The following is a 50631-nucleotide window of genomic DNA, read 5'->3' as shown; positions in this document are numbered from 1 at the left end:
TTCTACTTGATCACTAAGTGGAGATTCAAATCTAGTTCTTTCTAGGCCTGATCCAACACTAATCCAAGGATGGGAATCATGCAGTCCTTCCAAAGTTCTGAACTGTAGCTCCCAATATTCCTCACCACTGTCTGTGCTGGCTAAGCCTGGTGGGAGCTGCAGCCCAACCACATCTGGAGGACACTTGATTCCCACTCCAGTCCTGCTTCAATCACTGCACCTTCCATAGTTCTCTATAGTCCTTTAGGTCTTGTTAGATATCATTAAGTGATCAGCTGTGACTCCATTGTCAAGGAGGTGTTTTTTTGGTCTGGCTCATCAAATTTCTTGCTAATTGAATTTGTTCACAAAGTTGTTGGAAGTCTGAAATATTTTAAATCCAATTTGAAGGGAACAAGGCGGATGAAGCAGACAAGCGGCAAGTTCTGTTTGAAGATGCTTGCACACTGGCAGAGAAGCATGGCCTTCTGGCTGTACTGGAGACATCAGCCAAGGAGGCCCAAAATGTAGATGAGGTCTTCATCCTAATGGCCAAAGAGCTGATAGCTCGGAATACCTTACAGCTTCATGGGGAGAGTGGCCCTCCAGAAAACATCCATCTGGACACCAGGCCAGTGATTGCCAGTCAAGCTGAGAACTCCAATTGCTCATGTTGATGAAATGCTCCAAGGGAGGAAAGCCACTAACATGATTCCTGAAGCCTACACTATTACAAGAAGAATTTTCCTTCTAGCCTTGTGTTTGCCGTATATTTGAGACAAGCAGTTTTAGCTTATTGTCATTCTCCTGAAGCCAATGCTGCTTCTCTTTCTTCTGATGGTCCTGGCAGGCTGCCATGGCTCACAGTGGCCATGCAATCTTTCAACTGAAGAGAAGAATATCTGTTGGAAACTATGAGAAACTATCATTGGAAAAGAATGGTGAATACCTCTAAGAAACAGGTGGACATCTTTCAGGTTCTGTGAAGAGCTGTCCTGTCAGGCTTCTACTGGCTTCCAACAGTGACAGTGGAAAAAAGTGTGTTTACCTCTTAAGCACTGTGACATCTATCTTTTATATTTTAGCTCAAAAGAGTATGGATAGTGATTAACAAAATTAGTATGGTTAAATGTTAAATAAGTGGTTTTGATTGGTTGCAGTTGTTTCTTGCCTAGCAAGCCAGTACTTTCTAGTAGTCTAGATGTAGCTGGTCTTCAGTTTACATAGGATTTGCTCTGCCTCTTATTGCCACCAACCACTGATCTTTATAAGCAACTTTATGTGTCGTTCCCACTTCTTTTTCCTGTTCTGACTTTGTACAGTCCCTGCACTAGTTGTGAATGGCTGTGACAGTAAAGAATTATAACTAACAAGAGTGTGTGGAAAGTTTTCTATTCTTTGAAATAGAACGCTTGACTGAAGTTAGTAAATCCAAGTTTTCCAACTATCTGTGATGGTGGCTGGACCTCTCACAAACACTTCAACAGCATGGATCAAAACTTAGATATACTGAAACAGCAGTTGCCAAGGTGACTGTTCTTTGTTGTGGATGCATGGGAACTTGGGGGCAGGGAAATAACACATTTTAACAGTGTTACCTTCAATGTGTTATTTTTGCAGAAATGTAATTACTGGCAAGCTTATTTTTTCTGGTGTAATGAGCAATGTTTAGTTATTACGCTAGAATATTGCTCCTGGGGAATTTTTGGTTATTTTTGTGTCTTAAAGTGTTTTTTAAAAATCTAAATAGTTCGTTTTCATAAACCACAAGTAACATATTACTGCTTAAAAAACATTCCAAATACTGTGGAAACAGATTTCCCCCCTGTGCTTTAGAGTTGACATTGACCTTTAATATTATCAAAAAGTGAGTATAGGAAATTTTCTGCAACCATTCATCTGAAAAATGTTGGGAACTGTGTGTACTTATTGTGATGCTAGGTATTAGTGGGAAGGCAATGAATGGTTAATCTTTTCTTGTAATGGAAGTGATGAACCCTTTGAATCTATGAGAATTATATTAGCCAATAAATTTAATCCTATCTACTTCAGCTAGTCTTCTCTTTCTTGGTTCTTTGCCAGTTCCTCTATCTTGCACACTCTGGCAAAGTATTTCATTGGAAATAATTCTGTAACATCTTTATTTTACAGGAAGGGAAGTCTCTATATATGGGTCTTATTGTTAGGCAGTCAATTTTGGAATAAAAGGGGTCTAAAGACACGAAGCAAGTGCTTAAATCTGTAACTACACTTAAACGTGCTTTGCTCAATCCAGAAGCATCTTTAGCGTGGGCTTTTTATTGTGTGGTGTGCCTGGCTCTAGACGTTTGCAATTTAAGAAAATGTATATTTGTTTGTTCCTCTATTACTCATTCCTTTAAAGGAAATATAAAAGGAAAATTGTTACTCTAATGTTCAGGAGCTCCAAAAAAGCAGTGGCGAATGTTTCTAATTTGTACTGAGCCCCTGTGAAAGAGGCAGAAAGATTCCCATTTTACTTGATGCATCTTGTAAAGAGAAATTGCAGTCTCAATAAAAAAGTGAAAAGAAACTGAGCTGTTTCCACTGTGGCTAAAACTGGTGTCATTGAAGCAGCAGAGCTAGAAAGAAATACACAGTTGACAGGGCATATCGAATTGATACCTGGAAATTGTCATGGTTAGGCGCGTGTCCCCTAAAGCTTGTAAAGCTTGTAAAGAGGGATGGCTGCACTTGCATACCAAAGCCTCTCTCAAACCCCTTTCTCCCCGACACTATGATGATATCCAGCAGATTTTTGAGTGGATTTTATTCTTTTGTTCTAAGTTTTTAAATGAAACCAATGTGCAGGTAGTGACCTAGGAGAGAAATAAACATGCAACAAGAATAGGGACTGTGGCACCTTGTGACAGAAAGCTTACCTTTCTTTCCTATGAACATTATCACATTGGATGCTACACTGGGCCCTTTTTTAGTATGTAATGGTAGCACTACAAACCCATTTTATCTGCCATGGCAACATCCTATGAAATTCTGGGGTTTGTAGTGTGGTGAGGTGCTAGAGTTCTCTGGCTGAGAGCTCCAATGCCCTTCCCTAAATTCCAAATCCCAGGATTCCATAGGATGTTGCCGTGGCAGTTAATGTGGAATCATACCATTATAATTGTGTACTATGAAAGGGCTAGCATGGTGTAGTGGTTTGAGAGCCAGAGTTAGGGTTTTATTCCTCCTGGAGCATAAAAACCTACTGGTGACCTTGGTCAAGTCACACAGTCTCAGTCACAAATGATGGCAATGACAAACCTCCTTTGAAAAAACTTACCAATAAGACCCTATGATAGGTTTGCCTTAAGGTCATCATAGGTCAAAAGTGACTTGGAGGCACCCAACAAAAGAGGGCTCATAGTGGGCGGATGTGTCATAGTCATTATATGCTAACAGCAAACTCAATGCTTGGAGTTGGTTTTGATATATGTCTGTGAGAATGCAACCCAAGCACGAGTAGCAGCAGTCACTATTGAATCTTACAGTTTGCAGAAATGCAAAATACCATATTTATAACTCATTCTTCCCAAACTGACAGCAAGGTGAATTATTAGTTTTTTAAAAATGAATTTAAAAGCACAGTGCTATAATGACACACAATTAAACGGATTATTAAGTTTACATCAGAGGATCATAGCACTACTTTAAAAACCTCAGCAGTTAGTTGCCAAAAGCATGCTTGAATCAAATAGTATTCAGTTACTAGAAGAAGCACAAGAGGGAGGAGGATGTCCTAGCCTTCCTTGGAAGGGAATAACATAAGCTGGAAGCAGCCATTAACATGGCTGTCTTTTGTGTCCACATGGAACATGCCCTATTATTATTATTATTATTATTATTATTATTATTATTATTATTAAGCTTTATTTATAGAGCACTGTAAATTTACACAGGAGGGTGAAAAAACAGGCCACACAAACCAAGGTGGGCTCTTAGAAGGAGCCACAAGTTTTCAGAAAGACCAGATCCAGAAGAAAAACTTCAACAATTTATAACTGGCTTTTCAAATGGTTTGAAATGATGGAGATGGACAAACTGACAACATTATTAAAGGAAAATTTACTGAGAAAGTACAAAGAAGATTGGAGTAACATGATAGATTTCTGAGAAGAGAAATGGGGCCGTATAATAAATTCTGTACACAGGAATTAACTACTCATGAGATTTAAAGAAGAGGAAAAGCCAGAAATGTAAGATACTGTATATAAATCATAGAATGACTGGGATAACAGCATTGTCAATCAATAGTATTACCAGAAAATGGATAAAATGAAACAGTTCTAAGGAGGTATAGAATGATGAATTATAATTTATGTAAGAGACACAGTCAGTTACAGATAAGAGGTGGAATGTGAAATAAAAAGTCTTGAAAATAGAAGAAACAGATACAAAGTAGTTCAATTTTGAAGTATATACCAACAAATGTATTATATTGATAATATTGGAGGGAGGGGGTAGGAATGATAAATGCTGTAAAATGTTAAATGACTATTTGATGTGCAGAGATGTTATTTGTTGAATTTGTATTTTGTAAAAAATATATTTTAAATGAAAGAAAGATCGGATCCAAATTGTACAAGAGTTTACAAGTCACAAGCAGCATTTGTTTGTGTGCCTGGCTCTGGAAATGGACTCTTCAGCTGTTATAACAAGGATCTTGAATGCTACCTGTATCTTTAGGGAGGAAATGGTAAGTGGATCCGTTCCTCTCCCCAAAAGAGCAACAGTGGCAATTGGTTAATGAGGTCTAAGAATGGATTGAATGGAAAAGGAGATAGTATGGAGTGGCTAGAATCCAGAACAGAATTCATTCAATGGATCCTTTCACGTTACACAGTTCTAACACTATGATCCCACTTTAATTACCATGGCAACATCAAGTGGAGTCCTGGTATTTGTAGTCCACTGAGGAGAGTGGCGGAGAGTTCAACATACCTCATCCTAAACTACACATCTCAGGATTTCATGGGATGGACCCACGGCAGTTAAAGTGGAGTCACAGTGCTGTAACTGTGTAGCATAAAAGGGCCTCAAGTGACAACACTTAAGTACAGGTCACTTTTTAAGTCAGATGTGTGTAGGAATTGTAAAAAGGTAAGGCACACATGCCCTTCATCATGGAGCACTGTATTACCATTATATAGTCCTCTAAGAGAACAATTATAGGCCCCATACAGACAGGCCAAAAGAAAGCTGTTTCAAATCACTTTGGAAATATGCTATTTCAATGATGCATGCGTCCTAAGAGTCTGGAAGCCGCCCCAAAGCCACCATCCAGTCCTAAGGACTGGAGTGCAGCTTTGGCGTAGCTTCCGGACTCTTAGGACGCATGCATCATTGAAACAGCATGCCTCCAATGTGACTCGAAGCAGCTTTATTTTGGCCTGTCTGTATAGGGCCATAGTTAGCCTAAGAAAAACCCTGGTTCAGTGGCATCACTAGGGTTGGTGTCACTCACGGTCTCACCCTTCCTATCCCTTACCACACAATACAGAATCTTTAGTAATGGCTTTTATACTACTGTTACTAATTAATTATTTTTCTTTTATTTTCTTATATCCTACCTTTTTCCCAATATAGGGACTCAAGGCAGCATCTTGATCATAATTCCTGCATATCATTGAATGTCATGGTGATAGTTGTGACATAAAACTAGAAAAATTAAAATTATACGTTCCAATTACAGTATCATTACATATGGAGCAGTGGTGTCACTCTCGCCTTAGGTGTCACCTGGCGCACTTCGCACCCCCCGCACCCTCTAGTGATGCTGCTGCCCTGGTTTACTTTTTATTTGTTATGATTCTATTTTGCCTTTTCTCCACTGAACTCCAGGTGGCATATAGAGCTCTCCTCCTCCCCCTTTTATTCTCACAACTTGTGAGGTAGGTCACTCTTTTGAGTACCTGAACACCTATCACTAGAGGCTTTGGCCATGCTTGCAGGGGCTTCTGAAATTGGAAGTCCAGCAACACCTATGGACGAGCTATCAAAAGGAACTTTTAAGAATGTATTTTAAGAGGGTATAGTCCCCTCTGATGGATCTTTATGTTTGTAGTTGGATTCCTCCTGAACTTTGGCTCCAACGAAAGCTGCTGGCTTCACCATTCATTACAGAACTCTCCAAGCTTAGTGCATGTGACATGAGTTTTGTATTTTCCCTTGGCTTTGCAGTGATATACTGTATAGGGAAGTGTCTGGAATTCTTGAGTGTTGTACTAGATTATGTTCTTCCATGCACACAACTGTCTGTACATCATTTGGGTTGGCTTCAATCAGTCTGGCAAGTGGGAGCAGTATATGTCCATGCTTCACTTTAGATGCATAAGACATTTAATGAACTACATTAATAATGTTCTCATACGAGGGAGCCATCAGGAAAGGAAGAGTACACATTTCTTAAATAAATGTGCACCAAGGATTCCTGGCACAAGTCAATAGAATTTGATGTCTTACCTCACTTTTGCTTAGGACTCAGGTTGGATACAAGCTCAAATCCACACGGACTACAAATGGTTGCATTCTTCCTCCCTCACCTCTAGATGTTGCCCTCTAACTCTTGTTTAAACATAATCTATTCCTGGCTGTGAGACATTAGCAATAAACATTTAAAACAAATTAGACCCTTCAAAGATGTTCCAAGTATTTCAATGTGTGTTTCAGAACTTAATGATGTCTCTGTTTGCCATGATGGTATACATGAATGGCTTCCATAGTTTTGTACTCATTTCTCTTTATCAATCCTCCAACATGTATATTTTTTGTTATTCTGCATAATCCCATCACCACATCCACAGGCATATGGATCCTATAATTTTGTATCAATTGATCCAGAACCACATACCACCTTGGTATTTTGTTAACTCCCTTCGAGTCGATCTTATCTCATGGAGACCCTCTCCAAGACTCCCTATTCTGCACTGCTCTGCTTAGTTCCGGCAAACTCATGGCCATGACCTGCTTAGTAGAGCCTGTCCATCTAGCATGCAGCCTTCCTCTCTATCTACTTCCCTCCACCTTTCCCAGCATTATTGTTTTTTCTAATGAGTCTTTCCTTCTCATGATATCTCCAAAGTACAATAGCCTATGTTTTGTCATTTTGGCTTCCAGGGAGATTTCTGGCTTGATCTGCTCTAGGAGCCATTTGTTTGTCTTTTTGGCTGTATATGGAATCCTCAGTACTCTTCTCTAGCACCACTTCTCAAATGAATTGATTTGCTTCCTATCTTCTTTCTTAACTGTCCAGCTCTCACACCCATACGTGGTAATAAGGAATACAGTGTCTTGTATGATCCTAACTTTTGTGTTTAATTATATATCTTTGCATTTTAGAATCTTTTCTATGTCTTTCATAGCCACCCTCTGCATTCTTAATCTTCTGATTTCCTGGCAGCAGTCCCTATTCCTGTCAAAGTTTGATCCCAGCTATGAGAATTCTTTTACTATTTCTATTTCTTCATTGTCTAGATTGAATTTGTGTAGATTCTCCATGATCATTATTTTTGTTTTCTTTATGTTCAACAGTAAGCCTGCCTTTGCACTTTCTTCCTTGATTTTTCTCAGTAGTCGTTCCAGGTCTGTGAAGTTTTCTGCTAGTATTATGGTGCCATTTGCGTATCTTAGATTATTAATATTCCTTCTTCCTTGGTAAGTAAGTATAAGTAAGTGTTTAGCAAGTATAACATATACCACCTTGAGATATGTTAGACTTACTAAACGTGGACTAAAATTCTCACTGGATTTTTTTTGTCCTGCAGTAAAAAGGGAGGGGCATTTTGAAGCCATCCTTAAGACTTACCCTTGCACCCTTGCTTAGTACAGCCCTGCAATAAAAGTAATCTGTGCTAGGATTTATACATAATACAAAACCAGTTTGTCATCTGTTGAATTCTGACCAGTCCATCCCTGCAAACAAGCCATGATTTGCTGTTGCATGACTTCACATCATTTCCAATTTATGGCTACCCTAAGGCAAATCTGTCATGGGGTTTTCTAGGCAAGATCTGTTCAGATGGGGTTAGCCAGTGCTTTCCTGAGAGGCTGTATGTGACTTGCCAAGGTTTTCATGGCTGAGTGGGCATTTGAGACCTGGTCTCCAAGGTCATAGTTAAACACTCAAACCACTACAACAGGCTGGCTCTTCATGATTTGTTAGCCACTTGCAAACCACTGGAAGCCAGGCTTTTTGTGCAGTCTTGTAAAAACCAGCATATTTAAAAATGTCTTTTGTCATATGAAGGTATACTGTAATTAATGGATATCGGGAATATTTCATGATAGATAATTCCACTTCTTTTGGAGAACTAACTTTTAATTACTTTTTTTATAGTTACAGTGATCCGTTCTCACTAAATGGTGGCAGTGGAATCTCACATGGTTCAAGAGTTGTTTTGTACTGTTGCATAGTTATTTTAGCTGCTATAGCAAAATAGAAATTACTTCTAATATAATGGTGACTATTTCGGAGGGATATCAATGATGAATTACTTTTTTAATATTAAACTTGCAGGTTCCAAACTTGTCTCTGCTTTATGTCCCCTGCTGCATAACTTGAAACAGCAGCTAATAAAGGGGGCAAGAAAATAGTAAAAACAAGAGGCGGGGGGGGGGGGGGGGAGAGCAAACTATGGTTTGTTTGCCTGTGGCTTAGTGTGATGTGTGAACACAACCTACATACTGATGTTAGAAAATATAACAAACAAAGACCACATCCCTAAAAGATTGCAAGCCCCAAATTTGAAAACAACGGTGCTTTTTCCTTTTTTTATTTGGGAAAAGTGCTTCTTACAAAAGGCAGCTGCAGAGTAACAGACTTCAGCAACAATTTCTGATTCCATTTAAAAGTGAAAGACACAATCTAAAGGACAGAAGCAGAACAGTTCAAAGACAATCCAGCAGCATTAAATGTAATGGAAAGTTAAAATTCCATTAAGGGGGAAGGAAAGGGGAGAAAGAGAGAGGGAAGCTTTGGCAGCACCTTAATATCTTCCTAGCAGAACTAGACCTTGGTTAATTATTTGGCTGTTTGTTCTAGGGATAAAGTAGTAACATGCACATTGTACAGCCAATAAGAGTACAATTGTCTGAAATGAGGTATTCTGCAAGACAACAAAGGGCCTCTTAATTCAGAAACAGAAGGGATCTCTGATAAAACTCTACTTGTTTAACACAGATGATCTTCAACTTTGCAAAGGCAAAAATGAACACAGATCTCAGTATAGTGGTGTTCTAACTGGGTAATCTTGTAGTCTGAACCCGCTTTGGCTAATTGTATGCTTACACCTGTGCAACTCAAATACACACAAGAGAAGGAGAAAAGTGATTGGGAAAAGGGGGAAGAGAGAACTGGTGCCATGAAAGAAGTGCTCTATTCAAGTTCAGGTTCTATTAGCTAGTTTCAAAGAATTAGCTGAGAACCACATTTGCTTCAAAATCCAGATGGGTGTCAGATATCATGCACCAAAGAAAAGACTGTGTGTAGAAGGTGGGCAGGGTGAGAGAAGAATAAGGGAGTGAAAAGTTTTAATACACATATATACCAAGTTGCACAGCCCTTGGGATACAACTCTGCATTTTATTTGTATATACATACATAGAAAGTTCTCCTTTCACACACAAACACGTTTGCCTTTCATGCCAAACAGTAAAAACCCGGAACATTCGCGCCTGGTTCTGGTTACACAGTAGTAAATAGTAATGTGCAAGTAAACAAGAGGCCAAAACCACAAATGAACACATGAACATGAAGGTGGTGGTAAGGAGGTTTGGAATGGAGCTGAAGCCAGTCAAGAAAATACACCTCTGGCCTTGTATTTGAAGTAGAAAAAAATTGTTTCCAAAGTCCGTAGTGGAAAGAGGCCATCGGCTCATTTCTGCCCATCCCTCTGCCCCCCTCCCCCAGCACTGTACGACCAATGCTCTCCTGTTTGTATCTGGGCTCTTCAAGATGAATGTGGAAGTCCTGTAAACACTTGAACCCTGGAACTGGGTAAATCCCATCAGGAACACAGATATGAAGCAACAAGTCTAATCTAACTGTCTGACAGTTAAATTCATTTGTACAAAAACTAACATTTTAAAGGTTTATTTCATGTCATTTGTTTAACAGAGAAGAAAAAACACACTCCTGGGGCTGGTGGGGGTAGGAGGGGTTTGGAGGTTGAGGGCCTGGGAGAGGAGACAGACCCTGGGTAAAAAGTTATTACAACAGCAGCACCTGGAATGGATAGGCCTGCCTAAGAGAAAAAACAAAACAAAACACAGGCACTGCCACAACACCACAGGAAAAGAGCTACTGTCTGAAAATCGAGCAGACAGTCCAAACTCCACAAAGAGGTGCTATAGATCCAAGTCATAATAGTCTTCCAGCTCATCATGAAACAAGTCCCATTCATCCTCGGAGTCTGTCAGGTCATCATCGCCTCCTGCCGCCAACAACATGAGGAGCATCTCGCCCAGCTCAAAGGTCACCACCTCATCATCATCATTCTCAAAAGGATCGTTGCCCTCCCTCTCTTCAATGAACTCCCAGAACCGGTTTCTCCGCTGGGCCTGCAAGTGGAGCACAGGTTAGTGGCCTCAGGTCAGTGGCAGACTGACACTCTCCTCTAAAGACTCCACTGCCTATTTCTTGTTCTCATAGTCTAAATTCATCCACCCAAAAGGGAGAACACATAGGGTTTTGGGGAGTGTCAGGCCTGACAATTTAGCACCACAGATACCAGCAGTACACAAAGAAGCTCTACAGTTACTAAGGCTGATTCTACACGTGACAGTTGTATGAAAGGCAGAAAAGATTCAGGGATCACACACTTTTGCACCACTGTTTCCTCTTGGGTACAGTTTCTGCTAAACCATTGATTCAGTCACACACATATGCAGCAAGAGCCTAAAAGCAGCCACAGAAATACCACAGAAATCTGTGACCCATTTGGAGAACACGCTGTCTAACCACTGATTAGTGGTCTACCAAATGCTAAAACACCACCTATTTTTCCATTCCAAAGAAGCAGAAGAATGGTGGTAACTGTGCTGATGGGAGTCCTTGGCAGGTAGCTGTGCATAACTGGCACATTTCAATCTGTTTGGCAGACAACAAGTTCTTCAGATCTCCATTATATATTTTTCACTGAGGAATTTCCAAATCAGTGCTAGTCAGATGCAGCAAAGACAACAAAGGATTTTGTGGCAATTCAGGAAATAATACATTTATGACTACACAAGGCACAAAATCTCCTGTAATAATAATCAATTTGTTAAGTTTTTAAAATGCCACAGGACTCTACTCTTTCTGACTCAGGCACTAAGTCTGCTTTGACAGTTCAGTAAGAGAGGTTGTGTTGTTTATTTACAGTTACATACAGTTACAGTATGAAGGAGCAAGGATCATGGTATTCCATTTGTTTCCAAAATGAGAGATTATACATATTATTTTCTTTCCATCATGTTATAAGCAAAAGTTGCCCACTGGGCAAAGGAAATCTGAATGACTATTTTGCTTACGGTTGATCTGATATTGGAGCAGGGAGTGGTGACATGTTTCACAAAACACATGTTTCTGCACAAAATTAACCAACCTATTTCCCCATGACATTTTGTGGATTTCATGAGATTTCACAGGAATTGTTAACTTATTCAGTATTAAAGGTAAACATTTGTCTCCCTATGACTGGGTTTTGGGGTGTCAAATAGTGGTCTGATTGGCTACACGACAACATAGTGCCATCATGTTCTGTAAAAGATCCCTGGCTGGGATCACATCAAGAAGCAGCCCATTTTCAAAAGCAACCTTCATTATGATGATTAGAAAGAGGAGCATCTAATATCATAGAAAAAAAGGTAAACAGGGAGGAGGCTATGTGAATTTACAAATCTGAGTCCTATTTATTAGTCCCAACTGAAGTAGGCCCACTGAATTATTTGCTGATTCAATTCAATGGATCTACTTTAGTTCATACTAACAACAGGACTGAGGCCACTGCACCTGAAGTTTACTCCTTTGCTTAAACAAAATGAGGTACAGCCCTAATTGTATTCCATCACCACCAAAATTCTTTACGTACATCCTACTCCCTCCCCCTAAATTAAATGAACCAACAAAAGCTGTGGGACTTACTCTGTATCTATTTGAAGTTCCCACTTTCTGCCTCTGGGGCTCCTCTCGGCGGCCATCGGGATATGCGTGTTTGTAAAAACAGTTCCCTCCAAATGGGCAGCTCCCACGGCCTTCATCAAAATACCTGCATGGCTTGTTGCTGGAAAGGAAAATATCGCAACCCTTACTCACAGCATAGCCAATCAGAATTCAGTACTGCATTTGCTTTGTAATCGAGGTGATACTTTGAGGGTTTTTTTAAAGGGGGGGAGGGTATCACCATGGAAGCCATTTTAAAATCCGTCAAACATACGTACACAAAGGATAATGTGGATATGAAGACTCGAAATGTGTGCGCATGGGCAGGTGCATGCAAAGGAGAAATTCTGTACTAGCATGTACCATATTTAAGGAGAGGTTTTGATTGGGTAAATAAGGGAATAGCATGTGAGGTGTCTGGCACAAAGGAGTGACAAAGTAACTTGTGTGGCCTACATGCATCTGTTGATAAAGATGCATCTTATGGAAGGGAGAGGATAGGAAGGAGGTATGAGAGGGCTTTAGGTAACACCTTGCTCTTCTCCGTATACGCCCTTAATGTCTGCAGTCAAGCTTGGTCCGAGGCTGCAGGACTCATACCTCATTGCCTCCTTGTATTTCTGAATGAGTTTCTGCTTCTCTTCCTTCTCCTCCACCCAGTACTCACTTGGAATGACAAAGTTAGATGTGATCCGACATTCTGGGCAGGACCTGGGGAACGAACAGACTGCACTGCAAAATTCCACATATCAGGGGCACTATCTCCAGCTACAGACATACCATGGTATATGCTCTCCTTTAAAAGCAGTCTATTGTACCTCAGATCTTTGCACCATGTTTCTCTCGCAGCCTAACTCTCCCGGCCCCCAACCCCACCATTTTCTGAGATTCTCAATTCTGCCATTTCTCAATTACTTATGAGCATGGGGGGGAAAAACATTGCACACACAGACTCATTTTTCTTTAGATATAAATAAATTTATTTCTTTTTGTAACTTTGCTTTCTTTGATGTCCATATTGGTCTAAGTTTCTTTTTTCCAAGCCGACTTAATGGGTCACTGACTCAGTAATGAACTAGAAAGGCAAAAGCTTAGGAAAAACACATTTGAAACTCATCTGTCTCTTTCAACGTATGAACCCAAGTAAGTTTGTTTTGTAACCAATAGGACAGCATGTCACTACCATTTAACAAAAACAAAAGAAAAAAAAACCCTTAACATTCAAACTAAATGGATCTTGCTGACCAATCAAGAGTACCAAGGCCAAAAGGTATATCCAAAAAACTCCCCCTCAATTCTGAATGGTAACATTACTTATTAAACACAGTCTTGGGATGAAAGAGGGGCGATGTTGCAAGTTCACATAACATACTAATTTCTCCCCAAGAAACAAAGCACAACGGACATGGGGAAGTGCCTCACTTTATGATCTTGCTTTCAAATTGCTTAGCGCTCCTCCACTTGCGGATGCACTTGAGACAGTAAGTGTGATTGCAGTTGGAGAGGATCCCAAAACGACGTTCGCTGGGGTTGGCTTTCTCATACACCACCTCCATGCAGATCCCGCACACCATATCTTTGCTACGCTGGACGGCAAATGAGAGCTCCATGTCCTTCTCATGAGCCTCAATGCAAGACTGCAATGAAAAAAGAAATAAAATGACAGACAACCAATTTCAAAATGACAAACCTGAAATGTGGAAGGTAGTCCCCAAATCGCTATAAAATTCTCTATCTGTGAGGGTCCACAATTTTTCTAGTGCGATTTCCTGTCATCAAGAACTGAGTTCATCCCTTGTGCCTCTCTACTTGGAAGATCAACTCAAGGCAGATTCTTTCTACTTGGAAGATTGATTCAAGACAGTTATAACAGAAGAGTTAATTTGCATGAGAGCATAACTTACTTGCAGTGATGTGATGGCAAAAGATTAAGGAGATACTGAAAAGACGATTAGTACATGAATCCTGTCCCTCAAATAATTCTGTACTTACAGGAATTCTGTACAATACAGGAACAGAGTACTACCACTGTTGACTTCTCACATTTCAGTCATTCTTCATCTGCCTTATTCAATTTTCCATGTGTTGTGTTGTAGAATTCAAAGACATAGCTGTGTTAGTTTGGATCAGTATGCAAAGAGATCTAGTAGCACCTCTGAGACTAATTGAGAGAAAGAAGTCATAGACCAACTTCTTTCCCTCAGTCTCAAAGGTACTGCAAGATACCTTTGCGTATTTTGTGTGTCAAGTTAATTCCTCGTCTCTCTTTTCTGTTTCTGATGAAGTCTCTCATGGAAACGTATATGTACAGAAAATACATGGTCTTCACAAAATTGCAAAAGGTTTCTAAATGTATAGCAAGGTGTACTACCTTTTACAATACACTTAAGCAGCAACTGTGAATTTGCTATATATTAAAGCAGTGCTCCTTTATCTATGTGGTAGACTGACAAGTCCCCCATATGCTATTATGCCATATTATCATAATGACCAGCAGCTGATGGTTTGCTAACTGACCTGTGTACCATCACTTTGAGTAGTACTGTTTTAAAACGGAGTACAACTGCATGCATTCTCACAGCTCACAGAATATGGAAGCATTTTACATTCCAACAGGCCTGAGACAGGCAACCTGCTATCCTCACAATGTTCTGGACTAAAATTCCCTTACGCCCCACCTAGCATGGACAATGATCAGGAAGGTACCAGGTGGCCTACCCTTGTGACCAGCTAAATTACAGTCTAACCCTACCCCTAACTGCATTTTTTCGCTCAAATCAAGGTATAGTGGGACTATCTTAAAAAAGGAAAATTGTGTTCCCAGAAGCCTTCAAGATGTGCTTCATCTATGAAACAAAGTGTGGACTCCATATATGCCATACATATATGCCTTAATAAGCAAAACATGTGGCTTAAAAGCACTTCTGCCATTGTATTTAACTGTTGTTCAACTCTACCTTAAAGCAGTTCATGACACCTTACATCTCCTTTCACTCCCATCCCCTAATGTGCTCTTTTGTTGGCAAATTTTACAGAAAACCTTCTTGCCCTGAGGAGGCTCTCAAGGAACTTGCAATCCTCAAAATACAAGGAAGAATATCTTTAATATTAGACTTCATTCTGCATTTTCATAAGTCTATACAGTCGCCCTTCCTTTTTCACGGGGGATCTGTTTTGGATCCCCTTGTGAAAATGGAGTTTTGCATATATTCTAGCCCCATTGACTTGAATATAAGCACAGGCAAAAATATAAGCAAGGGATGCGAGTCCAAAGACTGTGAGAACGGAGGGAGGACTGTACATTGTTTCACAAAGATAAATGAAGACTGTTCTCTCTACCCACTTCCTATGAAGAGGCTCAATTATCACCTGACTGCTCTGAATATGGGTTGTTGACGAGCATGCCAGGCCCATCAGCCATTTGCCTGTGACCATAACAAGACCTATTTCAAAGACTTGTAAGGTTTGTAAGCTTGAAAATGGAAAAAAAAAGCCCTGAACTTTTTTGAATGGTAAACTGTTTAATCTATGGTTCTATAACAGGGTAGTGTGATATTGTCCTGTGTCTCACCTTTATGTGCAGAGATCGCTGTGCAGCATCAGCTGGATGGAGGACCTGTAAGCCACACATGTCACACACATCTCCATGGATATATACACAGTTTTCTCCATAACGGCATTCTCCTACTGCAGCATAGGGACATAGTTGTTTCTTCATCTCCAGGTTTGCTTGTTGTTTCTCATATTCCTCTTCAATGACCATTCCCTGCAAGGGTGCTTCAGTGCAGGAAGGAGCAGCTGTGGGGGGAGGAATCAGAATGATTCAGAACTTGTTCTTCTTCAAGCTGAGGATTTGAATGGCATTCTTTTAAATGCAGCGATTCCCAGATGTTTCGGATTTTAGCTCCCAAAATCCTAGACCACTGGCCAAGATAGCTGAGGCTTTTGGGAGCAGAAGTCCAAAACAACTGGAAGACTAGAGTTTGGGAATAATTGTTTTAAAGAATTATGATCTGAGTCACTTCATTAAAGAAAAATAATCAAAGAGGGATTACTCTAGTCATGATCCTTCCGTCTCCAGTAAAAAACTGCTCCAGTCTTGTGCTAATTTCTAAAGTAATTGCTGCTGTTATGTTTGTGGAACTTGAAATATTTTTTATAAAAGGCTTTTTCTAGGTATTTCAGCCACTTTATTTTAATGTCAAGTGCTGACCTGTTGCCCTTGATCATGACATAATCAGATCTCTCAAGGAATAAGGAACAATCTGCTTCCATGAAACAAATGTAGCATAAACCCAACTACGCTAGACTCAATGAATCAAGGACAACTTTGTAAATCAAAACTTAAGTAAATTCCATGATTCAATGTCTCCACTAACAACTGGGTTTTGGCCCACATTTGCAGATCTATTAACATGAGAGAAATGAGCAACATGAATTTGACTGCATGACAGTTCTTTCACAAACATCTACAAGTACAGAAATAACTGTATCATACTACCCTGAACACATCTGATCCCATCTGATTTTGAAAGCTAAGCAGGATTAGCACCTGGTACATATTTAGATGGGAGACTATCAAAGAATATCAGGGATTTCTAGGAAGAGCTTGAAAAGAATCTTGCCTCAAAACCTGGAGAGGTACTGTCAGTCAGAAATGGATTTACTCAGTATAAGACAGCTTCCTATGTTCTACTGGTATGTAGTGTAGTTCACTTTTATCCCATCATTCTGCCACTTATGTTTATGTACATAATCAGATACCAGAAATTAGCAATATAAAGATTAATTTCAATTACAGTAGGAGTGAGGAACCTTTGGGCCTAAAGGTGGTTTGGACTACTGCTCTCAGGATACCTTATTGCTTGCAAGACGTTTGGAAGTTGGTATCTAAAGTAACTTCAGGGCCAAAGATTTTCCACCCCTAAATTAGAGATTTACATGCACACATGGATACGTACTGTCCCTAACCATGTTACTAGCAAACGTGCCCCAGTGACTATTTTAACTTAATTTCAAAGTTATATATTTGTGAACAGCATGTCAGGGACAAGGTGGAAGCACGAATGGACAGCCTTTGAAACCAAATATCCACTATCTTAATATGACTTTGAGCTAAGCATGTAGAACAGGGATAGGTCAAGTTGTTTTAATTTGCTCCAACTGGTTTCAAATTTTATTCTGATATGATTGCTTTTTAATGTTTGTATGCTGTTATTTTTAACTATATTTGTTTTAACTACTGTAAGATTCCTTGACTCCCAAACTGGGAAAGGGGCACAGAATGGTGATGATAGTGTCCCCAGAAACTGTTTTTGTGTCTTTTTTTTATTTTTATTTTTATTTTTTTTTTTTTATTTTTTTTGCTCCTAAATGCCTCCTAGGGGGTATAGAAGGCATTTCCACATTTGGAAGCCCCCTGCCCGCCCTAGCCAGAGGTCAAACAGAAGTCTTCCCCTAAAAAATTTTTGACCATAAATGCCCTGTAGAGGCTGTGGGGTGCACTTCTCTCCCATCAATTTAGGCCCAGGAGGGACTTTTTTTTTTGAAGCAGGAAGTGAAAAGGTAGATATTTCTGCTACATTTGTTACCAAAATTGCTCAGGGCCTAAAACAGCCCAGGAAGGTCCAAAATCAAGGTGAAAATGCTCCCATGCCTCCTAGAGAGTGTTTGGGGAAATTTTGGAACAATTGAAACTTTTTTTTTGCAGGAGCAGGCATGGGGTGGGTGGATAGTGCAGCCCTTCATGGTCTCCTAGGGCTAAATCAGTCCCCCACAGTTGCCCCAATGGACAGGCCTGTAACTTAGCCCTTAGCCCTAACCGACATCTCTGGCTCTCTTTTCTTCCTCTTTATAGGCTTATGTTTGCATATCTGCTTGTGATAAGGCTTTGCTACTACAAGTAGTGTGTGTGTGTGTTGTGTGCCTTCAAGTTGCTTCAGACTTATGGCAAGTCTAAGGCGACCCTTAGGTCAAGGGGTTTTCTTGGAATATTTGTTCAGAGGAGGTTTACCATTGCCATCCTCTGAGGTTGAATGTGACTTGCCCAAAGTCCTCCAGTGGATTTCATGGATTAACTGGGAATCAAATCCTAGTCTTGAGAGTTGCATTCAAACATTCAAACCCCTATGCTGAGACTTCTGAATTAAACAAGGATGCATTGTATGTATGCAATTTTTATCTTTTATTTTATTGTTCACATGTAGTGCACACACAAACACATCTTCAGCATCTCTATGTAGGGATGAGAAACACTCCTGCTTGAAACTCTGAAGAGCTGCTGCCAATTAGCACAGGCAGTATAGAGCTAAATGGACCAATGGTGTGATTTCATAGAAAGCAGCTTCCTCTGTGTTCTCTCTCTCTTCAAAGCAATGTAACCTTCCATTGAACTGTTACGATATTTTAAGAGTTTAAAATCCCATGAAGTGCCAATATTGACAACTGCAGTTTATTATTACTACCATAAATAAACTTACCACGACCACAGTATGGCTGCCCAGGAACAAACTCCACTGCATTGACCCAATCTTCAGCTACAGCTCCTGCAGCTGCCAAGTTTCTGTCTTCAACCTCAGTCTCACCAGTGTTCACTTCAAGTGTTCCAGGTGATGGCGTCACATCTGTGGAAACTGAAGGATAGGTTTTTGCAGCTGGACTCACAGTAGTCACTTCTTCCCTTTTCAATGGCTTGGTATGTTCATATCTGATAAGGACAAAATGAGAACTGGATTTTCCCCTCCCCAGCAAAAACAGCAAAATATGTAGAACATTACACAAAATATCATTTATAAGAAACTGCTTTCAATATATGCACTATATGGCACATTAGAAGGGAAGGTTCTGTTGGTGTTCCTCTAGTACAAACCAGGCACCAGGTATACTGTCTGTGACTCCCCCCAACTTCATTTTAAGCACACACAATGTGTGACAAGCAATACCTCTCATGTGTTTGAACATTTGTGAATTTATCCCATCATTCTGCCACAGAGCATAGGGTGATATATACGGGATTATCACATTTCATTCTCACAAGCCTCCTGAGAAGTAGGTTAGACATGTCCACAGCCAGTCTGTCAGTCTTAGGGCCAATCTCCCTGATATACGAGCAATACTCTTGTCTACTACACCACACTGACTTTCAGCTTTTTCAGTAAAATAATATTTACCAAATCTAAGACGTTCAAATGGGACTTAAAAAATGCACACACACAGTGCATAAGATGTTTCATACTGGTTCAAGTGCAAGAGCATACACTTTCAAATGATATTCAGTTGAAACAGCATAGTAGAAAGTTGTCAGACAGTAAGGTGGTTCCTCCTACAGACACTATGTTCACAAAACATGTACTACGTGTGTATTTCTTTACTATTCTCACAGCTTGCCTTTCTTCTAAACAACCCATAAAGTTGTATATATTCCCTTTTTTCATTAGGCCAGGGGTAGGCAACCTTTTTGAGCCGGGGGCTGCGTTGCTGTCCCTCAGACAACTGGGGGGTCCGAAGCCAAAAAATAAATAATTAAATATATTTTTAAAAAATTTTAATAAATAAATAAACCGGGACAAATGTAGGACAAAATTTTCAAATGGTGTACACTTTTTTAAAAAAAAGTGGAGGGCACGTGAGAAAATTTGCTGATTTTTTTTTTTAATGCATGTTTCTGAGGCTTCTATAGACAATTGCCCCTGCGTGTGAGAGGCCAAAGGCCCTGGTGGCAATCGGCGGCAGGACCGGGCTGGGGCCAGTCCCAAGGCCTCGACGGGCCGCATCCGGCCTGCGGGCCGCAGGTTGCCTACCCCTGCATTAGGCTATGAGGCTAGGCTGAAAAACAGTAAGCTCAAAGTCACTAAGTGAATTTCACAACTAAGTAAGCATTCTAACCAAGGTCTCCCTTGATCTAGCCTGGCATTCAAACCAATACAGTGGTCTGACATCAGTTATAGTTTGCATATGTTACTCTGGTTTATTATAATATTAGGGCTTTATTCAATCCCATATCCCTTGCATTAAAACATTTAAATTTTTACAAGGCATTGTTTGCACTTTTTTGAGAATAAAAATTCAATCCCATCTTCAAACAAGCCAGTGCTCCTGGTTGTCAATAATCATATTGAACATACATTCCTATATGAGCTTCAAGAGCAGTTGACTGCTTCATGCATGGCCATGGTGATTTTGCAGAAGCTAGTTTAGCTTAAAAATAATTAATAATGTCTTATTGAAGAAAAAGTAATGGTTCTAACTTGGTACTAGAGACAACTCATTTCTAAAGGCCATGTATGGAATATACAAGAACGATTTTTTACTTCCAAGTCATCTTATTAAGCAATTCAAAATCCTGCTAAAATTTACTTTTAATAGTTCAGGATGACTACTATCACAGTAGTGGACATCAGATGTGTTGGGCTAATTGTAAGCTGCCCGAATTCCCAGTGATTGGGAAGCATATAAATAAATCCTATTATTATTATTATTATTATTATTATTATTATTATTATTATTATTATTATTACTACTACTACTACTCTTTCGGAGGTATGTGGTCTCTTCCAACTCTATGAGAGTTGTAGTCCAACCCATCTGGATGACACCAGATTGTAGACAGTAGCTTTGAGACGTAAAACCCAGAAGAGGAAATTTCATGCATGCCAAAAAGGTTACCAATAAGCACAAGTCCCATCTGCAGTAAAGGCATTCATATTATAGAACATGTGTATTATAACCTCCTTTTTGTATGGAGTTCAGCAACTGGGAGATTTCAAGATCAACTTCATTGATGGTCTAACTAAGGATATCTTAATACTATTGATATACAGTCGTCCCTCCGTTCTTGCAGTTTTGGAAACCGTGTCCCTTGCTTAGGCACGAGGGATGAATAGAGGAGGAAATAATGGGGCATGTGCCCAAGGTGCACATGCACTCCCACAGGGACGCACCTATATTCAGGGCTTTAATATATGGAAAACTCCATTTTTGCGGGGGGGGGGTGTGTGTGCTCTGGAACGGGTCCCCTGTGAAAACAGAGGGTCAACTGTCATTGGCAAGCAAAATTGTGCTAAAATGGAACACTGCTATCGCAGCTAGGAAAACTGGCATTTAAGTGAGGAAAAAAGACAGAAGTTTTTATTTAAAGACTTGATTACCAAGGACCAGGGAAAGTGACATTCATAAATCAGATTGTTCAGAAACGGCTTTCTTTGACTAGAGTTTCAATCTGGCCCATCTTCTTATTTAATTTATTGAATAATTATTGCTTTTGGAACATTGTAAAAACAAATAACTTTGAATAAGTACATGTGTGATCAATATTAACTTTAGACAACAATCTTCAAATGTAAAATGCTTTATGTGCTTTTTTTAAAAAGCCATTTGAAATAAGATAGTAGGCACCATGCAAAGAGACTAGCACCCCTTTTAAAGCACTGTAGTAGTTTTTAGTAGGAAGTGACACTACTGTAGTACAGAGAACTGCAGTTGAAAGATTTGATTATGAAAACAGTAGCCATTAAGTCCAACATATGAACAGGCTAGATGGAGTAGTTCCTTCCCTGACATATGCACAAATATCTGCAGGGAGAGGCAAGGCTCATCCTACAATTAAGCAGAGTGAGACTGCTTCAGGCAGCAGATATTTGAAGTTGGCAGAAAGATGTTGAAGAAAGTCATGTGCCATATGGCTTGCTCTGTAATTCCTAGCCTGTTGAGTACTCTAGATGGAGGATATTCTCCAACTGCCCATACTGAAGCAAGATTCAACTGCCATTTGAACATGGAATAGGAGGGGGCATCATTTTGTTTTCACTTCAGTCAGTAAAATGTTTTGGGCTGGCCCTGAGGAGCTCTCTAAATTTACAGCTGTAGGGGGTGAAAGCTTTCACATGATCTGTAGAGGAGGGGTGAACTACAGACCCATTCAAATGATGGACTTCCTTTGATGAACAATATCTGAACAGGGCTACTATAATGTCAGCACTGGTAAACTCGAGGAATTTGCATTAAGAGGTCACCAATGGATCTCGCTATTAAATGCACTTAGAATTCCTCAATTTATTCCTCTCGAATTAGATAAGGAAGCAAGCAAACAACTGAGGGTGACTGGTCATGAATATGGGAAATTAATTCCTCGTTCAGAGCGAGAATATTCAACCATATTTCTGTACCTGCAACGATCTCCGTAAGCACAGCATCCTCGCTGAAAATACCTGCATACCATGGCAGACTGACTAGTGTAGAGATCATGGGAGTAACGGCAGTTGTCTCCCTCCTTGCAAACGCCATGCATGAAATACCTGAAAGACAGAGCATTGCAAAGATGGCTCAAGCAGAAAGGTGAACATTCTCTAGAGTCTAGAAGTTTTAAAGGAATACCATTTTGCTTGGTACAAAGAAGTGACAAGTAATGCTGAATAATCTAGCATGACAAAACTTCAGATTTTGTGACTATTGGCCTAGCTATCCCTTATGGATGTCTAATCCACTACATCTAATAGGAGCAAATTTCCTAAATATGTATTTTGTGAAAGAGTACCTGATTAGGCCTGTTTTGAATCCAGGCCCATCTGTGTCACTGGATAATGCACTACTCTCCCTCCCCACAATTAACTTATTGATGCAAAATTATGAGGGCGTATCTTTCCTTCAAAGAATTTTCCAGGACACTGTTTCTGAGCAACTGCCCTTGAAGGGAAGGGGGCAAGGACTTTGTTCTGGCCAGACTCCAACAGGAAAAGATGAATAAAAATCCAACTCTTGTGCCTCTTAGCTTTTAATCTCATTACATAATCAACCCAACCTTTCAGAGATATATGTATTATTTCCCTTTTCTTAATTATCACTGTTAGCCAAGTTGTACAATTTTATTTCCTCTGACCCTTTGAAGTACAATCTTGCACCTCAAAAGAGTTCATCTAGAGAAGATGGGGAAAATGTTCACACTAGCCATATTCAGCCCCAAGCACCATTTTTGCAGTTTGCAAAAACACCTCTCCAACCAAATTTTAAATTAGTGTAACATCTGATTTTTAACTGGAAAATCAAATTGCACTGGAGAACCAAACTGCATTTTACTGACCATCCTTTACTGCTTTTGTTCCCAAATCCACAAATAGTTTTGTGGATTTTGGATGTTGTCCTTTGCTACATGGCCAACATGGCTATGCCTAGATATGCCTTTGTTCCTAGATAACTCTAGTCATTTGGATGCGGGCTGCTTTTGATAATGTATAGATCCTCTTCCTTACCACATCAAAACCTTTTCTCTCCTGCTTCATACTTTTAAAACCACCTTTGCCTGAAGAGGAAATGCTTCCAAACCTTGCACAAGAAATTTTATGTCTGTGAAGTCAAAGGCTTTCATGACCAGCAACCATAGTTTTTTGTTAGTTTTTCAGGCTATGTGAAGAGTTTATTCCTGAAGTTTCACCAGCATCTGTGGCTGGCATCTTTACAGAATTCTCTAAAGATGCCAGCCACAGATGCTGGCAAAATGTCAGGAATAAACTCTTCTAGAACATGGCCACATAGCCCAAAAAAACCCCACAAAATCTAATTTTATGTCTTTTAGTTTAGTCTAACAGAAATATTTTAAATACTCTTAATGCAGTAGATCCTGTTTGATTTTTTAAAAATGAATATTGAACCAGCACTCCAATCTGTCAAGATCATTGGAATTCTGATCCTTTCCAGTGGGGTATTCATTACCAACTCACCCCCATTTGGTGTCATCTGTAAATCTGATGAACATACACTCTATGTCATTACTCAGCTTATTTATAAAGATGTTGAGCAATGACAGCACAGATGCCTGTGACACTCCATTAGTTACTTCTCTCCAAGATGAAGATTATGGAAAGCTACCACTGAGGAAGAAAGCCCTAGGAAATTCATAGTTGCCATAAGTCAACAGGTGACATGAACACACATTTTTTAAAAAGACTATTACAACAATAATCAATAGGATTGCATTGTCCTCTATGTCAGTTTGACTATTTTCGCCATCTCCATTGCCTTCCATAATATTGTCTCCCTCCCCCATGATCCATTTAGGAACAATACGCCTATTAGCAACTATTGTCCATGATAAATGTCTATGTTCACCAATTGCTTATGGACAATAAACCATATTTTAGCCTTATATGAATGAGGTGCAGTGAGCCTTAGGCTCACACCCCCTGCTCCACCTTCTGGTGAAGCTATTAGAAAGAGCTCAGGCACTTTTGCTTTGGGTTTTAACTAACTACTGTTCAGTGTTACAGTGGTATTTGGGTCAGTCTGAAGTATAGTTTATCAAAACACATCCAATCTTGGTTGAAGAATCTCACTTACTTCAATAAACCAACTATTTCATGTGTATATTTTTAAACAACATAGTTGAGACTAACCACAATTAAGGGTTCAGAAATAACACTAAATTGCAAGCAACTAAAAATGGAAGCAGAAGTTTCTGTTCTTCTCCTCATAGCAAAGTTGAAGGAGGAGATAGGAGAAGAAAAGAAGCCTGAAGCTTGTACATGCAAAAGCAAACCATAGTTTGCTGAACTGCAACTAGTCACTGAGTGTTTACATGAGCCCCACATCATAGCATTAACTGAAATATTTTCTCTCTAAGAGATGACACAGGCTGTTTTAACTTCGGTAGATACTTCTGCTGAATCATTCTTTTCATGTTGCACCCTTTATTTTTAATTATATTATTATTTTTTGTTCATGCCAAATGTAACCTATAATATAAACAAGGCTAAGGAACCTCCACCTGCAAATCAGTTTGTGATTGCATCCTGTCTGGGGAATGATGGCCTAAATATCCTAAAGGCACCAGATTCTCTTTGATCTTGGAAGCTAAGCAGGGTGAGCCTTTGTTAGTACTTGGATGGGAGACCACCAACAAATACCAGCTGCTGCATTTCAGAGGAATGAACTGGCAAAACTATCTCTGAGAATTTGTTGCCTAAGAAAACATGAGGTCGCCATAAGATGACAGGTGTCATGAAGCCACGCACACATAGGGAATCATTAATGGAAATAATTAAAAATGTGGGAGGCAAATCAGCCCAAGATTCATTTTTGAAGAAACTTTCAATTGATCTCTAAAAGGTTCAAAAGGCTTTTGTTTACTTACACAAGATTTACTGACCTGTGGTCATGGTTTTGGAGAAAAGGTTTGCTGAAGCATTTTGAATGGTATTTCTTTTTCTGAGTAGAAAAACCTACCCCTATTTTCTCCATGATATTTCTGCCTCTTCAGAAATTTAGTAGCAATTTTAAAATGAACCATCCTCATAATAGTTACAGGAAAAAAATATAACCAACCCTCAATTTCTGTAATTTTTCTTTGCTGTACCATCTGGTTTTATTAGGATATGAATCTGCCTCTCAAATATAGCTTTGAGAATGGAATGATGCTACAGTAAATTGAAAATATGAACTTGACATCTCATTTTCATTAGACTGGGTTTCACAGTCACACAGTTAAAATGGAAAAATATGATGCTGGGTTGGCATCACCTGCCTTGATTCAATCCTGTTGTGCATGGATGAGATTAAAACAATGGCAATACCACCTAAATGTCCATGGTTGCAACAGTAGTGGACAATCAATAGATTTGTTTAGTACTCCTTTTTCATACTGAAAAGAACTCTTCATATAGAATAATTCTAACACTCACAAATACTCTTTGGGCTATACTAAGTATCTGAGTCTTCCAAACAAGTTTTGAAGTTTATCAAAGAAGGTCTTGTCAAGAGAACCCGTGGGTGGGTGGGTGTCCCACAAAATACAACTAGCAGTAACATCAGTTTATTATTAAGAACTTGTAAAAACAGAAGGAAACTGAAAACACTGCTAGTGGTGTGTGTGCATATATGTGCCTTGAAGTCGCCTGCCCACTTATAAACAACCACATGAATGTCATAAGTTTTTCTTAGGCAAACAATACTTAGGAGTGGCTCTGCCAGTTCCTCCCTTTGAAATATAGCCTACAACACCTGGTGTTTGCTGGTAGTCTCCCATGCAAGTACTGACCAGGGCTGACCTTGCTTAGCTCCCAAGATCAGAGAGGATCTGGTGCCTTCAGGGTATTTTGGACCTGACCATAAGAGAGGACCTTGTAAAGTCCAGCTGAGAAGAAGTATTGCTCAATCATCAGACTTTGAAAGAAGAAATGTTACAAGTAATACCTGTGACATTACTTTTGAATAACAATGTTACTAATGCAGGCACTTTTTAAAAAGTATTGTAGAAACTATTAACAGGTTACTTTTTTCTCATGCAAGGATTTGAAGCCATTTATAACATTTTAAGTATAGTAGTTACTTAAATAACTAAAAATTCATGAGTAACAAGTAATAAAATAAGTTCCTCTTAATGTGTAATGGCAACATGAAGCCTTCTATAGTGGGTCCTTGGTATCCGGTGGGGTTTGGTTCCAGGACCTCCCATGGATAACAAAATCCATGGATGCTCAAGTCCCATTAAATACAATGGCCTAGCAAAATGGTGTCCCTTAAACAGTGGACCCTTGTTATCCGCTGGGGTTTGGTTCCAAGATCTCCAGTGGATAACAAAATCTGTGTACACTCGTCCCCCGGGTTACGAAATTAATTCGTTCCGCCGCCATTTTCGTAACCCGGAAGTCTTTCGTTAGCCGAATTGCCATAGGCGCTAATGGGGGAAAAGCCGCGGCTCCGCCGCGGCTCCATTTAAAATAGCGCCGGCGTTTTTTCGCAACCCGGATAAACCTTCGTAACCCGGAAATAATTAATTAAAGTTTTTTTCTTCGTAACCCGGAAATTTCGTAACGCGGCGCGTTCGTATCCCGGGGTACCAGTGTATGCTCAAGTCCCATTAAATATAATGACATAGAAAAATGGTGTCCCTTATAAAAATTGGAAAATCAAGGTTTGAAATTTGAAATTTATACTTTTTTTGAACATTTTCAAACCATGGATGCTTGAATCCGTGTATAAAAAGTCCGTGTATAAGAAGGGCCGACTGTATAAAATTGCAAAATCAAGGTTTGCTATTTGGAATTCATATATTTTAAAAAATATTTTCAAGCCATAAATGCTTGAATCCGTGGATAAAAAATCCATGGATACAGAGGGCTGACTGTACAAAGAACACAAAATATGACCCAGGCTCTATCACTTTAGGACTGTTCAACAGTAAGACAGTAACAAACATTTAAAAATGGCGTGCATCTCCCTGGTAATCCTTATTGTATATGATGTCTTCATCTCTTTCACATTAAACAGTAGAATGAGATATGAAACCTTTAAAAGTACTTAAAAAGAAAGATATGCCAGATTATGCGACTCAGACACCCAGATTGCACATATGTCAAGAGCAACACACTTTTGGTATTAGTCATAAACATATTTACATTTCAAGTGTCAGAAAAACAATAGGTGTCTCAACATTAAATTTTCCTTGCACTTTCTAAAAATAGTTATTCCACCCATCTCTGGCATCCTTCAGAATCTGATTTCAGAAGACTTTACCTGTTTGCTTAAAGTTTTACAACAATAGTTTCAAGATGTGCTCATGAAAACTCTGGGGTCCTTAAAAGCTCATCAAGGATTAAGAGAGAAGACTAATTTTGCCTCAATGATAGTATTCCAACCCACAACCAAAAATGTTGGGTGTTTTAACACTGACATGGTTGTCTGTTGGCTCTCTGAACCTAGAATGTTCGAAAGCCAACACATCACTAGTCCTCTAATATGGGAGAGGACAGATTTCTCTCTCAGATGAATGTTGATCATCACTTAATCTGCAACTCAAACAATACATCTCTAGGTCACTTTCATACATTACAATTCCCTGCTAGTCTTTATACAGCAAGACACAACATTTGTCTTAACATGTGAAATTCAAGGGAGATATTTTGGGCATTTTAGGTATACCAGTTTGACACCACTGGACAGAACAGCTGCTTAAGCTACAAGCTTGATGTGCAAAACCTCTAGGAAATCTCACTCACTGTGTTTAACTCATTGTGGCCTAAATCCAATTGCTAGTCCCAAATAGAGCAAACATCATGTATGAATGAGCTTTATGTAAGTGTTGATTTACCATTCAGGAATTGATCCAATTCATCTATTCTAGCTGGAACTAGCAATTGGATTTAGGCCTATGGTGACCTTGCAGTTCTGAAATCAAATTATATCCATGCACAAAAGTATGCAGCTTCAGACCTGGAACAAGTGGATTAAGTAGCTCCAACAAGAACAGATAAAAAAGGATAAAAGGATACCAAAAACATGCTCAAGAGCAGAAGGCAGTCTGCAATTGTTCATAGGAAGCTTGACTGCTTTGCAGCCAGCTGAAACACTAACTTGAAGGATGTTCTCTTTATAGAGATTTCAGTACCTTAACTGATCCATCTGCTTTGAAATGTGCTGCTGGATTTTAAATCAACTTCAGATTTAAAAAGACAAGACCTTGACTATCCTGTTAACAAAGAGATATGGGGAGAGAAAGTGGGGGCAGTTTTGAAGCAGGTTTAAGATAGAGGAGATGGGGTTGATAGATGGTGGGAAATACACATAACTTTTTTGCTATGACTAAAGTGGAGAGTTTTTTTAAAAATCCTTGACTGTTTCAATTTTATCAATGCTTCCTACCCTTATGTAAAAGTTTGAAAGCTTTCATTCAGTGTTCTAGGCAGAATGGAAAATACAAACAACTTTAATCACCTATGTGATTGTCAAATACGGTAGCAATATTCAATCTTTTGAACTCTTGCCTTCTCTGCAGTAGTATTTCCTCTATGCAGATTTCACTCCAAAGTGGCCTACCTCAAACTCAATCACAGTACAGATGCTTCAGACCAGTTACTTGAATCCACTTCAATTTAACAATGACCTGATATAAGCCCAAAATATAGCCATGGCTTAAGTCTTTGGAAACTGCATAGTTAGGAACACCCTCAGCCAAAGGCTGCATGTTCTAATTAACCTGTCTCAGGTCCTTTGTGAGTTTGCCTTATCCATTCTGTTCATTAGATGTCACTTTTTAAATAGATCAATAGTGTCCATGTTGCTTGAAATTAAGTGCTTAACATCAGCAGCTTTAGAGTTTACAAATAATATGAACTGCATTTTACTACATCAACACCCCTTAATTAGCTATTTCTATTTTAACCATCACAACAGCCCCTTAGCAGTTCAATCTTGAATAAAAGAAGACAAATTATACAGTGCATCCTTTTCTACATAGAAAAGGTCACATTGTTATCTCTTCTACAAACTTGGGCCTCATTTATTTTGTCACAAACATCAGTATGGACATTTGTGAAATCATATATCACTTTATTACCTGATGGTTCTATCTTGCCCTTTACGCAGATTTACATTTTTTTTAACTACTTCAGAACCCATCATTCTTATTCTACAAACCACTAACTGCCTGTTGGGACTCAACAGGGAGATGAAGCTGCCACCATCTCAAATGTTAGGCAGACACACTGTGGCTTAGTTCTTCCATGAGTCAGCAGGATGGAAGGGAAATGCCAATGGTTTTAATAATCCCAATCTGGAATTTGTCACAGTTATTAAGCAAGAGGGGAAATATATTCTTCCTTAAAAATGAAATAGGCAGGCACAAACCTAGAAGTGCCCTCTTTTGGGAAGCAATTGCAACAAACCAGGGAGAGAGACTGAAGCCCAAGTGTTCTGCATCTCTGTCTGAAGGTAACTCTCAGGGACATGAGAGACATTCAAACATGGAACTTGAAAATTCACTGTCAGCCAGTCAAAACAGGGTCGTCAGCAAAGGCCAAGAACAAGGTAGCATCTCCATCCTGGAATTTTTAAAAGCTTGTAAAAGACATGCAATTCAGTTTCGTGTATTGGTTATGCATAAGTGCAACCAAAAGATGTCTCATTGTCCAGGCTCCTACAAGGTGTTCTAGGCTTCTAAGAATTAGCAAAGAATTAGATACAGATCTCTGTACTTTTTCAAACAAGGAGGAATACACTTGAAAGGTTATACTTTGAAATTTCTTATGTTCCCAAAAAACAAGACAAGAGTTCAGTTTAAGTCCTGGTTTGTTCTGTGATCTAGTACTGTGTCATGCAAAATAACTTATCCAGGGGTAGATGTGTTGGCCATACAGCAAAGCACAGTATCATCCAAATTCCACAAGTTTTTGGGCCTATCACAAGGTATCACTGTCTTGTGGAGCAGGCAAAGTAACTGTTAATGATGAATTCATGAATTCATACTTCTGCCAGGCATATCGTTAGGGTGACATAAAGAGCAATAATATTATGCACATTTGCATTTATTGTTGTGTGCCTTCAAGTCATTTCTGACCTATGGTGACCCTTGGAAGAATCTATTCAGATGGGCTTTGACTTTGCCTTCCTCTGAGGTTGAGTGTTACTTGGCAAGGTCACCCAGTGAGTTTCAATGGCTGAGCAGGGATTTGATCTCTGGTTTCCCAGGGTCCTAGACCAACACTGAAATCACTATACACCACCAGCTCCTTATTTAGCTACATAGATAAAACTGAGAGCTATAATGCAGGCATACATTGGAACTTCCTAATATGCACATTTTAGCAACAGATATTTTATTTATTAGTTATAGTACAGCAGAAATGAAGGACATTTGAAGCGGGCAGAAGTTACATCAAATGCCACTTCATACATAACATATGTTACAGTTGTGAGTTTTCTAATGTACAACCAGAAAACTAAAAGGGCACTGTGTGCATTCTACATCACAGTCTTAGATGGATACTAATTTTCAGCTGTCACTTTTTAATGTTGCTCAGTAGTTGTGGACATAATCCACCGGATAGGTAGAATGGAAACATAATTACATAACTATCTGGAGCAGTAACCTCTAATTTTAATAATTACACAAGAGCATAAACAAATATTTCCTGCCCTCTCCCCAAAGTTCAGCCCCACCCTGGCAATCTCTCTCCTTTGTTCCTTTTGTTCTCATAAATACAAGTTACCTCTCATTTTGCTCTACATTTCCTGTGACAATAAATGTCTCCAATTTGTCAAAATGAGAGGGAGGGCAAGAGATAAATTTGTAATTGTCTACTTTAAAAGGGGGGGGGGATAGGCAGAAAAAAACTGGTTCTATGGGGCCAAGAATGATCTAAGGAGGCAGAGAAATTTAAAAATGCTTTCAAATAATAAAGACTTATATCCAAAACACACTGCAGAAACAATCCAATTTAAGACCACTTTAACTGCCATGGCTGAATGCTAGGGATTTCTGGGAACTGTAGGGTTTTTTTGAGACATTTAGCCTTCTCTGTCAGAGAGCTCTAATGCCACAATAAACTAAAATTCCCAGGATTCCCTAGCACTGAGCCAGGGCAGTTAAAGCGGTCCTAAACTGAATTATTTCTGCAGTGTGTTTTGGACCTTACTCTCATTGTGTGAAGAGGAACCAAAGCATCAGCATCTAGCACCGTACAGACTAAAAGACTATGTTGTGGATCGTAAAGATAAATCCACTGTACATTGTAGAATTTGACTCTTTATGCTTTCTGACAGATTTTGAGTTTCACAGAGAGTAATGCCAGCAATGGCTATTAACCATGATGGCCATATATAACCTATAGTATTGGAGGCAGTATGCTAATTGCTACGCGCATACAAGTGTGAGTGTGTGTGCGCACGCACACCTTCAAGTCACCTGTTGGCTTATGAAATCCCCATGAATTTCACAGAGCTTTTTTTTAAAGACTAGGAATATTCAGAGGTGATTTTGCCAGTTTCTTCCTCTGAAAAATAGCCTATAGCTTCCCAGGTACTAATCAGGAAGACAATACAGTAATTTCCCTGTATCCTGCCCATGGATTTCCCACAAGTATCTCAATGACCACCATGGAAAGCACAATGCTCTCAAAGAGATAGGTCTCAGGCCTGATCCATCTCAGCAGTTCTTAAATTCAACACTACTATGGCTTTATAAATTCACAATGCACCAAAGGTGCTTAAGGGATATGTATTGCACTATCACATCACTCCAGCCACAAAGGTTTGGCTCTTAACATTTAAACAAACATGGTCCCTGAAATCAGTCACTCAAAGTATTCAGTGAGGATGAAGAGCTCCCTGGCTGAGTGTTCCTACCTAAACTACAAATCTTGGGGTCCCACAGGATGTCGCCATGGTCATTAAAGTGGAATACAGTGCTGCAACAGTGTAATGTGCTAAAGCTCTATGTCTAGCTTTTGAAAACTCAGAAGTCATGAACATGGTTTTGTAACTCAGTAGCTATAAGAAACACAGCTGTCCCATACTTCACCAGCATTATCCCTAACTATTATGTTAAAAAAACTGTCTCTTTAATAGTTCTCATTTCAGAAAGTCCTATCTCACACACAGTGCTTATTCTCCACCCCATTAAACTATATTAGTAATAAGATTCCCCCCCCCTTTTTTTTTGACAGATGGGTTAATGGCATTTTATCACATTCTTCCCTTCCTATCCTATTTTGTTTCTTTGCTACTCCCAGTTTCTGTTTCAAACCAAGATATTTGAGAGCAAAGACCTGTCCAAGGTCTTTATTTATCATGTCCTATATTAAATAATGAGATACACTTCAGTATACAGATACCTCTTCTGAACAGGAGAAAACCTCAAATATTATTCTGAATTCGATCTATTATGCTCTGCATTTTGAAAATGCCTATAACATGACCTAAGGTTAAATAACTGTGACCACAGCTGTAGATGATTTATAGAATACTAAGAGCAGGACTGAGCACTTCCCAAATTAGAGGAAGAACTGGAACTGAGGAAGTATTTATCATAGTCTAAGAACAGAAATGAGAAAAATGTTACAAATACTTTACGTAAATCATGAGAGTTTAGTAGAAGCCAAGATTCAGAACCCTCTGGACAAGAACTATGCTACTTCTGTGTGTTCATTACAACATGTAGCACACAGCATTAAGTATTAAAATAGTAACCAAATCTCATCCATTTGGTCATCTTTTATCTGAACTTGAAGCCACCAACACAGTCTTATCTAATCTCCACAAGTCCTCGTCAGAAGCAATGAAGATGGTGATGATGGGATGAATGAATGAATGTTTATTTCTAGACCGCTATTCCTTAGAGATCAAATGCTTCCAAAAGCCATGAATGACTGAATGAATCTAGAATAAGTTTTGGGTGCAATACTCCATACATGCTAGAATAGCATAGTGTGTCATCTCCCAGTTTACTAAACCCTTATTATCTGGTAGCCCTAACTTTATTTTAGAGTTTCAACACCTGCTGAAGGGTTCTGATAGTGCAGCAAGGTGCATACCTATCCCCCAGCCACTGTTAAAGAACAGAGTGGCCTGCAATGACAAAGAAATCCACTGATTCTGTACAAAGTCAGATTTAAGCATAGCAACACAGTCTTTCTTACTTCAAAATAACTCCTTCACACAGGACACCAGTCCAAGGCTGCATTCACACTACAGAAATAATCCAGTTTGACACCATTTTAACTGCCATGACTCAACTCCCTTCTTTTGTGTCATGTCTTTTTAGATTGTAAGCCCGAGGGCAGGGAACCGTCTAATTAAAAAGATTGTATGTACAGCGCTGTGTAAATTTACAGTGCTTCATAAATAAAGGTTAATAATAAAAAATAATTCTGGGAATGTAGTTTGTCTGAGAAGTTAGAGCCTTCTCTGTACAGAGCTCGTGGGCCACACGCAAACAATTCCACAGCATGGAGTCAAGCCAGTAAAAGTGTGTCAAACGGATTATTTGTTCGGTGCAGATGCAAAGCCTCAAGTTTTGTACGCAGAGACAGCTGTGTTAGGGGAGGGCCAAAACAACACGACAGAAATATCCAGTTTGATACGCATTTAACTGTCCCTGGCTCACTGCTGATGGAATGCTGTGAACTGCTTCAGATTTGTGACACATTTAGTCCTGTCGTCTGTCATGTGAGTTTATGGTGCCCACCAAACAAACTACAACCTCCCAGGATTCCTATCACTGAGCGCCAGGGCAGTTATTATTATTATTAGTATATTATTATTATTATATTATTTAGTATTATTATTAGAACCTTATTTATGAAGCGCTGTAAATTTACACAGCGCTGTACATGCAATCTTGTTAGTTAGACGGTTCCCTGCCCTCAGGCTTACAATCTAAAAAGACATGACACAGAAGGAGAAGGAGGTGGTGACGGGAAGGGTAAGAGGGTCCAGCAGTTCCTCTCAACCATCCGAGGGCCTGGACCAGGCAGATGGTACTGAGGGAGGGCTTGGCTTCAAAATGGAAAGGTTAATCATACCAGGGAAAATACATACTCCACATAAGGATAATACATATACAGTACATACAACTACAGGAAATGGATCGATAAACAGCCAACAACAGAACATCAGATAGTAAGCGAACAATTATGTGATGCCTGGAAGGCTTCTCTGAATGATGGTGTTTCAAGCTCTGTTTTTGAAGAAGCTGGTTAAAAAGTGATGGCTCTTGCTTGGGAGGAAGAAGGTTCCAGGAGTGAGGGGCAGCAAGTGAAAAGGGGCGAAGCCGGGATGAGCAAGAGGAAAATCCTGGGCTGGTACAGGAACCTTGAACTACCAGAATGAAGGGCCCTGGTGGGAAGGTGAGGAGAAAGAAGGTCTGATAATAAGGAGGGGCCAAGTCCATGGAGGGCTTTGAATGTCGACAGCAGGAGCTTATGACGGAATGTCGGAAAGGGAGAGGGAGCCAGTGAAAGGGATGCCAACACAGGAGAGATGTGGTCAGAGCGTGGGTGGAAGTGATAATGCGTGCAGCTGAATGCTGGACGGAGGTAGAAAAGAAGCCCAGCCAGGAGGACATTACAGTAATCAAGTCGTGAGATCACTAGGGCATGGGACCAGTATCTTGGCAGTAGAGGCGGAGAGATATGGTCGGATTTTGGCAATATGGTAAAAAAGAATCTACAAGCCTTGGCTGTGGTCTGGATCTGAGGGCTACACGACAGAGAAGAGTCAAAGATAAACCAAGACTGCGGGCTTGCGGACGTGGTTGAATGGAAATGTTGGTCCACACGAGACAGAAAAGGAGTGTTTAAGGTTGGGCTTAGGAGGAAAGGACAAGAAGCTCCGTCTTTGGACATGCCCGTTGAGTCTTCAAATGCCGATGCGCAACATCCCACTGTGAGACAGCTGTAAGGCAAGATGAGACTTGCTGTTCAAGCCTTGGAGAAAGGTCAGGGGCAGAAAGATACAGCTGGGGTCAGCGGCATACAGATGGTAGTAAAAACCAAAAGGCTGATGAGTTTTCTAAGGACGTGTGTAGAGAGAAAACAGAAGGGGACCCAGAACAAGCCCGGGGAACTCCAACGATAAGGGAACAGAAAAGAAAGTCAGACCCGCCTGCAACGACTTGCAAAGATCGCCAGACAAGTAAATCTAAACCAGTCGAGAACAATGTCTGAGAAACCCAAGGTCAGAGAGTAAGGCAATTAGGAGACAGTGAGCAACAGTGTCAAAGGCTGCAGACAAATTCGAGAAGAAGTGAGAACAGAGTAAAGGCCATAGCCTTGGCCTGTAAAAGGTCATTCGAGATCTTATGTGAGAGCTGTTCTGTAGAATGCCTTGGCGGAAACCAGACTGAAAGGATCGAGATGGAGTTGGCTTCAAGAAACGCAAACAGCGCGAATAGACAACCACCGTTCCAAAACTTTTAGAAAGAAAGGGAGAAGAGAAATCGGACGATAGCTAGATAGAGGGATGGGTCAAGAGAAGGTTTTTTTCAGAATTGGGGGAAATGAGAGCAGTTTTGAAGTCCTCCTGGAAGGATCCTGGAGAGAGAGAGAGAGAGAGTGAAGATATGGATAAGGCGAGGGCAGAACCGGAGGGAGCTATAGAGAATGAGACGAGTAGGGAAAGATCAAGAGGACAGTACAGGTTTGGAGAGCTTTCAGAGTTGTAGAGTTCAGCCAAAGAGGGCAGGAGGAAAGACAAGAAATGTTGTTAGGCGAAGACGATAAAGAATAAGAGCAGAAGAAGAATCAAGGAGGGACTCTAAGAGCGAAATGGTAATCTTAGAGTGAAATAGTTAGCAAGATCCTTAGAGAAGAAAGATGAAGAGACGGAGGAGAGGGGAGGTTAAGCAAAGTGTTGAAGGTGGAGAACAAACGCTGTGGGCACCTCCTCATTGCGAATCAATGATTTGTAATAATTCTGGTTTGTGACCATAGAGAGGGGCACGTGAGAAGGAAGAAAGAACAAATTTGAAATGGATAAAATCAGCCCACTCTTTGGACTTTCTCGCCAAAGACGTTCGGGGCCCTCTAGAGCAGGACCGGAGAAACTTATGGTGGGGGTAGCCAGGCGAGGTCTAGTCTTGGAGGAAGAAGTGCGGTACAGAGACAGGGGCAAAATGGTCCAAGAGTTGAGGAAAGAGTAGCTAAATAAAGACTGAGGCCTGTTACAGACTGCCAAAATAAAGCTGCTTCGGGTCTCTTTGGAGTATGCTATTTAAATGATGCATGGGTCCTAAGAGTCCAGAGGTCGCAACAAAGCCATACTCCCTTCTAAGCACCATGTGCAGCTTTTGGTGCAGCTTCCTCTATTCTTAGGATGCATGCATCATTAAATAGCAACCTCCAAAGAGACACGAAGCAGCTTTATTTTGGCAGTCTGTAAGAAGGCCATAGCTGAATCAGCAGAATCCCTGAATTTAGGGAAGAGAGAGATGAATCCAGGGTCAGACCAAGATGGTTTGCAGTCGAAGAGTTGGAAAGATCACGAAAAAGACGTTGAATAGTTATGGCAGGAGGAAGTTAAAATGGTATCAAATTTCTGCATTATGCATTTGAGATTATTTCATCGTTTAAGCCTAGGAATCTGGTAGCATCTTTGAGATGTCAGGAAACTAGTCTACGTTTATTTCACCTCAGAGATTTTAAAATATCTACCAATGATTATACAGAGCTTTTATCAACACATACACATCTGTGCTATCAGATCCACGTTACTGCTACTTTAATGTCCCCCTCATGGGGGACACATAATGGAAAACAAGCGGGTAGGGTGTCCCTCAGATGTGATGGCCATATTAAGGTTGGGACCCGAACACAGGAAAGAGCTCCACCTAGGAAATACTGTAAACATAAGAGTAACTTAAGATGGATGATACAGAGACAGAAAGGGATCTTGAGAAGGTGAAGTACGCACTTGTGGCAGGAGAAGTTAAAAATCAAACCAAAACACCCCACATGAGAGGAATTTCAAACCTAAGCTGGGAGCTGAAAGAGACATCCCAACCACCCACTCCAACCACAGCCAAGCCTCAGGAACCAGGTGGGTCTCTTCTGGGTGGGAACCATGGCCTTAAGCAAAAGAAACAGTGGAACTAGACAAGATACCTAAAGTGTAATAAACCTAACCAACTGAAGCAACTAAAGTTAGAATTGTCCAAGCCATCCTATCCCCCCCCATCAACCATGTGGAATGTGAGAGTTGGACAGTGAAGAAAGCAGATAGGAAGAAAGTCAACTCATCTGAGATGTGGTGCTGGAGAAGAGTGCTGAAATACTGTAAGAAAGCCAAAAGACAAACAATTGGTCCGTAGAACAGATGCAAGTCAGAAATCTCCCTGGAAGTCAAAATGATGAAACTGGGGCTGGTTGTATTTTGGGCACAATCATGAAGGACTGTTTTGGGTGCCGTAAAGTCATTTCTGACTTTTGGAGACCCTATGACACCCTATCATGGTTGGCTTTTCTTGGCAAGACATGTTCAGAGGAGTTTGCCATTGACTTCCCCTAGTATGAAGCATATGACTTGACCAAGGTCACCCAGTGGCTTTCATGACTGAGCTGGGAATCAAACTTTGGTCTCCAGAATCACAGTCCAGTTCTCAAACCACTACATAACAAGCAAGACAATAATGCTAAAGAAGGTAGAAGGCAGTAAAAACAGAGAAGACTGCAGCAAAATGGATGGACCCAATGGATCAGGTAGAACACAGGCATGAATTTGCAGGACGAGAGCAGAGTTGTTGAGCGCAGGTAAACAGGTAGATGTTTCCCCCTCCCTCACAGGGTTACCATGAGTCAAAAAAACCAACTCAAAGGCAGATAAAAGCAATAAGGAGCAAAGAAGTGGAGGGCAGGGAGTCTTGAAGATGCCCTCATCCACCGGGTCGCCATGAGTCAAGGCCGACCCGAGGGCCATAACAACAACGGTAAGGATGGAGGAAAAGCTCTCACAGGCTGCATCCGTACCAACAGAAATTAGGCAGTCGACACCACTTTAAATGCCAAGTCAATGATGCTATGGAAACCATGCCTTATGAGGGGCAACTTACGGAGCTGGGGATGTTTAGCCTGGAGAAGAGAAGGTTAAGGTGAGTAACGTAGCACTGTTTAGTTTTTAAGGGGAATCAACTGAGGATGGAGCAACTGGTTTTCTTTGGCTCCAGAGTACAAGACACAGAGGCCCATTACAGACGGGCACTTTAGCATGCGCTCCGCGCGTGCTAGGGTAAAATAAGGGGTGTCTTTTCCAACGCCCTTACCCAGCGGAAGGCGGGCCGTCCACACGGCCGCCGCATGAGGACATCACAACCGCAGCCGCCTGTAGACGGGAGCAGTGTGGAGTGACGTCCTCGCTCCGGCGGGCAGGGCGCTTAGTGACGGTTAGGTTTGGTCCACTGGTGGGCGCAGCCGTCACAGGGGGCGGCTGGCGCCAGCAGGAGCCAAGGAGAAAGGGGCAAGCGGCCCCTTTGGCTCCTCCTCCCGCCGAGCGGGGTGGTCTTGGGGCTGGAAGCCCAGGGACACCTTTTCATGGCGGTGGGGAGCGGCGTTTTGCGCGTCCGCCGCAGCCGAAAAGCAGCGGATCGGGGCCGTCAGCGAGGTCCCGTTCTGGCCTGAGCCCCGGATACACCGGGGAAAGGGGCGGGTACAGCCGGCCCCAAATGGGCGGTCTGGCCCGCCAGAATAGGATGTCAAAGTTAGAGGAAAAGGAGTTTCCACTAATATTAGGAAGACACCGTGACTTAAAAGCGTTAGACGTGGTATCGAGGTCGCAGAAGTGGAGTTCCTTCGTTTTGAGCCTGGGGTGCACAACAAACTTAAGTCCCAGGATTCTCCTCTAGAAGTTCTTAACATCAGCCTTGGCAATAAAGCAGCAGCAAACCAGACGTAGTTTGTCCTGCAGAGTACAGCCACGGCCCAAATACACTGAAGAAAAGAGCCAGTTTGAGACTGCTTTAACTGCCTGGCTCAGCGCTAGGAAAGTCCTGGGAAGTGCAATGTTATTGTGGACCAGGCTTCTCTGATAAGGAGGGATGTCTCACAAAAGGACATGTTCCGGTAGAATTTCCTAGCGCTGGAGGGCCGGGGAGTTAAGCAGTCTCAACTGGGCTTATTTCGTTCGTGTGTTTTGGGCCGTTGGCTGTATCTGTTCAGGGTAGAAAGGTTACCTCAGGTTGAGACACTGTTTAACTGCGAAGGGTCAGACCTCAAGGGCCATCCGTCCACCCCATTGTGCCATGCAGAAAAATCTAATCAAAGCAAACCCAGACAGTGTGCCATCCGCCACTGTTTTAAAGACATCCAGAGGGAGAACCACTACAACGACCAAGGAAGTGTGTTGCCACTGCTGCGAACAGCCCTCACTGTCAGGAGTTCCGCCTAATGTTGAGGTGGAGTCTCTTTTCCTGTATGTTTGCATCCATTGTTCAGGATCCTGTTCTCTGGAGCAGCAGAACAAGCCTGCTCCCTCCCTCAATATGATCAGCCCGCAAATTTTAAACAGGGATATCACATCACCTCTTAACCCGTCTTTCTCCAGAACCCTTCACACCATTTTAGTTGCCCTCCTTTGGACACATGGCTTCCAGTTTTCTCAATGTCCTTTTTGAATGTGGCGCCCAAACTGGAGAGCAATATTCAAAGTGGGGGCCTGACCAGAGCAGAATAGAGTGGCACTATTACTTCTCTTTTGATCGAGCACTACTATTTGATGCAGGCCTAAAATCGCATTGGCCTTTTAGCTGCCGCATCACACCTAGTTGACTCATGTTCCATTTGGTGACTACTTGGACTCCCGATTCCTTTCACATGTTGTCTCCTTAAGCCAGAGGCATGTCCCCATCCTATAGCTGTGCATTTCAATTTTTCTGCCCTAAGTGCAGTCTGTTACATTTCTGTTTTTCTCCGTGTTGAATTTCATTTGTTAGCTTTGGCCCAGCTTTCTAGTCTATTCGGGTCATTTTGAATTTTGATCCTGTCCTCTGGGGTATTTGCTACTCCTCCTAATTTGCTGTCATCTGCAAATTCTGTCCTCCAAGTCATTGATAAAGATGTTGAATTGCACTGGGCCCAGGAGAGAGCCCTGTGGGACCCCACTGGTCACTTCTCTCCAGGATGAAAAGGAGCCATTGATGAGGAGACGTACTAAAGCACAGGGCAGTCCTTGCCCATAGAGAAAGCATACCTGTCCACAGAGAATCACGGGGAATCCATGGCCGTATTGAACCAAGTAACCCACATGATTCCCTATGGGCAGGAATTCCCACTGATTCCCCTATGGGCAAGTAACCCTTATGTTTCCCTTTGGGCAAGCGACCCCCGTGCTTCTCTATGGGCAAGTCCTGTCCTTTGTTTTAGTCGCCCTTTGGCTTTCGGCCGCTCCAACCAGCTTCAGACCCATGTCCCAGTTGCCTTGTCTAGTCCCACCTTTTACAAGCTTGTTTGCGAGGATGTCCTGGGGGCCTTGTAACGCAGAAGAGAGGGGAGACACGTGGGGCGTTACCTGCAGGCGACCTGCTTGGTCCAACCGCCGCCGCCGCTTCCTCCTCCTCCGGCTCCGGCCGGCGGTGTCTGGGGGGCGGCTGTGGGGAGGCTGGAGGCCGTGGTGGCGGTGGCGGAGGAGGAGGAGACGGCGTCGGCGCTGGAAGCCGCGCCTGGGTTGCTCACCGCCGCTGTAGTTCCTCCGCCGCCACCGGGGGCCACCGCAGCCTCCGCCATTACTGTTTACCCCACACAGCGATGGCCCCACCGGAACTTCCGGGAGCGCATCCTTCTTCCGGCCGGCTGGTGGGCGGGGCCAACGCCGGTGGGCGGTTCGAGGGTTCTGAGGGGCGGGGCTTATAGGGCGGCTCTCTGAGGGGAGATGGAAACAAGGCTCTGGGAAGGGGGCGGGGCTTATAGGTCTGCTCTCTGAGAAGAGATAGAAAGAAGGATCTGGGAAGGGGGCGGGACTTAAGTCGGCTCTCTGAGGGGAGATAGAATCAAGGATCTGGGAAGGGGGCGGGGCGGGGCGGGGCGGGGCTTAGGTCGGCTCTCTGAGAGGCAGATAGAAACAAGGACAAGGATCCGAGAAGGGCGCACGAGTCAGGAACGCGTGTGTTCTGATTGGTGCTCCCGGTTCTTGAGGCCACGCCCTCTGGGGGTTAGAAAGGCCTATAGGGTTGACGGATGGAAATAGGAAAGGGGCGGGGTTTGGGGAGATTGACGGGCGCTAGGAAGACAGTCGTGCGGCGCGTGAGGGACTGGGCAGCGGGGGGGGGGGAGAAAAGTCCATTGGTCTTTTTTTTGGTGAGGCAGAGGTCACGTGACGCGGAGGAAGGGTTTCTATTGGCGCAACGTTCAAAGCAGGGCTAGGTCCCGACTCCCATCCACACAGCAGAAATGTAATCCAGTTTGAGACAGCTTTAACTGCCCTGGCTCAATGCTAGGGAATTCTGGGAGCAGTAGTTTTGTGAGGCATTTAGCCTTCTTTGTCAGAGAGCTCTGGTGCCACAACAAAGTACAATTCCCAGAATTCCCTATCACTCAACCAGGGCAGTTAAAGCGGTCTCAAACTGGATTATCCCTGCAGTGTGTTCTGGGCCATAGTCTGTGGGAATGTATAGACTAAAAAGTGGACGGCGACGACACCCCAAATCCACTAAGGACAATAATAATAATAATAATAATAACATTTAATTACATCCTTCTCTGAAGATGGAAGCGGCTTACATTAAAACAAACCAATAAAATAAATATCAATACAACATCGTAACATTATAACCCTGCCCTTCCCTAACCCTGCCATCAGTAATAATAAAACACAATTAAATGATCAATTATTAAACATTCATAGTTAAATAAGTAATTAACAATTATTAACAACTTTTATTGGGCCAATAAAGGTATTTGCCTGTTGTGTGTGTGTGGATTTGGGGTGCTGTTGTGTGGCCCACATGCAGGTGACCAGAGGTCCTAACCTGGGTTGTTGTGGTTGTTGGATGCCTTCCAGTCCTTTTGGACTCATGGCAACTCTAAAGCAGGGTTTTCTTGGCAAGTTTCCTCAGAGGAGGTTTGCCATTGCCTTTCTCTGAGAGAGTGTGAGTCGCCCAAGGTCTCCCAGTGGGTTTCCATGGCTGAGCTGGGATTCGAACCCTGGCTAGACAAGATCCTGAAGTGTGAAGATATACAACTGAGTACTAATGTTAGACTCGTCCAAGGCATTGTAGCCCTGTTGCCATTTACGGATGTGAGAGCTGGACAGTGAACAGAAGGGATAGAAATGAAATTAACTCGTTTGAGAAGCGGTGCTGGAGAAAAAGGGATGGTTAAGAGTCACAGGCCTTCATTCTGTCTACATCCTTCTTTTAGAGTATTTGTGTGTGTGTTGAAGAATGGTAATTTACAATTTATGAGCAGACTGTCCAATGTTATTGTGACTTCATTTAACGATTCTGCTTGTTGCAATTTTGTATGTCAGATTTGTTCCTGTCTGCTCTTTTGCACAGAAGCTGCCCACAATGTTCCTCTGTAGGAAAACATAATGATGAATGGAAGTGGGAAGCCTATTGGAAAAGAAACAAAAGGGAAAGAAACTTGCATAAATTATCAAAATCCTCTTTGTTGTGGCATTGCTTTGTGGTTTTAGGTCCATGCATTAGAAGAAAACAATGAATGAAGAGAGACCTTAACCACCTCAATGGCTCCTCTCCATCCTGTCCTTACCTAGCAATATTTAATTTTTCAGGGATCTACCAAAACCAAAAGTAGAGTCAGTGAGGGCAAGGCAGCCAGCGGAGCATCTTTATTTTGTCTTGACATATTTGATGTTTAAAAAACTGGCAGCCAGCAAATGTGATTAGTGGTCAAAGTCTGTAGAATCGGTATGTAGAGAGATCTTGTAGCACCTTTGGGACTAACTGAAGAGAGTAGTTGGCAGCATGAGCTTTCCTAGACTTATGTCTACTTCCTCAGATGCATTCCTCATCCCATCTGCCCTTGGGCAGATTTTTTAAAAAAACAACTTCTGAGCGGTTGACATGTTCATAAACATTGCATAACAGCTCAGTAGCTGGGACAGGCCTCATTGCAATCAGCTAAAGTCAATAGTCTTATAGCTAGGAGCTATGGAGACTTAAAAGTGTGCATTTTATTGTTATGTGTTGTCAGGTTAGCTTTGACTTATGATGGCCCTCTGAATTAGAGGCCGCCAAGATCCCTTGTCCTCCACTGCCCTACTCAGGTCTTCTAAACTCAGAATGGTGGCTTTTTTGATGGACTTAATCCATATGGAGCGAGGTCTCCCTCTTTTCCAACTGTCTTCAAATTTACCAAGCATTATTGTATTTTCCAGTGAGTTACATTGCATCATGATATGCCTCATTTACATGTTTTGGTTTCTAGAAAGAGTTTATACCTGATTTGCTCTTGGTCCCACTTTTTGACATCCCATGTTCTCTGTAGAACTGTCCCGTCGTAGCACCATATTTCAGATGAGTGGATCCCCCCAACCACCTTCTTCACTATGTAGAGAGATTTTGTAGCACCTTTGAGTCTAACAAAGAAAGAAGTTGGCAGCATGAACTTTGGTAGACTTAAACCTGCATCTGAGGAAGTAGACTTAAGTCTATGAAGGCTCATGCTGCCAACTTCTTTCTTTCAGTTAGTCTCAAAGGTGCTATGAAATCTCTCTACATACTGATTCCACAGCAGACTAACTATCTTTGAATTCTACAGCTTTCTTCACTGTCTAGCATTCATGTTTCTATCTGTCTTTGCCTGCTTGCTTTAGCCGATATGCAAAGGGATCCTGTATTGTCTTTGAGAATAACTGTCCAAAATATATTGTGACATAAGCTTTTGTAGACATAAGCCTACTTCCTCAGATGCATGGATTTCTTTTGCCAGTTTATTTGGCTTATGGTAGCGAATTGTCCGATCCACCATTTATTTATTTATCAATTCATTCCAGTACTCCTTGGTTTGTGCCTTTGTTTAATACTACAATTGTTCCTCTCAAGTACACTAAAATATTACTCAAAACTAATTTGGCTCAGAGCCTGGAAACACAACTTTTTTGCACTGCCAGCATGCCCCATCTGGCTGGAGGATTCTGAGAATTGTACTGTGAAAAGTAACATTCCTAAGCTGTGGTTTGATTTTTCAGAAGACATGTATGTATGTATGCTTTTGAGAATGGATAAGCCCTCAAATTCACAAATGTTTTCCCCCCAAAAGTTCATATTACTGTCTCTTCCCCCAACGGAAAGAGTGGTTCCAGAGTGCCAGCTGCTTTCTTCTGTTAATGATAAATGGTCAACACGAAGCCTCTGGCTGGAATGCAGGACAGCTGGAGCCAAGATCATTCTGTTGCAATTCCCACCATGCCTGCCTTCCTCCAGTCCTGGTCATGTGAAAAAATCAGCTAGCATATGGTCAAAAGAAACACACACAGAGGTAAGGATGTGGCCAGATTGCCACCTTCTTTGGCTGTCAAAGGCTACTCAAACATTAAGTTGTTGACTGGGTAGGCCAAAATAAATAGGAGATAGGAGTGGCAGTGTTTTCAAAAATACATTGGTAAATCGTGTGGACACAGTTTAAAATGCCTTAGGCAATACCAAACTGCATTGGATTAAAATTTACAGTTCAGTAATTTTTAGTACTCTGCATCAGCATGGGTAGTCATCCAGTGTGTGTGTTTTCTACATACAATGCCAGTGGCAATTTTAATTCATTTAAAATAATGTACCATACATAGGGCTGTAATGTTCTGTTGACTAATAGTTTAAAAGCCTTTGGTCTAATTAAAAACATCTGCCCCATTAATCAAGCAGGGAGGGGTTTTTTGGACTAAGTAAGGATGATAATTTGTAATACACGTTTTTACACAAATTAAGCGTCTCAGATGCCATTTCAGGAGATGAATAAATCTTAAAGGATTTCCCCCCCTTACAGCCCTTTAGTGTCTAGTTTGTGTCTCAGAACTGATTTTTAACCTTTTGGAGAATTGCTAGTAGAATTCTGGAAGATAGTAGAGACAAACTATAAATATTGAAAAACAAAGATGTACTAAAGAAGCACAATGGAGAGACTTTTATTGGAGTTTATTTTATATATGGAGCTTTTTGTGTTTAAAGGCATTCAAAAATGTGATTTATTTGCCAACACTATAACCTGCATAGACCTCCGGACCAGAATGATAAGAATCCAGAATTCTGCCACTTCAGTTTGTCACAAAGATAATCCTTCTGACAGAGCTTTTTTTGTCAAAACAAATCAGACTGGTCCAATAAAAAGACAGATTGTAGTCTAGCTGCTATAGATATGAGAGACCCACCACTTTCCATTAACTCAGTGTGTAATTTTGGTTTACTGAATGCATATGGCTCTTTATTAACAAGGGCTAGTCTGAGATATGTTGCTCCCCAATGCAAGTTCCAAATAACACTCTTCACCCATCCAAACCAAGGTGCCTAGTACCCAAAGCCACCCGATTTATTTTGGCTGTGAGGCATAAAAAAACACAATCACCTCTCCCTATTTTTTGGATGTCTTTAAACAGGGGTTGGATGGCCAGTTTTCAAGAGTACTTTACTTTTATATTCCTGCATGGTGGGAGATGGGATTAGATGATCTTTGTAGTTCCTTCCAATTCTATTATTCTATCCTTGGAAGTCATATTGCAATCATAACACCTCAACTAACCATTTGTAGCCATTTCATGCGTCACTTTATTCTGCCTAATGGTAGAGCCAACCTTCTCCATTGACAACGAATGTATAAAATGTCCTTGTTTCTAGTAGCTTCCAAAAGCAGATTCTAGACATTGTACTCCACAAGAAGGAATATTTTTGAGATCTGAACCTTTTTGGCTGATGCGCAGGAAACTCTATCAATGATTGCCTGTCTTGTTTTCTGTAGTCCCTGGTTGTTGCTTTACTTTGAATGTATTTTCACTTTTCGTAATTGATTTGTATTTTTTTTTGTCCTTCTTTATTATTTAATTGACTGTTGACTGTGAGCTGTTTTAAAATGTGCTGATTGGCAGAAAAGTGACCTTTAAATGCCAATGATCATAGCCATATAATGGGTCAACTTGCAGTCTAGAGTTAAGGAGGGCAATTGGGAAATGATTAAACAGTTGCACCTTTCTGACCTGCTGCTTTCATTTTTCCATGGGTTTCTGTGCACTGAAAGGATGATTGGGAAGCCTTCCTTTATTTTAGGAAGCTGCACTGCAGCTGTACTTCGACATATTGTCAATATAAGAAGATCTTTGCACAGTGAGTGTTTCCTAAAATGATTGTACTGTTTTGATTATGCTATTACCGCTGAATACAGAGGACTCTAGAACTTCCACTCTGTGATGTAAAAGATGTGATTTTATCAGATTCAGAGCTTATTGTGAAGAAATCCTACAAAGATGATAAAGTATACAAAAAAAAACACCTGGGAAAATTAGGAAAAAGTAGTGTTTTCTGGGTCCCCCCCCCTCAAAAGGCTGCTCCTCCCGAGCAACTGGGAAAATTTGAGGGGGGGGGGGAATTGATGCTGGAACATTATCTTTTAGAATGATTAATAGTCTTTTTTTCCTTTTCTCAGTTCTTTTTATGGGACTCAGTGTTTTATTTCTACTGGACTCTATGGAGAACTAAAGGAGATAGAATACTTTTCTCCGTTTTACTAATATTGATGTGTTTTTTTCTGTTTATTAAAAATTCTTTTTTGCTTGCTCTTAATGAGCTGGAAAAACCTATGAGGTTCTTTAGGGTTCAGGACCTTGTAGCTCAATATGTAATGAAAAATAATTTTAAAGGCAATTATATTTGTAATTATTGCTGGACCAAATGTTTAATATACTAAATGTTATGATTTTATGCCAAAGAAAATAATGCACAACACATTTTATGTTCTTAAACCAAATGTGACTTTTAGAATGTAAAAGGTGCTAATATTGAAAATCTCTCCCCCCCATTTTTCTGAACATCTATATTTTTTCTGGAACAGAGGAGACAATGTATTTTCCTATGCATTGTTACAAAAATTTTAGAAAGTTCACATCTCTAATCATATGCGTGAGAGAGCTACAGACAAAAGTATTTTCATATTTGTTAAAGTTCTGAGGTGGTTTTGGGGTGGGGTGGGACGTTTGTTTTTTGCTTCCCATGGTATACAATCTTATCTCTCAAAGTAACATGAAACATCCATCGCTATTCAAAATCTGGGATTTCTTTTTAATTATTAAACTATGTTATTATTTATGGTTTCTTTTTAAAAACATGGGGTAACAAATAAAAATTTAAGCTAAAATGTCCATGCATTGAAATTAGAACCTGCCTTTCTGCCCACAAAATATTACAAGAAAGCAATATCACCAAAGCCAGAACTTTAAAAGAGCTCACTTGATGTGAGCAGCAGGAAAGTAATGGTGGGGTGAACGGTTTTATTTTCACTGTTAACATGTTATCTCCCTCTCTATCAGTTGTTCTCAAACCTGCACCCATTGGGTGTGTGGAACTATAACCCCACCTCTTACCATTGTGGCATCAGCAATGTTGGCTAGGCCCTATGGGAGTTGTAGCTCAACACACCTGAAGAAGGCTGCACTAATGAAATGTTTAGCAGCAGTAACTGGAATAAAAATGTTTCACAGCATATAAAGATAATTAGACATAACAAATTTGGTGTTCACTTACCAAAACAGTGTCGCAAACGAAGTTGAACCTGCAGATCTTCCCAATTTGTTTTGGGTTTTCACTTTAGGTGGTGACTTGATTGTTCATCCATATGTGAAGGAGGCTTTGAACTGCAGGAGGCCTGTTGTTGCCTTGGAGAGCACAATCATTACACATGGCATGCCATATCCCCAGAATCTAAGGTTAGCCATTTTTCTGATGTAGCAAAAGTAGAACTGGCAAATGTTATATCTTCTGGGATTTGTGTTGAAGTCCCATTAAATACTGTGGTGTAGTGAAATGGTGTCTCTTATATAAAATGGCAAAACCATAGTTTGCTTTTTGGAATGTATAGATATTTTTATTATTTTCAAGCTGTTGATAGATGAATCTATGGAGATTATTGCCCTTCCAATTCACCTGTGGATAGACGCAGGATTTAACACTCAAAGACGGATTTTATCACACTGCCCCATAGCCAGGCAGTATGCAATCTGCTTTTCCTGGCTTCTAACACAGTTTTTCAAGAATGGGAGTGTTCAAAATTCTTACCACTTTAACTCCCCTTTCTGCCTCCTAGTTTTCCATTATTTTTCTTCAGATAGTTTGTCTGTATTCCCCTCTCCTTTTAAAAAAAAAAATTGGCAGCAGTGTGCGCATATTCTGTCAACTTGTCAAATTAAAAACCTCCAGGTGTGTGTGTGTGCTGTGTGCATTTGGGTCATTACAGATTATGGCAACCCTAAAACAACCCCATCCTGTTTTTTTGTTGTTGTTGTTGTTTTTTGCAAGATTTTCCCCCTGATTGCCACCCCAGAATGCCATCTTTCCTTAAATACACATATGTAGCACAAGCATTCACACATTGTATCAATTTGCCAAATTGAAAGGGAAACATTTGTAATATTCGCATTGTAGCATTCACATATTCTGTCACACACATTAAAAAATAATTTTAAAAATGCCACTTGCAAAGTGAGATGTTGTGCTGGCAGCAAGAAAATGAAAGGGAAATGTAGCACAAGCAGACACATTCTGTCAATATGTATCAATCTGTAGAACAAGCATTAGCATAATCTGTCAAAAATAAAAATACAAAAAAAAAAAAAAAAAGAAAGAAAGAAAGAAAGAAAGAAAGAAAAGGGAGAGAGAAAAAGCTGCCTGTGCGAAGGGAGGCATGTTCTGCCCTCTGACCTAAATCCCGCCCCTGAACTTGACCCGACCATGATTGGGGCCAAGTTCCCATTTGCCAGCAGCAGGGAAGAAATGAGTTTTCCTAAAAGACACGGGAAATAATCCATTTTCGGAAAAAACGCTCTAAGGGGAACTAGCCCCAGATCGGGTGTGCAAAACCCTAATTCTGATGTATTTAAACCGGTGCCAATGGGAACTTCCGACTTTTAATCTGGGTTACAATTTGGTACAAAAGGTAGTCTGAATGGCCCTTCGGTGACTGCTCACTGTTGCAAAGAAAAGGAACTGACCAAGGCTGAATTCCCTCTCTTCATCTTGTTTTTAAAGGCTTCTCTCTCTCTTCTCATGAATCAGGACATGTTCCAACATCTCTGTCTCCCATTTTTCTCTCTTTTAGTATAGATTAGGATCAGGCTGTCTTATCCTAAGAATGTATTTCTTTAAGAAATACATTTTGCCTCCTTCTGAGGATTCTAAACTTATTTTCAGCCTGCATTTAGATTCTTTTAAATTTATCCTCCTAAGATGGGCATTTCTACTGCTGCTGGAATAAAAGCTATAGCAGGCCTTTCCAGTAAGAATCTCTCTTCTCTATTCCCTCTAACAGGTTTGAGTGTTAGACTAGGGCTCTGAGAGGTTAGGGGACAATTCTGGCCCAAGAGTGAGATGTGTTGCTCAGCAGAGGATCCAAATTAACAGAAGCAATGCAAGCAAAGTGTAGGGAAAAGACAAAGTTTATTTCTGCAGCAAAATTAAGGCATACATTCAAGTCCAGACTAAGACAACTGAATGGTTTCAGAGTCCAGCTTTTACAATTGGTAAACAATTAGAAAGAACATTAACATCTTAGATAAAGCACATCCACTCTGACTACCATTCATCAAGACCTTTGGATAGGTCCTGATATGGCTGTTTGTTCGAACCTGTTTATCAAAGCAGATTTGTTTTGGGTTCAGTCAGCAGGACTTTTGAGTGTTTACAACAAAGAGTCACTTAAGAAAGGTATTTCTTCATTAACACTTGTAAATCAGGGATTAACACTTGTATTGGAGGATGTTCCCCTTGTTCTCTGTGTGTTGAACATAGGGCCAATGCAGGAGTATAAGGAGCAAAGGGTCACTGATTCATTTCTATGTACAGTGGTACCCCGGGTTACGAATTTAATTCGTTCCGCCGCCGCGTTCGTAACCCGAAAAGCTTTCGCAAGCCGAAAACCCATAGGCGCTAATGGGGAAAAGCCGCGATTTGGTGCGAAAAAGCGCCGAAAAGCACCAAAATTTCTTTCGTAACCCAAAATAACCTTCGTAACCTGGAACAGTTTTTTTCAATTGATTTTTTTCGTAACCCGGAAATTTCGTAAGGCGGCGCATTCGTATCCCGGGGTACCACTCTA

The 50631-nt window shown here is 40.9% G+C and overlaps 3 protein-coding genes across 6 annotated transcripts in view; 2 read left to right on the top strand and 1 right to left on the bottom strand.

Moving 5' to 3' along the window:
• The window catches only part of RAB19 (RAB19, member RAS oncogene family), a 6572-nt gene extending 4647 nt beyond the window's left edge, over positions 1-1925 (top strand). The window contains 1 exon segment of the mRNA XM_042469469.1: positions 391-1925. Within this exon segment, the coding sequence (XP_042325403.1) occupies positions 391-656 (266 nt within the window). The 3' untranslated portion in view covers positions 657-1925.
• Positions 1926-8738: 6813 nt separating this feature from the next.
• On the bottom strand, positions 8739-41166 carry MKRN1 (makorin ring finger protein 1). Of its 4 annotated transcripts, none has more exons than XM_042468501.1 (8): positions 40892-41164; positions 22300-22428; positions 18616-18842; positions 15708-15934; positions 13559-13773; positions 12737-12847; positions 12119-12257; positions 8739-10554 (listed from the first exon to the last, which is right to left on the bottom strand). In XM_042468501.1, exons 1-8 carry the CDS (start codon positions 41104-41106, stop codon positions 10342-10344), a joined length of 1476 nt encoding a protein of 491 aa, XP_042324435.1. In that variant the 5' UTR covers positions 41107-41164; the 3' UTR covers positions 8739-10341. The 4 variants fall into 4 exon arrangements, with proteins under 4 accessions (XP_042324435.1, XP_042324438.1, XP_042324437.1 ...); XM_042468504.1 differs by having other exon boundaries at positions 12804-12847; XM_042468503.1 differs by lacking the exon at positions 22300-22428 and having other exon boundaries at positions 40892-41166.
• A 5211-nt stretch (positions 41167-46377) lies between these two features.
• The window catches only part of LOC121930550, a 43846-nt gene continuing 39592 nt past the window's right edge, over positions 46378-50631 (top strand). The window contains 2 exon segments of the mRNA XM_042467013.1: positions 46378-46652; positions 48133-48247. Of these exon segments, the coding sequence (XP_042322947.1) occupies positions 46499-46652; positions 48133-48247 (269 nt within the window). The 5' untranslated portion in view covers positions 46378-46498.

This window comes from Sceloporus undulatus, chromosome 5 (assembly GCF_019175285.1).
Source record: "Sceloporus undulatus isolate JIND9_A2432 ecotype Alabama chromosome 5, SceUnd_v1.1, whole genome shotgun sequence".
Classification (NCBI taxonomy): Eukaryota; Metazoa; Chordata; class Lepidosauria; order Squamata; family Phrynosomatidae; genus Sceloporus; species Sceloporus undulatus.
This window is presented reverse-complemented; position numbering and strand designations above follow the sequence as displayed.

Bases quoted from the DNA above. Each gene is read 5' to 3' on its own strand.
- MKRN1 (XM_042468501.1), bottom strand. From the start codon at position 41,106: ATGGCGGAGGCTGCGGTGGCCCCCGGTGGCGGCGGAGGAACTACAGCG. The intron at 15,935-18,615 runs GTAAGTTTATTT...CTCCCCCCACAG, and splicing joins GCAGCCATACTGTGGTCGTG to CTGCTCCTTCCTGCACTGAA. The intron at 12,848-13,558 runs GTGAGGCACTTC...TTCGTTCCCCAG, and splicing joins TTTGAAAGCAAGATCATAAA to GTCCTGCCCAGAATGTCGGA.